At 35.9% G+C, this 72,089-nt stretch overlaps 1 protein-coding gene across 3 annotated transcripts; it reads right to left on the reverse strand.

The window, feature by feature from the left end:
* Nucleotides 1-23,687: 23,687 nt before the first annotated feature.
* Nucleotides 23,688-37,790, reverse strand: LOC131067768 (uncharacterized). 3 transcript variants are annotated; one of them, XM_058002911.2, is made up of 12 exons: nucleotides 37,415-37,790; nucleotides 35,686-36,290; nucleotides 35,470-35,559; nucleotides 31,561-31,800; nucleotides 31,077-31,298; nucleotides 30,671-30,992; nucleotides 30,228-30,553; nucleotides 30,023-30,132; nucleotides 29,832-29,926; nucleotides 29,623-29,702; nucleotides 29,458-29,547; nucleotides 23,688-24,315 (listed from the first exon to the last, which is right to left on the reverse strand). In XM_058002911.2, the coding sequence occupies exons 1-11, from the start codon at nucleotides 37,650-37,652 to the stop codon at nucleotides 29,461-29,463; spliced, it is 2,415 nt and encodes an 804-aa protein (XP_057858894.1). In that variant the 5' UTR covers nucleotides 37,653-37,790; the 3' UTR covers nucleotides 23,688-24,315; nucleotides 29,458-29,460. The 3 variants fall into 3 exon arrangements, with proteins under 3 accessions (XP_057858894.1, XP_059077481.1, XP_057858893.1); XM_059221498.1 differs by having other exon boundaries at nucleotides 23,688-24,332; XM_058002910.2 differs by lacking the exon at nucleotides 23,688-24,315 and adding an exon at nucleotides 28,617-29,290 and having other exon boundaries at nucleotides 37,415-37,789.
* Between the last annotated feature and the right edge of the window lie 34,299 nt (nucleotides 37,791-72,089).

Here is a 72,089-nt window from a genome sequence, read left to right on the forward strand (position 1 = left end):
TACCCAAGGTTTTCAACAATTCAATATTCACAAATACATTTGGAACTACGAGCTTACCCAAACCGGTAATCCATGGATTAGATATCGCCATCGGCTTATGTCTTCATGAGTAATGGTAGAGGAACAATTCATGCCCCCTAACCCTAGTCCATACATCACCAATTTTCTTATAATCTTCTTCTAGTTGATCACGGATAGGCAAGTTAACCTTAGACCTTCGGGACTTGGCTTCGGGTGAGTTCATATGGTCAATCATGTCCCGATTCAACTTCCACTTCTACACGCTTTCTCCACCTTTAGATTTCTTCGAGGCACCATCAGAGACTTCAATGACCTTCCTCTTGCCTTTAGAACCCTCCATATTTGAATCTTTCAAGCCTCCTGAAATTCAATTCTCTATGGTTCAATTGCACTTCAATCTTTTTGTTCGCTTCAATTTTTTATGCAAAATCCTTGTACAAACTCTCATATATAGATTTGACACATTAGAAGCATTTACTGAATTGAAATCTTGCTATGATTTGCCTCGTACGAACAAAGACCTACCCATTGTCTGCATTAGAGGTCTTTTGGCTTTTTCGCCAACAGCAATTCACAGATATTTATCTTCAATCATAGAAGCGGGATCATCATTTGTACCTATCTTTGTGGCAAATCCAACTGTAGTTGAGGTCAAGGACCATCCCAACCTGATTTTCAATCTATATCTGCATGTGGCTACCCTGGACGATTCGGTCGGTGCTTTTTCCCGTGTCCCGGAAGGAGTCATGTATGTCGAACATGTAACAGCTTACATCCAATGTCATATTGAGGATTTGGGAACGATTGATATCAAGAGCATGTACATGAATGAGCTAATGGGATATTATGATAAGATTAAACCTGAATACCAGCATATTGTTGATCTAGGGTTTACCAGCATTCTGGACATTCTGAAATTCGAAGATGAAATTGTTAGTATGTTTTAAGCAAAGTGCATGTAGATTTTATCTAGTTAGATAGACCATATAAGATTACAAAGGAGGCCATCAGGGCAATCACCAGTTTACCACAAGTTGGACAACGTCCGAAGAAGAAAATTTCAAATGATCAACTTAACAAGATTACCGGTGCAACATCAGACAAGCGGTCAATGAGAATCAATACTATCACCGACACAGACATCAAATTGGGAAGCATGGTCATCGGTTACAAGGTAACACAATCAAACGGACTGAATTTTGTTTCTAGCTCCTGCATTTATGCAGCTTGTAAAATGATGAGGGAGAATGAGAAGATAGATATATGTGGTTGGATGTTAGATGAACTATTGATTAACCAAGGAAAGATTAAAGGAGAAAAGAAGGGGACTTTCTAGTATGGTAACCTAATTGTCTGCTTAATTCTATTTTTCATCAATGAGACTCCATGTTTTCGAAAGAGACAACGGGCATTCGATATCTCGATAGGGAGGAAATTAAAACAATCCATTGCTACATTAGGTAGTCAGAGAGATGACAAAGTATTGGGATATTTTAAAGCATTTGAAAAGGCTATGAATTCTAGGATGAGGGTTCCTAAGCACATTGTCGAGAAATACTCAACTGACATATGCTTCATGGTTAAGAAAGATGAAACACTCATGGAAGCGGTCAAACCCGGGAAGATCTGGATTGAAGAGATGGGTTATGAAGTTGATGCTTGGATTATTGATGCTTATGCACATATGTTAATTGATGCACCGATAGATGAAACTATAAAAACCTTTGGCACTGCTAAGCAATAAGCAAAAGACACGAGAGCTTGAAAGTGAGTTCAACCAGAAGAAGAGAGAGAAGCGGGAAGAAAAAGAAAGTAAGTTTGTTGAAAAGGTTTCTCAGGACATCAAAGCATTGATATATGTTGTCCCAGAGAAAGGTAGGAAGAGAAAAGAACTAGAAGTATTCATTGAGCCTATTGCAGCAGAATCTGCATCTGAATATGACACGCCCCTGGCATTCAAAAGGGTAATAAGGAAGAAAACTGAAGAAACTAAGGTAGAGGCTAAGAAGCAACTGGTTAGGAAAGTTACTATCAAGGTACCAGCACAAAAGAAACCACCAAAAGTAACACCATCAGTCGTGTGGGGTACTGGAAGGAGAAAGTAGGATGACATTGATCTGGCAATTGAATCCGGTAATGTAACTATCATTCCATCAAAAACTTGTAAACAGTTAGTTTATGAGATTACTAAAGAAACTATGGTAAATAATGTAGAATTTTACTATGAAAATTTAGAAAATGATGAACAAAGAGTAGAGGAAGCAGTTTTTTTGTATTTGAATATTTATAAGAAATCCGTGATAGAAATTGAAAACCAAATACCAGCACAGTTGTATGATATGTTAGATGCTAGAAGACTATCAACAATGCAAGAGAACAAGCATATAAAGATACAAGAGTTGTTATCTGTTTGTGTTTCTATTGCTCCAGAGGAGATGGATAAGACACTTGAAGTTGCAGATAGGAAAATCTTTAATAGCAAACATTGAACAATCAGTTTTATGTTAGAAAGAGTAAATGAGATAATCAAGGAGACCCACAAGGCATGGGTTAAGTTCTTTGAAAAGAACCGTGGTTTTTATACTTCACCGGAATCTATGACAGATACTACAGACATCCTGGTTGAAGGAAAAGGAAAAGGTATTATGGGTACTTCACCCTCTATTTTGAAAAACATTAAGATAGTGGAAAGTAAGCCCCTGATAGATAAAAATGTACAGACAAATGTTGAGATACTAGCAAATACAGAGAATGTAAAGGTCTATAATATAGAGGATATTAATGTTGAGGACAACAATCCTCCGGATATAGATGTACAGGATGAGGTTACAGTTCCTAGGGAGGAACTGACAGTTACTAAGACTGCACCAAGTGGCAAACCCACTGGTGCAAGTGAGGAAGCTATAAAGGTTGAATCATCAAAGGAGAAGAAAGAGGAATCCGACAGGGAACCGATAGTGAGTCCATCATTGTTCTCAATTGACACCTCGCAAGTTGAAAAGAAAAGCATAACCGAGATGAGTTCTACTGAACTCATGATGATGGTTGCACAGAAAATGATGAAGGAGGGATCTATGGATAAAGGTGCTATTGATCAGTCTATCACTGTTTTGCAAAGATTAGTCCCAGAGTACAAGTTTGACAGCGAAGCGAGCCCATCTGACAAGCTTAAGATAATCAGTGAACATATTTCAAAGGATTTTCAGTCCTTGCAGCAGATTTCAAACCGGCAAGCACTGGAGAGGTTCACACGAGAAAAGAGAGCTATATTTGATCAAATGATTGAGTCTGAAAGGAAGGAAATTAATGATAAGTTGAAATTGATGCATAATTTTTTTAAGCAGTGTACAAGTATTTACAGAGTATGTTGTAACACAGATTTTCTTACAGTTAATTTGGATAAGAGGATTAAGGAATCTCATGAGAAAATTGCAAGTATAGACAATTCTTTTGATGGATTGACTTCATTGACTACATCCATTGATGGTCAGATTTTGGTTTTGGAAGCCCAAATTTCTGCTCTTGATAAAGAAAAAGACAAAATCATAAGAAGAGCCAGAAGTCTTAGAGGTTTGGTCAGTCCCCGGTTGTATTCACTTAGTGTACATAAGGAGTGTATAGATATGGTTGGTAACCCCACACCGACAAAGTTAAATGTGAAAGAGTCATTTGCCCATATGCTAAATGGACTTGTATCTATTTCTGGCACTTTGAAATCTAGTCGAGATACTTATGATGAATAAATGATGAACAATTAGTACTGAGAGGGGGGGGTGAATCAGTACAAGCAAAAACACTTACCCTGAACTGGTTTGACTGCAAACACTGCACTTGATTGGCAAGCAATAACACCGGTCTAAATCAGATTACTACCGCTATAACACAATGAGAATGTGAAAGACACAAATCGATAACCCTTAGCTTTCCATACAATCTAATACCTCATTTCCACTTCACCCTTATCCATAAACAGGTAATCTATCAACAAAAATATAATGACTACTAGTTCAACATATTTTACCCGTTTGACATAAAACACTAAACCATCACGTGAAAGGCATCACACATGACACATTGATTTTTCAAGTGGAAACCCAACTAGGAAAAACCACGGTGGGGATGAATACCCACAAGCTTCTCTTTGAAGTCTTTTGAAGTCCGCTCTGTTAGGAGCCTAGTCCGGTTAAAGACTATTACAATAGGTTCTGCTAGGAACCGATCCTGCTAGGGATCACCCGGTTAAGGGATGGCTAAATACTCGGTTAAAGGTTAGAACCTTGTTAAAGGTTACCTAGCAAGAGGATTTGAAGAACTCATTGAATTGAGCCACCGTGTTAAAGGAATTACACAAAAGCCTGTTAAAGCTACCCGGTTAAGGGATTTTCCAACTGCTGAAATGGTTAGAAGTCAACAGGTAATACACTGATCTGATAACAGCACTCAATGCCAAGGCAGATCCACTTTAGCTCCTTTTCTTCTGCAATCACACTCTGTGGGTATCAACACGCTTCTCCGATTTGGAAAGAATCAAGTATCACTCACTGGAATACACACATAACATTTGCCAACAACTTCAAAATGAAAAATAGCATCGACCTTATAGGAAACAGACGGGTCGGTAGGATAAACCCTGAACCCTAAACATTTAGGTTTTACAATCCAGTCAGTTCAATCGTGACCGATAATCATACTGCATTGAATACAACAGTCTTGAACAGATCTCAAGACGTTCTCCAACGTTCATTCTTTGCCGCTTCAGGAAGCTGATAACTCATCACGCGCTCTCCATCATTTACAGAGACTCCGCACATTCCCGAGGTAGATAGGATCAATCTCCATGCAAGATCCTCCAGGAAACACTTCATGCGCACAAGGCTGACGTGGCAACACTATCAGGTCTTCATTACAATGCTAACTCCTCACAAGATGTCATTGGTTGAATCACACAAGCTTGGAATGCATCAACCGAAAACCATGAAGCTAAGACTACCAATCGGTAGTCATGCCAAATGAAACCCCGATACAAAACTTCCATTTACCAGTTCTCATTCCAACATACCAGTTCACCTTGCACAAACACACCGCTTCACTTTTTCACAAATACCGGTTTACATCATCATACAAGTTCTCTTGCTAGTTTGCTTACTACAACATACAGGTTCATACTTCTGCATATTGACATCAATCACAACATACAATATCATCATGTCATCATGCTCTGCACATATGCCAACAAATTATCTAGAGCTTTTTAAGAAGGCCTATCTGGAAATTTTCAAATATATCAAGCTCCGGTAAGGTATTTTTGGGATATTCATTGTACAATATCTTTCATTCTTCGTCTCGGTTTTGGATTTTTGGTATTCTTTTTGAAATTTTATACATTAGGGGGAGATATGGACATATGGAGTATTTTTATACATTAGGGTGATATAGATGTGAAAAAAAAGAAAAATGGAGTTTTATAAATTAGGGGGAGATATGGAGATATGGAGTATTTTTTATTATGATCATAGATGAATATTCAACTCAGGGGGAGCAGGTTCAGGATGAAACTGGCAGATGAAACCATGATCATTTTTCACATGAGTGTTGCCATCAATGCCAAGGGGGAGATTGTTGGGAATTGACACTCAATTGGTTAGTTTCACTATGTTGTCATTGATGGCAACATGGCAATTTATTGCAGCAATATTTTGGGTTAATTGTGTACCGGCAGGCACTCCACAGACCCTTCACCGGCACCGTCACCGACAGGTTGAAAGGAATTCTTTGGTTACTGTGAATGCAGGCCAACATGGTTTAGAATCAGGTTATTGATATTGGAGGTCGACATCTTTTGGATCTGGCATCGACAATTGTTTTGATGATCATGAATTAATGTTATCTAGCCGACATGTATATTGGCATTGTAATTATCTTTGTAAGTTGACATAACGCATGATGAATTGTGATGGGTATATAAGTCAATAGGTTAGATCATTGTGTGTAATGGATCGATAGGAGAATAGGATGATGTTATGTAATGCGAAACATATGAGAGAAATCATGTATGTGAGGATATTTATGTAAGGGGTATTCCGTTAAAGGGTTTAGGGTTTTCAGACTGGAAAAGATAGAGCTTTACCGAATATGTATTCAAGCATAGAAGATGCTATATTTGCAGTTCAATCATTTCTCTGTATTGTTCTCTGGATTTGTATGTAGTCAATGAGGCTCCTTTTGTGATTGAGCAGTGTGCTCTAAGCTATAAGCCTTCTTGCAAGTGCAAGCCCCTATATTTTGTAATATCTCTTCATATGGTCGGTGAATTGATATTGTGGATCACAAATCCCATCGTGGTTTTTCCTCTTTCAGGTTTTCCACGTATAATTTTGTGTGTTATGGTATCCATTTATGCGATTGGCTTATTGGTTGCTTTACTTCTTTCAATTATATATGTACCGATATACCGGTTGGAGTATGCATGTTTTAATAAGGTTAAATTTGATCATTTTGATAGAACACTGATTCACCCCCACTCTAAGTGTTCTTGGATTCCAACACTAGAGGCTACAAATATACATCAAACAAGTCTAATTCAGAAGTCTCTAGAATAGAGTTGAGTAACTTGCTCAACAATTTTCAACAAGACATTATCAATAATATGGCCACACAAACAGACACTCTTCAAGCAAAACAGAAACATGAGGCTACAGAGGAAATGTTTGGAGTATGCATGTTTTAATAAGGTTAAATTTGATCATTTTGATAGAACACTGATTCACCCCCACTCTAAGTGTTCTTGGATTCCAACACTAGAGGCTACAAATATACATCAAACAAGTCTAATTCAGAAGTCTCTAGAATAGAGTTGAGTAACTTGCTCAACAATTTTCAACAAGACATTATCAATAATATGGCCACACAAACAGACACTCTTCAAGCAAAACAGAAACATGAGGCTACAGAGGAAATGTTGGTTGAATTCTATCGTCATTGTGAACAGAAGGACTACAGATTTAAAAAGGTGGCAAGATTAGAGAGAAAATATAATCAATCAGAGTTTCATCCATTAGAAGATGACAAAGGCCAAATATTCTATGTAGCACAAAGGAGGCCCTGGGCTCCAAGACAAGGTATGCCACCAAATCCTTTATCTTTTAAGGGTCCATATTCTTATGCACCTAATCATTAATGGAAATATCCATACCCACAAAATTTTGGGAAACTATGGCACCCAACAATGGAATTATCAGTGAAATTATTGACTTAACCAACAAACCAATGGCAACCGCCACAAAGAAATTGGTAGCCACAACCAACAAATTGGTAGCAATCACAATAATGGAGAGAACAGTAATGGACTAACCAGCCAGCTGGTTACCTCTAATCCAACCAATCTGCCAACCAACCATTATGCCACCTACACTAACAAACACAAAACCTTTAAGGCCTACTTAGCCTGCTCCTAATCCCAGTAATAAACCACAGCATCAACAATAACAACCAGTTTATTCTACAGACTTTAACCAATACCCTGCATATGCAGTCAGCATAAGTGAAGTACACCTTCAACAGGAAAAAGCATTCCATCTCTTACTACTCTAGTTATAATAGAATTACCAAGTGAGGAAGAAGATCATGTTCATACCAACCTTCCTTTACCTGGTGAGCCAACTATTAATCCAAAACCCCCCATTTCCACAAAGACTAGTTGAACCACAACTAATATATGAGCTATCCTTTGACTTCTTCGACCAACTCAAACATGTGTGTATCAAAATACCTCTATTTCAAGCAATTAAAGATGTTCCTATATATAGTAAGTCCATTACGGATGCATGCCTCAAGAAGCCAAGAAGAAAGAAGAAAGATCCCACCACAATCCATGTGATGGGTAAATTCGTTAATATAATGTTGGGAAAGGTCATAATGCCTAAATATTCATGTTAGGACCCGGAGGCAACTGAGAGGGGGGAGAGGTGAATCAGTTGTCTATTAATTTCAACCCAAACATAACTTAATCAAACTTGATACTTAATATCGGTAAACCAAACTTAATGTCGATAAACAGATTAACAGTTAATATCAATATCGGTGAAACTTAATGCATGAAATAGAAAGAGAAACATCCACAACACATAACACAGAGATTTGTATGTGGAAACCTTGTAAGGAGAAAAACCACGGTGGGAAACCTTACCCACAATCAGATGATACTACTGCATATAGTATGTGTGTACAAATGGGGTCTACACATGCAAAAAAGCCAGCTGCCTAGAGCTCACTGCTCAATCACAAAAATGGGAGTCTCACTGACTACAATTGGATGATTAAATCCAATGATAATGTACTGCTCAAAGTAGCATCTCCAATGTTGGATTCAGTACCAATCAAGCTCTGATTGTCTCCTTCAAACCTTCCTTGAATCTTCAATTGATGTCTGTGTGAGTAGCTCTACTTATATTCGCATATACTAAATATCACAACCTTACCATACCATACTGCATACCATTACTTAATCTCACAAATGAGAACTTAAATATATACTAAAGCCTAAGACCAAATGTGTAGGTCGGCTCACTAAGAATATTACAATAAAATCAATTAAAACATGTCAAGATGTGATGCATTATGTCGACTCAACAATAATACTAATTGATTAAATGATCTCCATAACGTGTCGTGCTGATCTGGAAATAGATAACGCATGTCGGTCCATAACCTAGACCAATTTGCTGGTAACAAAAAATATGTCAACCCGCTTAGACCAATAACCAAATCATCAAAACCAAGTGTCCAAACCATGTCTTAGAAATAACCAAGTGATCTCCACATGATAACAAGTCATCCTCAGTGTCGATAAACAATATAACCTATCGGTGAACCAAATACCGATGACTGTGCATAAGTCACTGAACTTGTCGATGAACATAACCCAAGATCTCCAGAAAGATAAGTGTTGATAAGTGTTGACATCAATGACAAAACCAATGCAACATATCCATAATACCAACAATCTCCCCCTTTGACATTGATGGCAACACAAGATGGAAAAACCATCTCAGTGCCAAAGCACAAATGCCAGTAAACCAAAACCAACAATCTCCAAAATAGATAAATACCAAAAATTAAAATACAAATGCAGAGAGTATGAATCTCTCCCCCGATGAATAATCTCTCCCTAAAGGATAATGCTTTAATGTTTTTCCATAGATATCCCTCCCCCTTTGACATCAAATGTCAAAGCAATACAAATATCAGATAAAACCAGTTCATAGAACCAATTAGAAATACCAACTACTCCCCCTGAAAAGTAGATCTCCTCCATCAAAGCCGGAAAAAGGTTTCTCTGTAAATTATGTCGGTTTGATGTCAAGCATCAACTATCTAAGTCTCTACCGGTGAGGGTATGACCTCAAGCTTCTCTCTAAGATATTCAAAAGTTTCCTTAGGCAAAGGCTTAGTAAAGATGTCTGCAATCTGCTCTTTAGTATTCACATAAACCAGTCTCACTTCTTTTGCTTCAACATTCTCTTTCAGAAAATTGTATTAGATAAAAACATGTTTAGTTTTAGAGTGAAATACTGGATTCTTAGATATATCAATTGCTGCTAAATTGTCACAATAGATGATTATGAGTTCTTTTCATTTTACCTTTATGTCCTTCAACATTTTCTTAATCCACTATACCTGAGTACAATTAGTTGCTGCTGCAACATATTCTCATTTTGTTGTTGATAATGATGTACAACTCTCTTTCTTGCTCAACCATGAAATCAATCTGCTACCAAGAAAGAATGCCCTGCCGGTGGTGCTCTTTCTATCATCTACATCTCCTACCCAATTAACATCGGTGTATGCACGTAAATCAAAATTTTTATCTTTAGGATACCATAAACCAAGATTTGTTGTGCCTTGTAAATACCGGAAAATCTTTATTACTGTTGATTCATGATTTTCTCCAGGATTACTTTGAAATCTTGAAATAATACATACTGCATCATTATATCAGGTCTTGTTTGTGTCAAATACAGTAAACCTCCAATCATAGACTTGTATCTTGTCAGATTAACAAGAGTTGAATCATCCTTCAATGATAGTTTATCAGTTGTAGTCATAAGGGTACTTATCGGTTTAGAATTTTTCATACCAAATTTCTCTAGTAATTACTTCAAGTACTTTGATTGACATAAGAATATACCTTTATCAATCTGTGAAATATTCAATCATAAAAAGAATTTTATCTCCCCAATCATAAATATTTCAAATTCTTCCTGCATCTTGCGAGAAAAGTCTTTACACAATCCATCTTCTCCTCCAAAAATGATGTCGTCAACAAAAACTTCGATAACCAAAATATCTTCATTAGTCACTTTGAAATATAAGTTGATGTCAGCATTACCTTTAGTGTAACCAAACTTCATAAAATATTTGTCCAATCTAGCATACCAAGCTCTAGGAGCTTGCTTCAATCCATATAAAGCTTTCCTTAATTTGCAAACCATATCTTTAAGATTTGTCAATGAAAATCCATTAGTTTGTTCAATGTAAACTTCCTCTTCAAGATCAACATTCAGAAATGCACATTTAACATCCATTTGATATATTTTATAGTTCTTGTGTGCTGCAAATACAAGAAATAGTCTAACTGCCTCAATTCTAGCTAGGGGTGCAAAGGTTTCATTGTAATCAATTCCCTCTTTCTGTGAATATCCTTTTCACACTAATCTTGCTTTGTTTCTGATTACTTTACCATCTTCATTAAGTTTATTTTTGAATACCCATTTAGTTCCAATTGCATTTTTATTTTTTACGTCGGGGAACCAATGTCCATGTATTGTTTTTTTCAATTTGTTCCAATTCATCTTCCATAGCTTTAATCCAATGTTTATCTTCACATGCCTCAATGACAAATGTTGGTTCAATTTGAGAAATTAAACATACCTCTTCATTTCACAGTCTTCCTCTTGTCATAACTCTTTGATACTTATTCCCAATTATCTGACTTTTAGAGTGATTCAATCTTACATACTTGGGTGTGTTCACTTGCTATTGTTCTTCAGTCATTGTGGAATTCTCTGATGATGCCGATGTGACTGGATCAACATTTTGTACCGGTGTACTCTGTATAGGTTCATTTGTGATTATCTCAATTGTCGGTTCAGAATCCACAGACCTTGAATTTCTTTTAAAGTGTTCATCTATCTTCACATTTGCACTCTTAATGATTTTCTACAATCTTTTATTAAAACATCTATATGTTTTGCTCTTAGATGAATAACCAAGAAATATTCCTTCATCACTTCTAGGATCAAATTTACCAATATACTCATCTCTCCTAATGTAACATTTGCTTCCAAATATTTTGAAGTACTTAAGAGTAGGAATATTACCAAACCACAATTCATAGGGTGTCTTACCGGTTTCACCTTTGATGTGAACTCTGTTGAAAGTGTAAACAGTTGTATTCACTATTTCTTTCCAATACACATGAGGTAGGTTTTCTTCAGATATCATGCTTCTAGCTGCATCCAGAATAGTTCTATTCTTCCTTTGCACAACTCCATTTTGCTGAGGTGTCTAGGGTGTTGACAGTTGTCTTCTAATTCCATTCACTACACAAAATGTATTGAACTCCTTGGATGTAAATTCACCTCCTTGATCTGATCTTAAACATTTGATTTTCTTGTCAGTTTCATTCTCTACAATGCATTAAATAATTTGAATGTTCCAAAGGCTTCTGATTTCTCCCTGAGAAAAATAACCCAGCACATTCTAGAATAATCATCAATGATGATCATAAAGTATCTATCTCCCTGTAGACTTCTTGTTCTTATTAGACAACATAAGTCAGCATGAACTAAATCAAGAACATCATTGGTTTTCTTAGAAATACTCTTGAAAGTTGTTCTAACTTGTTTTCTCATCTGATATTCCTTACATACCGGATTATGAGGTTTTACAATCTTAGGTAAATCCCTTACTGCCTTAGATGAACTAATATTTACAATGCAATCAAAATTCGCATGACATGGTCTTTTATGTCTTAATCAACTTTCATCAATATGTGCAACCAAGCATGTCTTTTCATTGTTATTCAAATAAAAGATATTACCTCTAGTCTGATTACCGGTTGCAATTTCCAAACTAGTTCTATTCATGATTTTGCATTTACCATTCTTGAATTGTAACTAAAATCATTTTTCAACTAATTGACCAACACTCAAAAGATTATGCTTCAAACCTTCAACATAATAAACATTGTCAGTATTGTGCTTACCATCAAAAGATATAGTGCCTTTTCTTCTGATCAAACAAGCTTTGTCATCTCCAAATCTCACTAGACCTCCATTGTATTCCTGAAAAGATAAGAATTTACTTTCATCGCCAGTCATATGATGTGAACATCCAGAATCTATAATCCATTCATCATTTTCTTCAATTTTAGTTGTCAGGGCCTTCTCTACTGATGGAACAGAAGGTGTCGGTTGATTTTCTGTTATTGCAACAAAAGTCCATCCATTGTCTCCTGGTTCTTCATCAGAATCATCAGTAACTCCTTCATCAGCATAGTAACATGATTTGTCTCTATTCTTCTTAAATTTGTATCTCTGACATTCAAGGTTAGACTTATATGTTATTTGAGCTTCTTCTCTCAATATTGCATGTCTTTCGGGACATCTAGATGTCATATGACCAATTTTATTGCAGTTAAAACATTTAAAGGGTATTTTACCTTCATACTTACTTCCAATAGGACCTTTAGGCATTTTCCTTGCAAATAGTGGTTCAAGTTCTTCCAGTTCTTCATTTTCCTTCCTAATGTCTTCAAGTTCTCTTGCAAAAAGTGTTTTCCAATCAAATTTGTCAGCTGATGATGAAGATGCTACAGATGATGATGCTTTGAAAGCTAAATCTGTCTTAATTGTAGCACCAGGACCAAATTCTTCAAGCTCAAATGCTGAAAGTTTTCCAACCAAGGTATCTCTAGATACTGATGTATTAGGCATAGTTCTTAGCTCATTAATAGTAGTTACTTTAATTTTGTATGCTGGTGGCAATTCTCTTAAAACTTTGGAAACAATTTCATCTTCACTTAAGGAACCTCCACAGCATTGTATTCCCAAAACAATTTCATTAACCCTTTCCATAAAACCAAAAATTCTTTCATCTTCTTCCATTTTCAGACCCGGAAGCATTCCAATTTTGCAATTTTAACAGTGGAATCACCTTCATTCAATGTCTCCAATTTATCCCAAATAGCTTTAGCAGTAGATCAGTCTGATAGTCCCATGATTTGTTGATCTAACAAGGCACTCAAAAGTGTTTCTCTTGCTTTGCAATCATTCTCTTGATCCTTAGCCAATGTAGGTAGATTAGGTTGACCTGGTGTGGGAAAAATATAGCCATTTTGTATAACATCTCATATGTCTTTTCCAATGCAATTCAGATGTGTCTCTATTATGATCTTCCATATACCATAGTTAGTTCCATCAAGTTTCGGACTGTCCTTCCTGAAATGGTTAGTTGCCATAAAATCTCCTCAAGTTGTTAAACTTCTGCAAAAAGAGGACTTAGCTCTGATACCAATTGTTAGGACCCGGACGCAACTGTGAATTAGTTGTCTATTAATTTCAACCCAAACATAACTTAATCAAACTTGGTACTTAATATCGGTAAACCAAATTAATGTCGATAAACAGATTAACAATTAATATCAATACCGGTGAAACTTAATGCATGAAATAGAAAGAGAAACAACATCCACAACACATAACACAGATAGTTGTTGTTGTTTGAGTATTCTTGAAGTTCAGATGTTGATCGATGAAGATTTGATAAGTGGTGTTGGTGCAACTGTTACTGATGATTAAAACGTGCTTATTGGTGTTTCTTAATTACGTCCTATTTGTTTTGACAATCTGCATTGATCGGTATGCAAGTTTTTGGTGATTTTGTTGAGTCGGTGATATTCTTCGTGTTATGCAGTTTTCCTGGTGGTGTAGCGTGTTACGGTTGATCTTATCGTGATTTTCGGCGGTGTTGCGTGTTTGGAGATTTGATTTAGGTCCATCCTATGTCATGTATATCATTATATTGGTCTAATGGTCAATCTTTCTATCATGTGACGTAATTTTGTAATTGTGAGTTGAGGGTTTAGCTGACCTTGCGCTCAAGGTTGACAAATTGTATAAATAAGTGATATTGTCATGTAATTTGGGTATTGAGGTTGTGTCTGCATTATCAAAGAGTGTTGTATGTGCGAGCAAGTGATTCATCCTTCAGCATTGTGATTGAGCAGAGCTTAGTCCTGCAGAGCTAACAATTGTGCTAAACCGGAATCGTCATCAGGCATTTGGAGATGCTATTCTTTCAGTTTATTCCTTCCGGATTGTAATCTAAATCTTGTTGTAAGTCAGTGAGACTTCCTTGAGGTTTGTAGCCTTCTGGGCAATTATTTTTTGAGCAATGAGCTCTAGGAAGCGTGCATGAATGCCTATGCATTCCCCATTGTAATATTTCCACATACTACTGCAGAGTATCATCTTATTGTGGGTACGTTCCCACCGTGATTTTTCCCTTAACCAGGTTTTCCACGTCAAAATATTGGTGTTGTGTGTTGTGCTATCAATTTGCTTATCTTTGTTGTTACTGTAGTTTATCAGATCTGCATTTGAGGTTAAGTTTGATAATCCGGTAACAATTAATTCACCCCCCCCCCCCCCCCCCCTCTCTGTTACAAAGAATGTCTATTTTGTTCCTCAAAATGGACCGATTACTGTTGATGAGATCAAGGAAGCTGAAAATAAGATTAGAGAAAAGGAAGCATTGCTGAGTGCCTTGACCGATTCAGAGATGACTAATGTAATGGGACTTTGGACTGCACATGAGATCTGGGAGAAAATTGAAACCTTGTATGAAGGAGATAAACAAGTAAAAGTTGCTAAGCTGTAGAAATTGAAAGGGAAATATGAGATGTTGAAGATGGGAGAAGATGAGAACATAAACACTTTCATGGCTAAGGTGAATGATCTTGTCCTAGGTATCAGATGTGCCAATGGAACCCAGAAGAAGATAAAATTGTTGCTAAGGTGTTGAGATCTTTGCCTCCTTACAAACATAAGGTAGCTGATATTAATGAGATCTGCGGTGTGACTACTATGACTAAAGATATGTTGATTGGAAATATTGTTGCATTTGAACAAAGAGAATTTGGTGAACCGCATGGAAAGTCTGAGACAGCATTTAGAGCATTTGTATCCGGAAAGCAGAAGTATGATCCTGAAGAATGAAGAATATTCAGATATGAAAGAGAGAGAGAAGAGAAATGGAAGAGAAAGAAATATAATTGGATGAGCTTGAAGCATATATTGCCCAGAGACTGCCTAAAGGAGCGAGTAAGTATGATGGAAAATTGCCCTTGAAATGTTTCTATTGCAATAAGGTAGGACATTTTGCTTCTAGATGCCCGGAGAGAATGTCTAAGTATGATAGACATAATGAATTTGATAAGCATCGGAAGAACTGTTATTATGTTGTTGATGAAGGTGTTATAGATGAAGAATCAGAAGGAGACGAAGTTGTATTTCTTGCCTTTAAAGAAGATGGACCAGTACATGTTGATTCCACAAGCTACACTATTGAAGAGAAAACTTTAGCTGCTAAAGTTGAAGAGAAAGATGAATGGGTGATTGACAGTGGTTGTTCACATCATATGACCGGTGATTAAAAAAAAAATTGTGAATATAGAAAGGTATGATGGTGGAATAGTAAGATTTTGAGGTTCTATTTCCTTTGATAGTAAGCATAATACTAATGATGTCTTGTATGTTGAAGGTTTGAAGCATAATCTTGTAAGTGTTGGACAGATGGTTAACTAAGGTTGTGATTCGCAACTCAAAAATGGTAAATGTAAGAACCTAAATGCCTCTAGTATAGAGATTGCATCTGGAACTAAGACTGAAAATAATATTTTTAATTTGAATACTGGTGAGAAAAGTTGTTTGATTTCTCATATTGATGAAAATTGGTTGTGGCATAGGAGAATGTGGCATGTTAATTTTGATTCAATGATTAAAATCAGTTCTATTCAAGTTGTTAGAGATTTGCCTAAAATTGTTAAGCCTGCTAATCTGGTATGTAAAGAATTTCAAATGGGTAAGAAAACAAGGATTTCTTTCAAGAGCAAGCAATATACATCTGATGAATTGCTAGATCTTGTGCATACTGACCTATGTAGACCTACAAATGTTAGAAGTGTGTAGGGTGACAGATATTTTATGTTGCTAATTGATGTTGCTGTTGTCGGTGGAGAGGTGCAGGAACCTGAAAAATTAGAATAATCAAAAGACTCTGAGGTATGTAAGATTGAATCATTCTAAAAATCAAATTATTGGAGACAAAAATAAAAGTGTAATGACTAGAAGAAGGTTAGTTGCTAAAGAGGTATGTTTAATTTCCAAAATTGAACCTAAAGATGATGTTGAAGCTTGCAAAAATGAAAATTGGACGAGAGCTATGGAAGACGAATTAGATTAAATTGAAAAAAATAACACATGGGAGCTTGTGCCTAGACCTATAGATAAGAATGTGATTGGTACTAAATGGGTATTTAGGAACAAATTGAATGAAGTCGATGAAGTAGTTAGAAATAAAGCTAGACTGGTATGCAAACGATATTCACAAAAAGAAGGGATTCATTATGAGGAGACTTTTGCTTCGGTAGCTAGACTTGAAGCTATTAGATTGTTGCTAGCATATGCTGCTTACAAAGATTTCAAGGTATAGCAGATGGATGTCAAGTCAGCTTTTCTAAATGGTGATCTTGAAGAATAAATCTGCATTGAGCAACGTGATGGATTTTCATTATCAGATGATGGTGACATGGTATGTAAATTGAAGAAATCTCTTTATCGATTGAAACAAGCCCCTACAGCCTGGTATGCTAGTTTGGATAAGTACTTGCTGAAATTGAGATTTAATAAAAGTATTGCTGACAATAATATGTATTTTAAGATTGAGAATGATAACATCTTGATTGCTGATGTTTTTGTTGATGATATTATCTTCGGAGGAGATGATGACTTGAGTATGAAGTTTGTCAGTGATATGCAGAATGAATTTGAGATGTCTATGATAGGAGAGATGAAATTTTCCTTAGGTTTGTATACTTCACAAACTGGAAAAGGCATTTTTATATCGTTAGTGAAGGAATTGCTGAAGAAGTTTGGGTTGGATGACTCAAACCCAGTTGGAACTCCTATGGTGACTTGCTACAAATTGTCTAAAAATCATTAATCTTCAAAAGCTAATTAGTGTTTGTATAGATATATGATTGGTGGACTGCTATATCTTACTCAAACTAGACCAGACATTATGCATGTTGTGTGCATGGCTGGTAGATATCAAGTTGATCCGAAAGAGAGTCATGTCACTGTTGTAAAGAGGATATTCAAATACTTGAAAGGAACTGTGGATTATGGTTTGTGGTATCCGAGGAATGGTGATTTCATGTTATGTGCTTACACTAATGTTGACTGGGTTGGTCATATTGATGACCGGAAGAGTACCTCCAATGGTACATTCTTTTTGGGAAAGAAATTGGTTTCATGGGAAAATGTTGAAGGATATCAGAGTTATCTATGATGAGCCTATTGTCATATACTATGATAATTTCAGTGCTATTAACATGTCAAAGAACCCGGTGCAACATTCAAAGACTAAACATCTATTAATCAAATATTATTTCTTGAGAGAAAAAGTCACTGAAGAAGAAGTCAAGCTAGAGTATTGTTGATATTTTCACTAAGCCTTTGCCTGCAGATACATTTGTCTATTTGAGAGACAAGTTAGGGGTATCCACCCCTCCTGATGAGAACTAGATGCATTGAGTTGCATCAATCCGGTGGACTTCACAGCCTTATTTCTTTATCCGGATTGATGAGTTGGTGTTGCTCCTCTGGTGGAGTAGTCTGTTGGATTGGTTATATGTTTTTGGGAGAGAGTAAGTTTGGTTTTCTGTTTTGAGCATCTTTGGCATTGTTGTCAAAGGGGGAGAGAAGCATGTGAAAAACTATTTTATCTGTTTGATCTAAGGGGAAGTTTGTTGGATATGTTTTCTTTCTTTACATAAATTGTTTTTCACATTCATATGTTGTCATCAATGTCAAAGGGGGAGATTGTTGAGCATTGATGCTGCTAGGATATTTTGTTATTGGTGTCAACATATTCTTGCTCCGGTGATTGCAGATTTGTTTATGGTTTGGTGTATGGAGTATTTCTAGTATCATTATATTCTTCTTTATTGGTTTTGGTGATCCGAGAAGCTTAATTGATCATATCATATGATCCGATTTTGCAGTTTGTTTTTCTGATTAGTGCTTTGCAGGATTCACTATTTCCTTCGGTATATTCCGATGTGATCGGATCTTGAGATGAGTTTTTCAAAGATTGTTTGGGATTATATTGTGTATCTTCATTACAGAGTTCATGATTTGGTGCTCCGCAAGTTATCTTTCTTCGTGATAGTTGTTGTTGTTTGAGTATTCTTGAGGTTCATATGTTGATCGATGACAACAGCAACATCAATTGGCAATATAAAATATCTGTCACCCATGTTGACTCCAACATATCTACCATCCATCTTCCTTATTATTGTGGAATGTGGCTCTCAAATTTGCACTTCGAGAAATACCTGCAAGAAGATCGTGGTTGTTGAAAAGGGAAGATCGATGTCCAATTTATCAATTTGGGAACAAGATGGATCAACGATTGAGATTTGATGAGGCAGGTTGGTGAGAGAATTACTCATCCTGACTAGTTAAGTGACATGATTAGGAGTGAACATCATCTTTGAAGATAACTCCCTAGTTGATAATTAAGTGAGCCTCCACTTAGGACTTAAGTTGCCCCATTAAACACTTCAATCGGGTTGAGTGCATGACATACTACACCAACTCTATGTATATAGTGCAGACTAGTCAATTGAAGCTTCAAAAAATGTTGGAGGATGATAGGGAGACACCGACTAATGATTGGCTTGAAACTCTCCCTAAGGGGTTGGGTATGATTTCATTTTATTCTCACATTTCTACAATTAAGCTTCAAATCTAAGTCTTATCATTAAGTTATGTGATTCATGTATTCTTGATTTAATGCATGTTTCACATTTGATCATTTCATTTGGGGTTTTCTATACATATACTTGAGTAGACCTCCAATTTATGTCTATGCATCTAGGCTCGCTATAATCTTAGGCATACTTAAGATTTAGAGCACACAATATTGTTTTAGATTCAACCTGGCTATTTGTGGTGATGCAAATCACCAAAATGGGAGCTTGACAGAGGCATATACCTATATAGCCACAAAACTATCTTGTTTGTTTTGTACGTTCAACTATAGGTCTTTGTTAGGGTTTGAAGAAAGGAAATTGCTAAAGACCCAAAAACAAGAAACACCTACAAACTTCATCAAAAAGTGACTAGGCACTGGCAACTAGCGCCCCAATCCACCAAGACTAGGACACCCAACACTATAGTCGTCCCAGTACAAAATATTTGACAGAAAGATAATTCATACTCTTAGGATTTCAGATCTGGATTTTGTGCTTAGTTATTCATCAATTAAACCAAAGCACCTAGCTATAGTGTCCACACGCTTTCAGCTCTACTTTCAGGCATGAGCATATCTAACTCCTTATTTCATTTTTGTTTTGAAGCATCAAATAGTTTCATTAGTTCAATTGTTCATTTATGCATGCTTAGGACCTAGTTAGTTTGCATTTTGAATCAGACAAGTGATATTTCAAAGAAGCAATGGAATAGAACCCAAAGGGGTTACTTAACTCTCTAAGTAAGATTTATTCAAGCATATACACCCCTTTAGAGGTTTGTAAATTAGTGTGTAACGAAAGAGGTTTTGGACCTAGTTGATTTGATAACTAGTTTTCTCCTTCCCTTTTTCACCATGATGAACCCAACATGCTTGCATCATTTTTTATTTCTTTTTTCATTTTTGTTTCATTTCAAAACAATAAAAAAAGCAAAAATATCTTGTTTTTCATTCATTATTATTGTGCTTCAATTACATATACATTTTGAATGCTTTGTTTCATTAGATTGCATCATTTCATTGCAATAATTATAGCAAGTGTTTCTTTTTATAGATTAGAAAAGAAAAACAAAGACCAATCCCTCTCTTGGAGAAAGTTGTTGAGCCATGTTGGATCTTATTTTACAAGAATTACATACCTTTGATGAGTTGTTCAGGAGTGATGATTTTGATATGTTAGATGGAGCCCTCGATGACTTCATCTCTATCGAGTCATCCTCTACAACTCATAGACCAACCTTTATGCAAAGATTTATCAACATGATACATGTGATTGTTTTTTTTTTTAAAACATGAGAAGTCTAAAGATTGATGTGCACCTTTAAAAAAAGGAGTGATTGTCAAAAAAGGTGGTAGAAAGCCTAGTTCCATCTTCGATTATGCAAAATCAAAGACACAAAGAGATAAAATACATCAACATAGTTTTCATGGAGTTGCTCACGCATACAACACAAGAAACAATAAGCAACCTAATCCTATGTAAGTTGTTCCTTCTTTTCCTCCTTCTCAACCTAAAAACTTTGTGCTACTCTCGCCAAGATATCCCTTTGGGAATTGATCCAAATGTCATCCACATACATGGAATGCTTCAAGAAGCCTTGCAGAAGTAAATTTTCCACCTCCTATGGGACCGAATGATGTGGCCTCCTTGTCAAAATGTACACATGCAACCAAAAATGACCATGTGTTTTCTCAACATGTGTTACCTTCTGAATGGATTCAAAATCAATATGATCTTCTTATGATTATTATCCTTATAAATGGTAAAGCTATAAGATGAACTTTAGTGGACAACGGATTAGGTCTTAATGTGTGTAGCATTGACTTGTTATGTAAAACAAATGTAGATACTTCTCTTATTCAACCCAATTCTCTTTATAGTTGTCTCTTTGATATTTTTGGTTGATAGTCATTAATTATAATAACATTACCTATTGAGGTAGATCTTGTAATTTTACCTACACCTATCGATGTCATGCCTGATACCCTCACCTATAACCTTCTTTTAGGAAGACTTTAAATTCAATCTATGCAAGCAATTCCTTCAAATCTTCACCACAATCTTACTAGTTGTTTACAACAACCAAATTTATTCTTTAGAAAGCGATAAGAATTACAAAGTTGTTTGCAAACCAAACTTGGATCTAAATATCCTTTAAATTCTTCTATTCCTTCTCCAATCCAAATGGATACACCATCTCCTACCGAACATACCCCTTCACTTGAAGAGGTACTCTTTGAAGATGATTGGGGGTCATTAGATTTTACACCCTCATTTGTGAGTGAATTTAAAATCCTTGCATTAGAACCTAAGACCAAAGAGGATGACATGGTGATATCTACAAAAGAATCAACTTCTTCTAAGCAACTTAATAAGGATGACATGGTGATATCCTAAGTGAGTGGGTTGTCTTAACCCTTGTGGGCAGATGTGCTTTGTTTGTTTTGGGTTGCCTGTAGTTTCTCACGTAGCTTGTCTCATTAGGGTTTCTACCATTTCTTTATCTGGTAGGCCTGTTGGTTTTTTTTCTCTTTTTTGCAGCATCGTTTTGCTTTTGTTGGAAGTTGTAGAGTCAATTGTGCTAGTTTTTTGGCTATGGTTTACATTGTTAATATCTTTGCGCATCGTGTTTTGTTGGGTTCTAGATCCCAGTAAAATCTAATGGGTTTTGGGTGCCATAAGTCCACCTAGATCTATGTACAAAAATAGAACTCAAATCAAAAAACTAAATGCAAAGCAAACTTTGGATGTCCTTCCTATTGTGTCTAGCTACCCTCCGTAATAGCTTGCCTCATTGCCTGCATCTTGGTTGGCTGAAGTTCTTGCTTACATGGCATCATAACTCTTGTAGCAGAGTGGACCCCTCTGGAGATAAAAAGAGGATAAAACAAATAGTGTATCTTTCACTATTTAAAAGAATTCTTTAAAATCCCTAATCTAATTTGTTGCATTGGAGTTACCTTGTGTGAAGTTCAATATCTACAAATGATAGGGACTCAACAATCTTGTAACTCTCCCTAAGATGTTGGTTGCGATTTCATATTATTCTCACATTTTTGCAATTAAGCTTCAAATCTAAGTTTTATCATTAAGTTATGTGATTTGTGTTCTTGAGTTCATTCATGTTTTACATTAGATTAGTTCATTTAAGGTTTTCTTTAATGATACTTGAGTAGAACTCTACTTTATATATGCATCTAGGCTTGTTACCATTTTAGACACACTCAAGATTCAGAGCACACACTATTGCTTTCAAATTTAACTTTATTATTTATGGAGTTAGAAATCACCATGGGTGCTTGACCGAGGCAAAACCTTATAACCACAATACCATCGTCTCTTTGTTAGAGACTGGAGATAGGAAGTTGCTTAGGACCCAAAAATAGGAAACATCTAAAAATTTCATCAAATAGAGTAGACACTAGCAACTAACACACCAATCCACCATGGCAAAGGTGCCTAGCTCTAGAATATGTGCTCAAAATGATGACTTAACTCTCAAGGTTTCAAATCTGGAATATGTGCTCAATTGTTTCATTTATTAAATTGTTTATTTATGCATGCTTAGGACCTAGTTAGTTTACCTTTTCGATCAAACAAGCGATCTTTCAAAGCATCAAAGGATTTAAACCCAGAGGGATTGCGTCAGTCAAGCATATCAACCACTTCAAATGTTTGTATTTCAATGTTTAATAAAAAAGGGTTTGGCCCTAGTCAATTTAATAACTAGTTTTCTCCTTCCCTCTTTCACCATTAAACACAACCCTAATAAGAAATTGTTTTAGGTAAAACCTATTTGGGTCCACCTCACAAAACTCACTTCAAACTTTCCCTTCCTCGATACCTTTCAATGCCCCCAACCTCCCAATCCTTTGCCAATTAAAGTGCGTCTCCTTCAAACCAAAGTTCTAAACTATCCCTTACTTGGTTATCATATGGACCTCACCAAATTCTTGACTTAAAGCTCAATTTATTCATCAAGTGCTTTCTCGAGGTTGAAGATGTTAGCTCCCTTCTACTCAAGTAATTTTAATGTCATCCTCAACATCCAAAAGTTTTCTAAATATATTTGCTAAACTTTCAAATATTTAACTCCTACCAAGCCTTCTCTACCAACTTTAAACCCCCAATTTTATGATACTTTTCCCCAACTTCTTTTAGAGTTAAATTTTCATCCTTTTCTATCCCCAAGTACCTATCAAGGTATTCTTGACTAAAAAGCATTTTTGGAAATATTGCCATGTCAAGCTTCCCTATTTAAATAGCAACAACATACCTTCATGGTATGGATTATTTATCACTCCCAATCCCCAATACCAAGACATGAAAGCATTAAGTATATACTCAACCCTAAATTAATACATTTTCAGCTTTTCAAACTCACCTATCTCTCTGCATGCCCAAAAGACCATTTATGACTACATTTAGCATGATGCATTTCTATACTACGATTTCTCCAACTAACAAACCTTGTTCATCAAAAGGGCACAAATTTGCATGCAAGCTAGATAAATTAAAACACAACATCCCAATACCCAGAAATTATTTAGAATTAAAATGACACAAATTTGAGAGGAAGAAAGGTAGAGCAACCCATAGTATATTTAATGTAGTGGTTAGTGTTTTGACAACCCAATATCTACACATCTGCTAGTTGCATTTGCAACACATTTTATAGCTCGCCCAAACCGCATCACATCAAATATGGTGACAATGTATTAAGATGGTTTCCTTTCTTCCCTCCTTAAAAGTCAACAATTTCATTACCGGTTTTCATTTGGTTTGAGATGTGAATTGCAACACATGTACAATTATGAGCAAAGGATGACAAATCCTTTTCATGTCATCACTTTTTATCATCATAAGGCTCTCATGTTGGTTGTATACCAAAACAACAAATCTACATATATCACCTCCTTTTGAAATGGGCTCTCCCACTCTCAAGGCAATTGTTACCTTGTCGACTCCTGCCTGCAGCTCTGCCTTTGCTCATGCCTACATCCGTCTGTGCCTTTGCTCATGCCTACATCCGTCTGTTGTGCCTTCCAATGTTTATGTGGGTTGTGCGACAATGTCTAGGGTGGACATGAGTGTTGTTAGCGTCGTTGGGTCCTTCCTGCCTGGTGTGCCCTCTTTTGCTGATTTAACCCCACTTCCTCCTCGCGTTGGTGTTGTTACTTCTACACCCACATCCCCTGGTTTTGTTGTCTAACTATTAAAAGAAGGAAAAAGATATGTCCAAACAATTTCAATTATAACCAAAAACAATGTTTTGAATAATCTAAATAAATAAATAAATAAGAAAAAAAATAATCACAAGTTTTAAAGGATGGTGTTAACCAAAACAGTACATTGAACCATCTACCAAAGACTAATATGTTAAAGAATTCATTCAAGTACAATCCACTATGGTTACATCCATATTCCATTAATTAAATTTCAACAAGTGCATACTACAAACTTAGTACATTCAAATCAAATACATAAAATATTAAAGTTAAAATGCATGCAACAAAGATCTTTTCGAAATAGTTATCATAACAAACTTTCTCCCCATCCAAATGAAAAAACATTTGGTCAAAGGTGATGTAAACCCCAAACTCGAATTGATCCTAACCTCCCCTCATCAACTTTATTGAAACTTGTAGTTGATAAAGCAATATAGGTATAATGATTAAATTTCTAACATTCATTACATCGTCACATTTACACTCACCTATGTCCAAGTTACTTATAGTTGATAAAACAATCGGTATAAAGATTAAATTTCTAACATTCATTACATCCTCACATTTACACTCACCTATGTCCAAGACTACAAAACGTTGCTACTTGTAGTTGATAAAGCAATAGTTAAAATTACTATTATTTCTCTAAATTCATTGTGTCCTCATACTTGCAAGCACCCATGTCTAAAATAACAAAAAATCAACCAATCCACCAATCATTCAAAACACAACCCCATGATTCAACAACACAAAACCCGACACATCATCTAGCATATGCAATCCAAGACTCGTAATTGCAGCCACTAAAATCCATTTTCGTCTTAGAATTGGATTGGAATCTTGCAAATGACCTACACTTTAAATTGAAAAACTCGCCAAATCCCATCATTCAACATGACCAATCAAACACAAATTCAATATTACAAATCAAACACAAATCCTACATCATATAACTAGCATATGCATTACAAGACTCGTAACTGCAGCCCAAAACAACACACAAAAATCTATTTTCATCTAGTAGTCAATGACTTGCCTATATAAAAATAATAATTAAAAAATATAACCCATAATAATAAAGCACCCCACCTCCCAATGTAGAATTGAAATGGAATCTTGCAAATGACCTACACCTTCACTTGAAGAACTAAATAAATATAGTGGGTAAATGGCCAAATATTGTGGATAAACCATAGTTATTACATCTATCTTCTACTTTCTACTCCGCCATGGTATAATGGGCAGTGAGGAATGTAATCTAACAACAAATCCCGAGACAAAATGGTCTACCTAGTTAATACGCAAAACATACAATGTAACATCATTAATCATCATGCACTAATAGATACTCTCACACACCCTAAACTCACGTAATCATCACTATCTCTAGCAAATTAGATGACAATTTCATCTTCATATTACATTGAATAACCAAAATAATCATCTTAACGAAGAGTTAAATAACCATCTTATAGCTTCCATCCGATCTTATTTATTCCTACAATGTATAAATACAAATTTTATGATTCGACGTAATCATAATACTTAAAATGATTCAAGCAAAAACTACATAAATATTATACTCAAGAATGGAATAAGTAACATATACAAAATTAAATTATTGCAACAAAAATCTACTATACTCAAAAAACAAATACTGTGTAAGTTAACATTCTATTTATAAGTAGGATGTTAGCTAACATTCTATAACCAATTCCATATATGACAGAATTTAAATCACGCACCAAATAATTAAAACCCACTTTTCTTGAGAAAAAAAAAATTGCTTTCTAAAGACCAATGCGGAATAAGTGCCAACTAACGTGGTCATTAGGCGATGAAATGCGAGTAAAATGGGTTTATCGAGACTCGTGTTAAAACTCAGAATGCTATACATGAAGATAACATTAAAATAAAAATTGTACAGCTACTATGCATAGTTCTTGCAAAAATATACATAGATTACTAAAATGATGAGCAATTCAATCAAAAGTATTTCAAATCGCGTAAAATTAGTAGCCACAAAAGACTTAAAGAATGAAGAGTTCTAGATCAATATACACATTGCATCGTTGGCAGTTTGTTTTCAGAGCGCATATTTGAAGGGTGCATGGACCCATTTACATGAACAAAATTATACAGCGGTAAAATGTGAAACCATGTACACAGTTTGGGCCACTGAAAAATATGTGTGCGATAAGAAGTCTCCGATGAAATAAATTATCAATTACATATAGGCTATTTACATAGATAATGAGCAAAAATATACAGCGTTATATTTTGAAACCATGCATTACGCTGTATGGGCATTTCAAATAATAAATAAAAATTTATATTTATATGATACTCTAAAAATATAAATTATCAATATACATATGGGTCATTTCTCGTCTGAATTCAGAACGTTTTAAGGTTTAAATACCATCAAGCCTACTTATTCGATCATACAGACCAAAATGCAAAACAAAATAAAAAAAACAGAAGCGATTTTCTAATCACGCAGATACACAGACAAATATGAAAAGATACCTTTTTTCCAACTGGTCTAATCACCAATTTCTGCACAGTTTAATCTTGCAACATTAGCACATATGAAATCAAAATGAAACTGACGATGAACATTAGAACACCACAACCTAAACTGCGGGTGGAAAATTAGAAGCTCTCGCCTCGACAGCATGTTGTGAAAATAGCCAATCGCTAATTAAGCCTTCCAAAATAAACCACTGCAGATAAAGATGAAGTTTAACTCTACATTAAACCTCTACATCCCCCATGCATAAGCCCTGTCTACAAGTATATCTTATGCACACCATCCAATTATATCGTCTTCAAAATGTCACTGGGAAAAATTATTTTGCTGGGAGGCAACAATTTCCTTATGCAATTATAAAACATTTGCAGCTAGAATTTTAAATATGCTCCTCCGCCCCCCCTCTTTCTAAATGGTTGCAGCTTGGCCAACTATCGATCGAGCATGTTATATTGTAGTTATTGAAATAAGTACTTTTTAGAACTCGATGTCACTGGCAAACTATAAATCTCGGGTAACATACAGCAAATTTATGCCACGTGGGATATAATTAATTGCGTATCAAGCTATAGTTGAATTCTTTTAAAGTGAAAAAAATAATGCAGCAGTCAAATCTGAAACTGGAACCTCAGTATTAGACCACCTATAAGTTGACTTCTTTTCCAGTGAAAAAATAATGCAGAAGTCGAATCTGAAACAAGAATCTCAGTACTGAACCACCCTATTTCTCATCTCTATAAATCATTCTAATTAGAATTTATTCACCGCTACCATTTCCAAACAATACAATCATGCGGTCATGATTCCAGAAACGTTCTGAAATTTAATTGAACGGTGTATCAGATAGGTACAGCCACGACTAAGCATATATATACCAAACCCATAGTAAACCATTGTCTCGGTTTACCATCACAGGAAAATTTCCTTGTAACCCCCTTTGGTCGTACAAATTACTCCAATGATTTGGATTATTTTTAAATAAAAAACTAAGCCAGTTGAAACCAGCAACACACACCCAAAGATCAAAAGGGTGATTCACAATCCATAATCTTACGCAACTTGGATTTCTTGGGTGAAATAGCCCATACTATCTATTATCACTGGCAAATTTTCTTATCGTCCTTGATTGAATAGTTTCTACTATTTTGTGTCCCTAGATCCCCTACATGAACCCACGCCTACCTTAATAAAAACAATTCTAATCAATCAAGGATGACCTCCATCAAGCACACAATATAGATTTCTTCGGTCAAATACCCATACAATTTACTGTCTCAATGGAAAAATTTCTTTACCATCCATCTTGATTGAATAGGTTCCATAAAAACCTAGATATTATTCTTTTTAAAGATTAGAGCACTCAAACATACCAGCATAATCCCAAACATACATTACACAACAATTTTGATTAATCAATCAAGGGTAACTCTCATAATCATATACACACGTTATATTTCGTCAAGAGATCCCCCATGTATCGTTCAGCTCATCGTTGTATAAGTTTCTTGACCTTCCCTTCATCTTAAGTGCTTAAGTTCCTTTGCAAGGCACCTTGCAGAGAGTGTTGCATTAACCTTTAAACAAATAAATGAAGTGTAGTCTTTACCTTCCCACTTTAATGCTTAAATTAACTCATATCCTGATTTCTGAAGAACTTATCTTCAGACCAGTGGGTTGAGCATTATACCAACATGGACTTTAAGGCAGAGGATCTGACGTGCTTTTCACTCAAATCTAAAAACCAATAATTATGTCATAATGGGAAAGTTTATGCCAACTTGGTTTATATCTTCAATTACAAGCAAACCATCCAAAATTCTTTCTAATGGCAAGCTTTCACAGTATCAAGGCATAATGAAGCACTTTGCAGCAATGGCGAAGCAAATTTTCCATTTTGCCATATAACAGTTCAAACTTAGATATATCTTGCTGATCTAACAACATCCCATCATTAAAGGTGCCGGAAAGGCAAGAATATGAAAACATTTGTAGATCAGCTTAAGATCCATAATACTGAAATGAACTTGTAATATGCACTTGGGAGATGATGCATAGAACCTCTATCTGCAAGGGTCCTACTATGAAAATTCCTATCAAAATAACAAAGTTCCAGATACAAGCAAACAATAATGTGACTACTCATCTTCCATCCTATGCCATCCCACACAGATATAAAATATCTTTAATATATGAAACAGTAAATCCTGCCACCAGAATCTCTTCAAATTCTCAAGCTACTAACTAGCAGCTTGTATAATTTCTCTGCACTTTCATTCTCATTCAGCCACTTCAAGTCACAAGAGCTTCTTCTCAAGTACTTAATTCAAAGAATGCTGCCTTAAAAAAGTTAAGTTATGCCTCTCAGAGCCTGAATCTATTCCAGCCTATGGCAGCCTCATGATCACATATCTGTATGCCATAGAGATGTGTAAGGAGACATCATACTAAGACAACTCAGTAGTCTACTACTCAAACCCCAGTAAACTCACAAACACAAAATTAGTCTTCATTGTCAGAGCCACTAGAATTTTTACAGTATAAATCTGATAATTAAAACAAGAAAACAAAAGACTTACAGTTTAATAATAGGATGAACCACTGCCACCTAAGTACCCACCACCCATACCACGACTTGAATACAAAGACGAGTAGGAACCTCCACCAATCTGCATAAGGGAGGAAACAGTTAAGAATGCTACAAAATACAATACACCAAAACAGAAAAATATCAAGGTACATACATCAGCACCGCTGGATGACAAATAGTCATTGCCATAACCAGAAGAGTATGCTCCACCCGTTTCACTGCCACCTAGTGAACCTAAAACAATTACTAAACAATGTCAATAAATTAATCATAAACAAATTAATTTGAAGAGAATTACATGCCATCACATAAAGTGTGTACTGGGCATTACGGACATGTAAAAGGATGAATGCACAAGTTTACCTCCATAGCCCATGCCAGATTGATGTCCCTCATATAATCCATATGAATCTTGTCTAGCACCACCTCCATAACCTAACTGAGAGCCTCGTCCTAGTCTGAACAGCAAAAGACTAAGTCACAATTAAAACAAGTAAAAATAAAGGAACCTGGCAGATTCAAAATAATCAAAATACAACCCAGCTAAAACCCACCTGGCAGATTCACCATAATCCCCATACTGTGATGCACTGCCACTGACCCCATAATCCATGCGAGGTCTAGAATGCCTCATTGAAGGATCTGCATATCTAGATGGCTCATCCTGCAACATATTATTTTAGCTGGTTGTTATTAAAATACATAACATAACCTCTATAAATAAGACCAATGGTACAATCTCAGGGGATGAGTGCCCACCACAGCTGTATACGGTCGTTTAGACCCTGAAACCGTATCATAATCACGTCCACGATTATCACGATATGGCCGGTCCATGCGCCTACCATAGCTTTCCTCTGGATATGGTCGGCGAATAGCTGTCCTTGACACCCCACGAGGCGCACCATCCACATAGCCCGATCCACGTGCTCCATAGCTATCTCTATAAGATGATCTCCTTGCAGCAGCAGCTCTGGTAGCAAAATCAGGAGCAGATCTAGTAGAAGATCGTACCTGGCGATCATCATATGCTTCCTCACGTCTTCCATAATCTCTCCTAGAACTGCTTCTAGGATAGGCTGGAGCTGAGAAATTTAGCAAATGATATTTTAAGGCTAAAAATATCCAATCAAGACAAAACTTGCCAACAAGCACAATAAGATTTACCATGAAATAATGTGATAATAGATAATCATAAAAACCTGGGGGACGCCTATCTCGAACCCTATCTACATGTGGTGGATTTCTACTTGGTACTCTCTCTGGTACATGTTGAACTACATTTCGTCCCAAAGGACGCTTCATTCCACGACCTGCAATTTGACCACCTCGACCAACAAATCTCCCACCACGTCCTGTAAACCTCCGAGGCTCTAAACGTCCTGGAACACGTCCCCATGGCCTTCGGATACCACGCCCAGCACCACGTACAATCCCACGGCCAATCCTATAATCTCCTCTAACACCATGTTTCATTAATCTTCCTTTCTGATGAGGCTTAGATAGTCTTGCCTTCACCTTCACCTGTAAGATACACACCTATTGCTTAACAAAACAAATATTAACACAATTCAGCAGACAAACTTAAGAAAAGAGAATACACTTTACCTTACTGTCCCCTTCTCCAAGCTCACTGTTGCTCAAACCATTTACACATGCCACGGCTGCATCATGAGTTGAAAAAGAAACGAACCCAAAGTCTCTGCGCTTTGCAGTTGGCATGTTACGTGCTAGCTGAATTTTCTCAATTTCACCATATTTTTTAAATTGCTCTCTAACACGATCCTCATCCCAAGTAGCTGGCATGCCATCAACAAATACAGTTTTGACCTGCAATTCAGAACACAATATAACATTCCAATCAGAAACAGCTAAATATGAGATTTGAAATCTAGCATCTGTAGAGCACTATTTCCCTCTGAAAAAAAAATATGAATCACAAGAATAAGATTCTATCAAGCAGTTGGACTAAAAAAATATTTACAGAAAAATCAGAAATACCGTAATATAAAAAATATAGAATGGCATGTGCAAATTTGTGATCAAACATCTTCATATAAGTTTAAAACTTTCAAGGATGACAAATGCATACCTGTGCCATAACTTCCTCATCAGGCTCAACAAAAGTTTCTGCAAACGACACTTTAGCAGATCTATCAGTACCAAAAACAACATCCCGTTTCTGTAGCCTTTTGTAAGCATTCATAGCATCAGAACGAGCAGAGAACTCCATAAAGGCAAACCCACGGTTCATTCCCTCATTTTGAGAATCTTCAACTAGAGTCAAATCCTCAATATTCTCAATACCGTAATGCTTCAACCTTTCTTTGAGCTGAAAAACACGAAAAGAACGAAAAATTATATTAGTGGCATCCCTGTATTGTCCTGTACATGACCAGTTTTATAAACAAAGAGAAAAACTGTAAGATCCCATCCTACAGAGTTTTATAAAGTTCAATTAGACAGTTCTGCAAAAGATATTTCTGCACTTTCCATCAACAGCCTATTCACCACCTCCCGCCCCCTTTTATAGCCATAGAATTTTTCTTACATTATCTCCCTTAACATTGCAATAATTGAAGTCCATTCATAAGAAGGGGCAACAGACTGATAATTACAGTCCCCCCTTACAATAATTACCAAAATTTGCAGCACTCTTCAGTAAATTATGATGATAGGGACCTAGGAGATTGACCTTTTCATTGTCTTTTGCAATAAATCTTGGCTAGACCGACACTGTAAATTCACTAGCAGGCAGCATCAATAGTCATTTCTTAACACTAAAACCAGATCAGTTTACAGAAACTAGCTATTGCACTGTTTTCCGAGTACATATGCTGTCACTATCATTCTTTCCACCATTATTTCATCCAAGGAATTTTAATCCATGTTAAATCTGTTTAAAAACTCACCCTGTTCAAGTCTCTCTGCATTGATTAAAAAAAAAAATTCTTTGTAAAACTTCGCTGGCATTTCCAGTGCAGATGGAGGTGTCACTTTGAAAGCCTAATAACCTACAAAACATTTGAGATGTTATATTTGCTGGCTGGGAGTCTGTTGTTAAGACTAAAGTTTTCACATCAAAAGTTAAAATTCTCATGCCCCTATTTCTCTCCTGCTTGCTGTAATTCATGGTTAGTTAAACTTACGACTTCCAATTGTAAATTACAAGATCAGTGAAATAAAAGATAAAATCTCTTTAAAGTTAGCATTAGGTGGCAGGGATGGGAACCTTACAAGTAAATTCCATGTAAATATTAATACACTTTCACCATGATTCAACTTAAGATTACATGGCTACATCAATCTGGGAATCAATTTAGGTGACCCAAATGTAGTTGTTGCCTAAAGCTTTAATGGGAAAAATTGAAAAATGATAATGGTTTGACAAAGCCTTAAAACATACTAATGCATGATGCTACTTTTAAGTCGTACAAATATGATTGTTGTTCCTCGAAACTCCTACCAGCTCAATAATAATATGGTCCTACATAATACCAACTCTATGATTATGTATGTAAATATTTCTTATTGATTTAGGGAGTATAAAATCAATTGACAAATAAAACAGCTCACTGTATAACCCCCTACATGTGCCTCCTGTTACATAAGTGATTGAATCAGATGACAGAGGAGTTGAAGCTAGTTTCAATGGGGACAACGGTCATTGATTAGGCTCCTCAGCTGGCATCAGCAAAATAAGACTTGCAACTCTTTGATGCCCATCAAAAAATCAATTTTGTGTGGCACATTCCTTTTTTAAAAATAAAATAAACTCAGGATTCAAATTTCAATTGAATTTATGCTTCATATATCACACCTGTCACAAGATTCACCAAATTGAAATCCTAAATTCGACGAATTCCAATAAAATTTAAAAAATTTGTTCACATTCGCCCTAAATTGGCATAAAGAAAAGGCTAGGGTTTTTTCCGGCAATCTGTTACACATTCTGGAGGAAGAAGCAGAATCTCAGGCGGAAATGAAGAAACCTAGCGATGAAGTTCTTGACCTCCATCTTCCTCTCACTCCATGTTGGAACATGGGCTTTTTCCCCACAAACTCAATGAAAACAGTCACAGACAATGACATGATTGCAGACTATGCCCGAAACATTACAAGCTGCCATCGAGCCAATGAAAAGCGTCACAGATAATGCATTCTGAAGCCCAGTCCATACTGTTTTACGAACCCCACTGCCATGAATATATGTTAAATAATAAACATATTATAAGGTCACGATGGATTTTCCGATCTTATAATATATTTATTATTTAATGTATATTATTTTCCATGTTTATTATTATTTATATATCAATAAATTAAAATTAAGAATTTTAAACAAGATTATATTGTAATGGTTTTTAATTTTATTATATTGTATCCAAAATTTAATAAAGCATTGTTTTAATTATTTTAATTTAATTAATATAAAATATTTATACTAATTTTCAATTTAATATAATAGTATATTATATTGTAACCAAAATTTAATAATGCGTTGTTTTAATTATTTTAATTTAATTAATATAAAATATTTATACTAATTTTCAATTTAATATAATAGTATTTTATTTAATAAATAATAAATTTGATCATTTTATTTCAAATTTATTATATTTTATAATATTATTTCAATACTATATAACACTTTATAATTATTTTGATAATTTAATAAATTTATTATTTATGTATTTAAAAAAAATCAAATTTATATAAAGCGAATTTGATTTTAGAATGCTTTTCCAAATTTTTATCCTTGCCGAGTTTCATCTGAATTTAATTGTTGCCGAACACAAATTCGAATTCCAACCTTGTGACTTAGTATCACACTGCCATAGAAGTTGCATTTACATTTATCTTTTCATAGGGCATCAAAGAGTTCTCACCACAGTAAATAAGTACAGTTGAGCAACAATGCATGCTTGAGTAGAAGTGGTAGAAAAGAAATCATAAGACAAATCAAAGGGTAAATGAGGTGGCTACATCTAACTATATCTGTTGACAAAAAACACAGTGAGCTGACAAATACATTTGTTTGCTATGTTTCAATTTCATATCTAGGAAAAAAATGCTATTTAAAACATGAGGGGTGCTAAAAGAAATATTGCCTTGAAAAGGCTTTTTTGCTCAAAGAGCATGTTGATATTACCATTCAACTCCAACAGTATTAGAAAGATCTCTGCACCCATATATCTGATAAAGATAAAATATCAACCGAAATTATCAAACTATCCAAAATTATTAGAAACCAAAAGGCATGTTCTCCCTTTAGGCCTAATGTAAATATTTCAGATTACACTTTTAAAAAAAACATTTGTGAGCAGAAATGATAAATATTAATAAACAAAAAGTGAAAGAAAGAGTAACAGAATGTGATCCATTGCGTACGAGGTTTTATCATATTGATCAGAAAGCTCATCTGATAGATGTGATATAGAATGAAACCGAATTTTCCGCGGTATATAAACTTATGACATGTGACATTGATTCGAGGACTATTTTTCATCTTTCATAGGTGTATGTAACAAATTGAAAGGTTTAACTATGTATCCCTGGTTTCAAATGACAATATTGATATACTCGCATCTGTTTCTGTTTCTATTTCTACAATTATTATGTGTGACTAAAGAGTCCAGTTGCATGAATTTTTCTATAAAATGCTTCTGTTTTCTGATTGTGAGATTGAAGTTTGCATCGGACAAAAGAAAAAATGACTGTCTTTCAATGAGCGAGATGCGTATATTTCATGATGTTCAGAAGGCTCATTCAACAGTTGAAGATTTCATACCAGCCTCATTGTTTGAGTTGGCAGTGAAAGATTTTTTAAATAGTAAGTGTTGATTACATTTTAGCTTGATTTTCTGTAGAACTAGGCTCCCTAACCTTGACAAACTATAGCAGAGAAATTTATGAACCAAACACTGATAACATTTATCGTGTCAATAGTCAAGGATAGAAATTTTCTTATCAGAATAAAAAATATGGTACGAAATCTTACAGCATCCTTTGTCCATGTTTTGCAAATATTCCCTAAGAAAAGTGTGTCATTGTCCTGACTCGGCGAGACCCCACAAACTTTTCCCTTTACCTGTATATAAACAAGAAATAAAATAAAACACCATACCACATGAACCCTGTAATTGCAACAAAATTCCTTGATCTGAAATGTCTGGATACTAACTTCACCAATAAATAAGGGTACAAACAAATGTACCTGCGGATTTTTTAACTCTGAACAGGCTCGCTTGGCATGTTCAACTGATGCATATCGAATGAATGCAAATCCCTTGTTCTTATGAGTTTGGGGATTCATCATAAGACGGACTTCCAAAATCTCACCAGCTGCACTAAAGACTTTCCTAAGATCTTCCTCAGCAGCATCTTTGTCCAAGCCACCAACAAATATTTCAAACTCCTTTCGTTTCCGCCTTTCTTTGACAACTTCATGATGCTCTGCTTCCTCTTCGTCAGGCTCTTCATGTTCCTCTGCTCCTTCCTCCTCTTCGCCCTCACCTTCCATCTCTTCTTCACCTTCCTCTTCCTCTGCAATTTCATCTTCCCCAGGTTCTTCGGCATCTTCCTGCTCACCATCATCCAACTGATCCTCCAAACCCTCCTCCTCATCTTCCTGTGGAATACCATCATGATCCACTTCTTTCACATCGACATCCATTGCTGGTGTATCCTCCTTATGAACCTCCTCGGGGTTATCCTCCTCTTCTGGTTCAGATTCAGGCTCGTTATCATCGAGCTCTAGTCTCTCTCCTTTGTCATCTTCATCAAAGGAGGGCTTTACTTCCTCCTTCGCTTCGTCAGTTTCTACAAAGATATTGATCAAAAAAAATAAGCCTTTACTGCAAACTAAAACCTCCTTAACCCTATCATTGCATAGCACGATAAAAACATAGCACAGGAAATGCAGATGGTAAAGATTTCATCTTAATCCATAAAGTAAGAATTAAATCAAAGCAGCTTTAGTCAATAAAATATTTGGGCATAGAAGGCCCTCAAATTCAAAGAGGGCTATTTTTATCCTACAAATAGGCAAGAAAGCAGGTTGAAGTGCATTATTTATTTCCTACAAAGCTACTACTATTACCCAACTATACAGACCAGAAGAAGCCACTCACAAAACATAGATATTAGTACATGTAATACCAGCTCCATACATCCCATAATTCAATAACTTACAGAGAAGCATTTATTTAAAGGATTTCCCTAAGCAATGTGAAGACAAAACTATACAAAATACCACAAAACAAATTTTTAAATTACTTTTAGACATCTGTAAACAAGGAACTGTCGACAAGTATAAAGAAAAAATTCAATGAAGAACCAAATGCATCATATGATAGGTAGGTTAAGAAATCAATCACAACTATTGGACATAACAAGTGAGGGTGACAACAATACAGAAAATAAAATAAAAAGAAAATGAAATTTCCATCATTCTTGCATCTGACATAAGTTAATTCACCAGTTTTAATCAACTTCGGAATTTTGGACATTCTCTTATAGCCAAACAAGTTCCCTTGTTTATAATCATTTTGTCAGGAAGAACGACTATAAGTTTCAAAGCAAATAAAATTAAACAGAAAAAAAAGAATAATAAAAATAAGTCACAAATTATGAAAAGCTAATTAAATGGTAACACGCACAGAAAGAGATATCGAATTTAACCCAGAAAAAAATGATAAAAAAAAACTTAAAAGACTGAAAATATTACGCACTTTAACGTTAAATTTTGTTACGAGACATAAGATACATGACTTCAAAAAATAAAAAATCAATAAAGATTTAGATCGCAAGTCCAAAAAAATAGTTAAATTTTAAAACCCTACAAATAGAAAAATCTAAATTAAAAAATACCAAAGCCCTAATAGGAACAGAAAATTCAAAAAGAAAGAATAAAAACGTTTAAAACCCTAAAAACAGAAACACACCTTTAATGGATGCGGATCCATTTGAAACCTCCGTTTTCTCAACAGAGGCGGCTGCTTCAGCAGACTGCTCGTTTAGATTAATTACAACTTGCGGCTCGACCTTGACTTCCTCTGCAGAGGTAATATTTTTGGGAGGCGGCGTTGCTCCGGCGCTCTTGGGAGTCTTGTTTGGGGTTTTTCCAGCACCCTTCTTCGGAGTGGGCGTCCCTCCTGCTTTTTTCACTGTGCGGGGAGGCATGTCTGCAGCCTGTTCACACAGCTATTCACACAACAAACCCTCCAAAACCCTACCCAAGCTTATAGCGAAGCTTCGTATTTTTAGTGGACGAGGAGAAAGCGTTCCGAAGAGAAAAGGATTCGTAGAGTCCGGCGATATTTTATAGTGGGCAAACCCTAACACTTACCAAATATCTATAAAAAGAAATCCCCGCCGCCGACGTATGATTTCCTTTAGCAGTGACTTTAAATTTGATGACCGTATTTAAAGTTTTTAACTTTGTAAATTGCATGTTAATACAAGAGAACTTGCAGGTGTAGAATGTCTCTAATGTAATCATTTTGTGTTTTTCAAAATGATTTATTAAACAGGTTACATTTAATAATTTAAAAAATAAAATAAAAAATGATCACGTTAAAAAATAGTTTCAATTCATTTTTATTTTGGAAATGTTCAAAAAAAAAAATTTAAAAATGATGTTACAAAAATAATATAATTAGCATTTGCACCTTCAAAATCTGTTTGACCTTTCATCAAAAATTAGCACTTGTACCTACAAAACCCGTTTGACCTTTGATCAAAAACTAGCACTTGCACCTCAATGAGGTGCAAAGGTTATGGCATCATTGATGTTCCATGGTTATGGCGATAACAAGATATGTTTTGGGTATTATATTGGAGGGTAGGCAAAAGTTGAAGGAAACGAGCATTGCACTTTGTTAGGAATAATTGTCTAGAATACAATTGAGTTGATTTTGAAATGTGGGAAAAAATTGAATATGAATGAGCGCAACTTATAATTTAAATAGGCAAGTTATGCAAAATGTTTTTGTAATACAAAATGTTTTTACAATGTATGGAGATGATTAATTAAGGATATTTATTACATTGAGTATATTTTTTTTTGTTATATTCAAAAATATGATCATCAATAATGGTAGTGATTGGGATTGTTGGCATTTGATCATTTGATCTGAACCGATAATTGTTTGTTTGCTTGATGCAACCGGTACATGTTTGATTAGATTGTTGTATGATGACTATGTTGTATGTTGTCATTGATGGCAACTATGTTTCTACAGTCATCTGAGTCCTACTATTCTACCGGCAAGGCTTTACCAGTAAGCAGAGACAGTTTTTATCGGAACCGATTGATGGACTTGATAAGCACTAAGAGGGGGGGTGAATCAGTCACACCAAAAATAAAACTACTTCAAACACTAACCGGAAAATGAACTTGATAAGCACTAAGAGGGGGGGTGAATCAGTCACACCAAAAATAAAACTACTTCAAACACTAACCGGTAGATGAACTCAACAAAGCTTTTAAACACAATGCATGCAATCCAAAATTATATAACAGCATCCACAAAAAGTAAAGCATCCACCATAACACAAGTGTTTGTACATGGAAAACCCAAATAGGTAAAAACCACGGTGAGATGGAACTCACAAGTTAACTATCTACAGTAATAGATAACTGACTAGTTAAGGTCTACAAAGTGCTCTACTAAGAGCGAATCTTGTTAGAGATCTCAAAGTTTGATTAGAAGCTTATACCTTGTTAGGAGTAACCTCGGTGGAGGATTTTTGAATCCAAACTAATGGATCACCCTGTTAGAGGATTTATACATTGAAGCTTGTTAGAGCTTACTTGGTTAGGGGATTTGATTCTGTTGTAATTGTTGGAAAACAAGAAGAATGGTTTGATATGTTCTGAGTAGCACAATACTTGCTTGATCAGATCCTTCTTAACATATTCAACACTACTCTTATGCATACTCTGCAACTTAACTCTTTTTTTTTACTTTCGTACATAACATAACACTTTCACTTATATCAAATAATTCATTGCGATGTCAATATATAGACCTTATGATTTCATGTCGGCCTTAAGAAATCATAACACAATTTCTTAGGTGCAGTGCATTTGGACAAGTGATCATAACTCGTCACAAAAATTACCGCTAAGCAGTCAATGCTAGTAACTCATCACGAAATGTGGTAGCTCATCACAAAATTACCAAATACCAGTTGGATCAATCAAATACTAGTTTGAGTAAAACATATGAACCATTGTCCTTGAATCTCTGCTTGATCTCCATCTTGATCTTCATCTTGATGCTGACTTAGTATAACCACAGGTTGTCTCTTATGCACATATCGCTTATCACAAGGTACCGATTAGAGATTAACCACTAAGTATACCGGTTGACAGTGTAAATAATTGAAGTTACACCGGTAGTCAGTATAATCATATGTGTGTGTGTGAGAGAGTGTTTCATCAATGACAATATATGATGAATACATTGCAATCATCATCATGCCAACAATCTCCCCCTTTGGCATTAATGGCAACACTTTAGAAAATTTTATAGTAATACCGCTAAGTGTGCATACACAACAAATTTACACATATACTCATACTCCCCCTTAATGCATACATTATACAAGATTTTCAAAAATGCACACATATTTCTACTCCCCCTTTGACAACAATGCCAAATTGAAAAAGCAAAATATATAGAGAGAGAGAAAATTTGTATCAAAGTGTTTAGCATATACAAAAATAACTGAAAAACTTGAATCAAAGTTCAGGCATAAGCAATTCACATGAAAATAACATTGTAGTTTTTCTTAAATTGTGATAAAGCATTTGTCCACGACTCCAACATGTTCTCAGTATACTCGAATGTAGACATCAACTGTGAATGGAATTCTTCCATTGAGTTCAGTGTGCGGGTTTGAGGAGTTGCTAAGATAGCTTCTGCATTTGAGTAGGCTCTCTAAAGTATGTCTACTTGTGATGTGAGCAGACTCTTGAGTTCCTTGAGACACCGGAGTCTCTTTGCCTTCTCATTATCATAGATATCCAGCCTGTTATGCAAATCATCTACAGATTTGCTAAAGGCAAATATAGAGTCCTGAAGTGGGACATATGCCTTGCATATCCTTTCTAGCTCTTGCTCTGTTTCAGTTTGTCTTTTTGAAATGTCAGAATAAAAGAAAGAAACATTAGAGGTGGAAGCAGTATACTTTCCTCCCATTTGAATAGTTGTACTCAACAAATCTTTATTATGCGACAGAGCCATTTTTCCACTATCAATATCCTTTGCCAGTTTTTCTCCATACTTCTTCTTGTGACTCTTTTTAGCATAGAGTTGAGTAGCATCTTCTCGTGACTTGATTTGATCAGATGCATCTGCAACTAATTGACCAAGTTTGCTAATAGGTGTAGGTAGATGTGTTGTAGATGTTTCTAGTAGCAAACCAAATAAAATATCTACTACAGTCTTAATTGTTTCAGCTTCAACCCTTTGCTCTTTCAGTCTCTTCTTATGTGCTCTAGATTGCATGACACTTGCAATCTTCATCATTTCTTATGCGCTCATGTTGTTCATATCAATAGGTCCTGAAATACTTAAAGAATCAGCATCATCCTCATCGAGCTGCTTTTACTTTGCTGGTTCAGAGGATACAACCTTAATGATTGCTTTCTTTGTATTCTTCTACATTTCCTTTTCAAAGGACTGTGTGACAACTTTTTCAATAGACTCCTTCTTATTATCTTCAGTGATTGATGGAGATTGGGGTTTCTCCAGTTGATCTGTTTCTGGTGGATTGTCCACTTTTAGTTGAGTTGTCGGTTGCTCAACTAAGGTGACCTGTACATCAGTAATTGTAGGAGGCTCCATATTTGGTGCACTGTTGTCTCCAGATAGATCAATTGCGTCCTAAACATTATCAACAACATGAATAATGGATTCATCCTTCTTCTTGACAGGATAGACCTCATCAGCTTGAATAATCTCTTCTTCATCCATTTCTGATCGATTAACATCATCAACAACATTATCCTCACTCATAGAGGATTGGATGAGTTCTTCCATTCTTTTGATTTCACGGGCTATTCGATGGGTCTCTGTTTCAATAATTGCCCTCTTTCCACTGAGTAACTTCAATATTCTTGCTTTGAACGTAAAATAAGATTTGTATCGAGCAACTAAAGCACTAATATCGTCTTTAGAAAGTTCAGGAAAATATTGTACAAATACCTCATCAATGATTTATTTTTCTAATTTTATAGCTTCCTCCCATTTTGAAAGAACAATGAAGACACTAGGAAGGAATAGGTTTGAGAATACAAAAGAGCATTTTGATTCCTTCGCTGTAAATGAGAAAGAGCAAGCCATTCAATAGGTAATCACATAACTAGGACTTTAACCAGTAAAAGACAGACCAAATAATATTCTGACAACCGGTACAGGAAATTTATGAAGAATGGGATGATGCGGTTTTGTAGCAGCAAAGAAGACTGGTAGATGAAGTTATGTTTGTGACAACATGTGGTGATTCTATCATGTGAACAAGATCTGATTGACAAAGCAGGTATTATGATGGACATTCAACCGGTATTGATGAAAATCACTTAGATCGGTAAAATGACACTGAATTTGTTTTGTTATGTCAGTGGGTGACATAACTAAGGCATGCAATGCAATATTGTCTAGATTCATTGAACCTAGGAAATTGTTCCAAGGTTCTAGCCGACCTAATAATGTTTTTAAGATGTGTGATGAGGTATGAAGGTATATATGAGTATGAGCTTGAACGTGTAAGATATGATTAGCAAATTTCGTATTTATGATAGTGCAGTGATCAAAGGAGTTATGAGATGAAGTATATGTGATGTTGTAATGTTTTGAAGTGGATCTTATTAGACATTGATGGTGTTATATTAAGATCATTTGAACTTGTTGTCTCCCTAATAGTTGCAGCAAGAAAATCCTCTCAGAAGGTCACTCCTAATAGGGTGTAGTCAGATCCTAATAGGTCTGATCATTAAATCCTCTAACCAGGTGACACATTAACTTGTGTTTGCAAATCTCGATAACGTGGGTATCTCCTAATAGAGCTAGTCCTCACAGGCCTTATTGTATAGCTCTTAACTGGGCTTAGACACTCCTCACAAGGTGTGCCTCTAACCGGGTGTTGTAGACCTTAACCAGTCAGATCTCTATAGTGCAGATAGTGGATCTGTGTGGGTACTAACTCCCACCATAGTTTTTCCCATTTGGGTTTTCCACGTATAACCTCTTGTGTCATGTGGTTTATACTTTATGTGGTGATTACCTACTTGGTGTTATATCTTATATGCCTATTAAGTTTTAAGTTTGTGAGATTGATAATCAGATTTGTATTATTTTTACTTGCACTGATTCACACCCCCCTCTCAACGCCTTTTAAGTTCATCAATTGGTATCAGAGCCAAACTTCCTTAAGGCTTAACCGCTTAGAAGGGATCTCTAATCCTAAGGCAGATATGGGGGAAGGAATGAGTTACAGAGAGATGGCTAGGGAACTTGCAGAAACCAAGGAAGACCTAGAAACCCTAAGAGGCAAGTATAAGGCATCACTAGCTAAAAGGAAAGAACTGACCGAACAATTGTTGGAGATCAATGAAAGTAACTCTTTTGATGGAGCAAACATAGATGCATTGGTTGAGGAGGTGGAGAAACTAAATGGTGAGAAAATCAACCTAAGGAGAGAGCTTGAAGCCCTTACAATCTGGATGAGCCAAGAACTTGAAGCTAGGAGGGCAGCTGAAGACAAGATCAAAGAGACAGATCATGAGATCTTTAAGATAAATCAGGAAAATGGCACTCTTTATGCACACTAGCATGAGGAGAAAGAAGAGAAAGAAGAAATCAAATCAGATCTTGATATGGCAATGTCTCTTAGATAGACTCTTATGAAGCAGAATGAAGAACTTACTATAGAGCTTGTAGAAGCTAATGAGAAGCTTGCAAAATTCAATAAGAGTTCTACCATGTTGTCTAAACAGATCCAATCTCAAAGGATGAATGGTGATACATCTGGGTTAGGATACAATACATTCGAGAAAGGATAACCTTTCAACACCAAGAGAAACATGCATGAAGGTAAAACAACTCATAAGGCTCAGAAACCTACTGGTAAGAAAGCTTACAAACCTGTTTGTTTTAATTGTCATAAACCAGGACATACTGCTAATGTTTGTAGAATCAGATCTGATGCTAATACTGGTTATAGACCTAATACTAGACATGTGCCTAGAAAATTTGAAGATTATCGTTATACATGCAACATGTATGGGCATAGATCTATCGAATGCAGGTATGGAGCTAATAATACAACAACTCATATGAATCCAAGATCTATTGGTGATTGGAGAAGGAATTCCAATGACCGGAGAAGCACTAATTGGCAAAGACCCTATGTTAACTGGTCTAGCCCTTATGAGATGGAGAAAAGAATCATTGTGATTTGTTCAATGTACAATAATTATGGACATGTGGCAATGAACCATAGAAGAAGGATAGGTAGAGGCAATGCAAGACCGTGGAGAGCATCTGGAATGGCATGTTATCATTGTAACAAACCAGGATACATTGCTAAGTTTTGCAAAACAGAGAAGAACCACCCAGTGAATCATTATGTAGACCAAAAAGGAAAGCAGAAAGTTGATATTGAAGAAACCATAGATGAGATGGATAGAATTTGGAAGAAGAAGAGTGATGACAAACCATCTGAGGAATCAAATTCTTCACCTAGTGTGGAGAACCCATCACCGACAAATCAAGTTGTTTCTGCAACTTGGGGTGTACATATTGTCAAATCTTTAGATGAACCCCTGGATGAAGTACTGTAAGTTAAATCTACATATTCTGATGCATTTTTATGTTTATAAGTCTTTTTGAATCATAACTGATAAATAACATTCATTTTTAGCAACGGGTAATATGCTTAAGAATGTTTAAAGGCGTTTTAGGGTTTTGTCGGTTAAAGCATTTAATGCAGTAGATTGAAAGCAAATAAAAGAACATTTTGAATTTCATTTCTCACATTGCGATCTTGAGAGCATTTGGCGAGTGAGCAGAGCAGAGAAAAGTTTGTGATTGCAACATTCAACGTGTTTAGCAGAGATCTAAGGTGATCAAAAGAACATTTTGTATCGGTGAACGGTATTGAAGGTTTTGACGGTGTGAAACCCTCGTGTTGAAGTAGGAAAGGTATTTATCAGAAAAATATTACTCTTTGCTTCAAGGTTTTGCATATTTTAGTATGGATACTCCACATCTTGTTCATGTGACCAAGAGGCCACGACCGGAGTTCAAATGTCATCTTTTAAAATCAGAAGAAACAGACCCTGTCGATGCCCTATCTAGTGTACTGTATGGAGTTTTGCATGTTGAAGATGTCAGATCATTTTATCACTACAAACTGGAGGACATTGGTGTATCAGTTATTCATGACCAATATAAATCATTGTGTAATAACTAGGGCATATTGAAAGAACAATTTAAGAGTATCATCGAGAAAGGGTTCCATCATGCAGTCAACTTCATTAATGATTTTGATAATGAGTTAGTCAGATTTGATTTGAGTCGTACTCATGATCAATTTGTGTGGTTGGATCGACCGCGTAAAATAACCAAGGAAGTCATCCATGTAGTAACCGAATTTTGCTCAACCGATGAAGTACCCTTACTAAGATTAGTACCCAAGAATGATGTGGAGAATATGACAAGATCAAAATGGGATGGTAGAGCCATGACAACAAACAACATCAATGATCCAACTGTGAAATATGCCTTTATGGTGATCGGGTATAGGATTTACTATTCAAGCAGAATGAACAACATATCGGCAACAACTATTCATACTGTCTACCGGATGGTAAAAGAGAACGTTGATTATGATTTGGTAGAGGCACTAAGAAGACAATTGATGGCAAATCTAAAAGTTGTGAAGAAAGACAAGAAGTTGAGATTCAAATTTGGTCAATTGATTTTAGGTTTATTCTTCTATTTTCAAAACTATTTCCCCGGTATTGGAGATGTTCAATGGATTGAAGTTACCCCTGCACTACTACGGATGAAGAACATAATTAGGATACTGAAGGACAAGTTTGATAATATTTCTTGGGGCTACTTCAAGGAGTTTCAAAAGAAAATGCATGCTAGAGAGCGTATACCGGCATAAGTAGTTAACAGGTATGAGAAAACAATTTGTTTCATAGTGGATACAGATACTTTTATGATGGAAGCAATTATCCCTAGAACCACATGGGTATTACCTATGGGATATGAGGTAGACAAGGATCTACTCATTGCTTACGATGATCATCTGTTAGAGCAACTGGCGGATACCACTGTAGAGATATTTGGGACATACAAAGAAAAATCACTACAAGTCCACTATGAGCTGCATAGATCAGTGATTGCAGAGAAGATAAGGAAGGAGGTAGAAGCATTCACTAAGCATGCAGGATTTACAAAAGAGCAGATAGCAACAACTAGGGCAAAGCACGCAGCAGAGCAAGGTGAAGCATTTAGTGTACCTACTGGTAAGACTATAACCGCAAAAGCCAAAGCAACATGAAAGAAGATGGAAGAAGAAATCAGTACAGAAAAACCAATTGAATCATAAAGAGGTAAACCATCTAAAATTCAGTTCCAAAGAAAGCAGAAAATTGTTGATCCACCTGTTGCACCAGTACAAACCAGAAAGAGGAAGAAGCAACAAGCTCACAAACCAGCAAATGATGAAGAGGCTGCTGAATCATATGAGGATAAAAGATCACTTAGAGCAAGTGTTAAGAAGACAAAGGCAACGGGTAAGGGAAAATCACCTAAGAAACCATTTACATTAGAAGACTCTTTCAATAGGATGGTCCAAATAATTAAGGATTATGGGATATGCAAAGGTTTGAACACATTATTTATTCATTTATCTGAAAGTCAACAAAGAGAGATTGAAGATGCAGTCATCTTCAGTATGAATAAATTTAGCAGAGCCCTCATTGAGCTAAAAGGGCAGATTCCAAATTCTTTGTATAATCTTATTGATGCAAGGTGGCAGGCTGCCATTACCCAAGAAAAAGAATTCATTGATTATATATTTAAGCGTCTGCAACCAGAAGCAATTGAATAAGAAATTGAAAAATTAAGGGTTAATGCAAAAGCATCATTTAGATCCAAAAAGAGATTAACAAGAATATTAATATGAGAGATCGAATCAGTCCAGAAGGAGACTGAGATGTTGATCAATAAGGCTTTAGGTCTCATCCCGGATGAAGAAGAGGAAAAAGATGAACAAGTTGAGGAAGATAGTTCTGAAAAGTTCAAGGCTGAAGAACTTCCTAGAGGTGTTAAGATCATATATTTTGAACCGGATAACAAGTATATGCAAGATGATCCTGTTGATACTAAACCGGAGATCATTCCTGATGATAACACTGGAGACAATATTGATAATATTGTTGATAATATAGATGTATTTGATGTTGATGTTAATATGTTTGAACATCATGAGCAACAAGAGGAATAAGTGGAGAAGAAATCTGAAGAAAATAGCTCTGATGAGCCACCAGTGAACACACAACCTATCGATACTCAAATTTCATCAGTAAGTGTAAGTGTAGATATTGATGATAGTCAAAAAGAAAAGATTGATGAAAAGAAGGATGAGGAAGCACCGGTGAATGAACAAAATGTGGAACCTCAACCACCACCGGTCAAGGACACCACTGAAGAAGATAAGACTGAGAAGGAGAAAACAGAGAAAGAAAAGGCAAAGAAAAATGAGACAAAGGAGAAGAAATTAATTGATGATGACTCGGTTAGTATTAAAGGACCTATTGATATGGACAATCTAAGTTTTTCTCAATTGATGGAGATTGCAACAACAATGCAATCTAGAGCTCAAAAGAAGAGAATGAAGGAACAACAGAGAGAGGCAGAAACAATAAGGACAACAGTTGATATTTTGTCTAGTCTCCTACCGGAGACTAATACTGAAAGTTTTGTTACTCCCATTGACAAACTTGGACGGTTGGTTACCGATGCCGGAGATCAACTCAAGACTTTTGAAGATGCAACATATATATCAGTTAAAGGGGACTATAAGAAGAAAAGGACATAACACTTAATGTCTGAGATAAATAAAGGTAAGGTAGCACTCACGGTTAATAAAGACTTGTTGAAGGATGGACTTGAGGAAAGATTTTGGCTGTTGTTTTAAAATTCTCAATGTTTTGTGTTGATTTGAAGGAGAAAAGGGAAGATGTTGAGAAAGAACTTGAAATCTTGAGTGAAACATTTGGACCACTGAATGACTCGGCTATTCATTTTGGTAGATCAGTTGTAGAAATCCATCACAAACTTGAGGTGTGTGAACATGAGCAGGTCAAACAGGGAAGATCGTTAAAGGAGCTCCAGACTCAATTGATTCCTAAAGTGGAAATTTTACAGTGAGCATACCAGGAAGCAGAGGCTATTTTGGCTACACCCGAGATGAGCACAGTTGATGCAATGGAGGAATTAGCGAGGCAGATAAAGACACATGCTGAGATTACCAACACACTATTAGAGACATGGGATAATGACTTAAAGCAGTTAAAGTTTCATTTCAGTGACGCTTTTTCTAAAGTTGTTTTGTAAAAACTTTATGACTCTTGTGTGTGTGTGTGTGTGTGTGTGTGTGTGTGTGTGTGTGTGTGTGTGTGTGTGTGTGTGTGTGTGTGTGTGTGTGTGTGTGTGTGTGTGTGTGTGTGTGTGTGTGTGTGTGTGTGTGTGTGTGCTCTAATGAAAATTTTGTTGTATAATGCATATATCTTTCATGTATTTTACTTATTTATCTGGCATTGTTGTCAAAGGGGGAGTAATAGTTAAAGAGTCATTTAGTCAAAATTTTGTATGAAATGTAAAGAGGGAGTAATAGGAGTCTCTTTCATTTTTGTAGAACAACGTGTAATTGATAAGGGGGAGTACATGTCATTTAGTCAATTTTTGTCTTGCACACTTAGCTGACAATTTTTTTCCTAAGTGTTGCCATCAATGCCAAAGGGGGAGAATGTTGGCATTTAATCATTTGATCTGAACTGGTAATTGTTTGTTTGCTTGATGCAACCAGTACATGTTTGATTAGATTGTTGTATGATGACTATGTTGTATGTTGTCATTGATGGAAACTATGTTTTTGCAGTCATCTGAGTCCTACTGTTCAACCGGTAAGCAGAGACAGTTTTTATCAGAACCAGTAATTAGGACTTTAACCGATAAAAGACAGACAAAATAATATTCTGACAACCAGTACAGGAAATTTATGAAGAATGGGATGATGTGGTTTTGTAGAAGCAAAGAAGACTGGTAGATGAAGTTATGTTCGTGACCGCATGTGGTGATTCGATCAGGTGAATGAGATTTGATTGACAAAGTAAGTATTCTGATGGACATTCAACCGATAGTGATGAAAATCACTTAGATCGGTAAAACGGTACAAAATTTGTTTTGTTATGTCGGTGGCCGACATAACTAAGGTGTGCAATGCAAAATTGTCTAGATTCATTGAATCTAGGGAATTGTTCCAAGGTTCTAGCCGACCTAATAATGTTTTTAAGATGTGTGATGAGGTATGAAGGTATATATGAGTATGAGCTTGATAATATATGATTAGCGAATTTCATATTTCTAATAGTGTAATGGTCTAAGGAATTATGAGATGAAGTATATGTGATGTTGTAATGTTCTGAAGTGGATCTTATCACACTGATGGTGTTATACTAAGATCATTTGAACTTGTTGTCTCCCTAACAGTTGCAACAAGAAAATCCTCTCACAGGGTGCAGTCGGATCCTAACAGGTCTGATCATTAAATCCTCTAACCAGGTGACACATTAACTTGTGTTTGCAAATCTCGGTAACGTGGGTAGCTCCTAACAGGGCTGGTCCTCACAGACCTTATTGTATAGCTCTTAACCGGGCTTAGACACTCCTAACAGAGTGTGCCCCTAACCGGGTGTTGTAGACCTTAACTGGTCAGATCTCTATACCACAGATAGTGGATCTTTGTGGGTACTAACTCCCACCATGGTTTTTCCCGTTTGGGTTTTCCATGTATAACCTCTTTGTGTCATGTGGTTTATACTTTATGTGGTGATTGCTTACTTGGTGTTATTTCTTATATGCCTATTGAGTTTTAAGTTGGTGAAATTGATAATCAAATTTGCATTGTTTTTACTTGCACTGATTCACCCCCCCCCGCCTCTTAGTGCCTTTTAAGTTCATCAAGGATCCCTAAGAATGTTGTAGTATGAATACAGTAGAAGACAATCTTTGTGTAATAGTGTGGCCAAAATAGTAGAAGTAGCTTGATTAATTCTTTTGCGGCATCTCTCATACTCACATTACAACAATATGTCCATATATCGATTGCAATTTTAAGTATATGTCTAGCAAGCTATGTTTGTTGAGAGTGATTATCTAACCATAATAATATGAGTTATTAGCCAAACCCAAAAATATCAACTCTTGACATGATATATTGTAGTTCAAGATGATCTGTGTATCTTTACTTTGAGTAGCTACTTTAGATAGTATTGTGTACAGACCAATAGTTGAGTCAGGGTATTATTATTGAATAATTTCTATGATTATTAATGTAATGATGAAAAATTAGGGTTTCCACCATTAGAGGGATGAAAACCACTAATTTGTCATTACATTCAAAAGAGAGAGGAATCCAATAGATCCAATCCCAAATTGAGAATGATAAGGACTGGATACTAAATGGATTTAAGGGTGGTGTGAATAAATTGACCCTCTTTTGTGAGTTGAAATGCTAAAATTAGGAAAAAAGTGTTGGAAATGAAGGTAAAAATGTGGAAATAGTGAGCTCTAGTCGTCAAATTTTTGCATGCACTTGGATCTGAGCAATATATGTAGATTCATATCCGATCCCCGAAAAAGCTCCAAAAATGTCAAGATTGGTGTGCCTGTCGCCCTAGTCCTACATTTTCACATGCTAGGAGGGTTGATTCGTCTCTACAAATAATGCCTATTATGAAGAGTACAACTTCGTACCTATTTCATGCACACACAAAAGAAAGGGAAATGTGTTGGGAATAGGGGCTTGCCTAAGTCAAACCCTGGTTTGGAATCAACCTTGAATGAAATATTTCAAATACTGAAATAAAATGATAGAAAGGTATACCTCAAATCTGCAATAAATGCTAATGATTCTTTGCTTCTTGAATGCAATCACATATGTTGTATGCAATGGCATGAACATGAAAAAACCCTAATCACAAACACATGCTTGCAAATTAATGATGTAATGATGCTCCATAATTTATGAATGAAGAATGCAGCCTTGGAAAACCTCTATAGATGATTGATGAATACTTCAATGCTCGAATGCTTGATGATGATAATTTTGACTTTCCCTTATGATGTCTTGTATGGTTGTGTTATTATGTAAATGAGAAGGGAAAACCTCCTTAGATAATTGCTCGTCAAAAAATGCATTAATTTTTCGACATAGGCCGACATGGGGAGAGATTTCTCACTCATTTTTTAAGATGGAAGAGGGGACCAAAATAGAGCCCAATTAAGGAGGACCAGAGCGCCACACCCTGGTTTTACCCTATTTTGGGGCCAAACCAAGGGGCTATGCAAGGGATAAAGTGGAAATGAGGCCAAATTTGCATATTATAAGAATAATTAGGCCTTAATTAGGCATAGGGATGTGAACACTAAGGTGAGGACCACAAATCCGATCAATATTGCAAAGGGGTACAATTTTAGGACACTGCATTTAGCCCCCACTTTAGTGGGAGTATGAGCTTACACAAATACTCATGATAAAGTAGACGAAAGATGAATTAAGAGGAGGAATGCAAAGCAAGATCACAAGGAGCATAAGATGTCACTAATTTTGAGGAACCAAGCCCCCAATATTAGGATCTTAACTCACTCAAACATATGCAAGGGCACAAAAAAATGAGACAAAAACAAAAAGGTAAACAAAGACAAAAAGACAAAAGACACAAAAAGACACACAACAAAAGCTAAAGACCAAAAACAAGACCTCAAGTCAACTAGTCGAAGTGAACTCGATATCAAAATGTCTCAAACACTAATATCATTCTTGAAAAATGCCATCTCACAAACACAAGTGATCACATACAAGAGAAAAGCAAGCATCATCCATGAACTATCAATAGCAAAGCTACGAGTTCATGAGAAGAAGAAGAGAGAGAACATGAATACATGCTAGGTGTGCTTTTCCAGGTGATCCATGAGAAGAATGATGAAAGAGAACATAGATACCTCATCCCTAGATGTTTTCATCTAGGTGATCCATGTTGGGGAGGAGAGTAGGAGTAGTCTAGCCCTATTCCGCTAGTTCCACTCATCCTTGTGAGTGTGTGCAAGTGATGTCTGGTTTCAAGTATGAAGCACCCCATTTTTTAATGTGAATCAACTTGTTTAAGACATGTAATGTAAATACAAATGCCAAGGGGCGAATGACATATACATGCCTGGTTTCGAGGACATCACGTGTAAGAATTTTTCTTTGGTTTTGGTGATGTGTAACCCCGTCTAAGATATATCAATGTTGTGTCTAGTTTTGGGCATGAAGCATCTCGTGCAAGAGTTTTCTTCCTCTGGTTTCAAGAATGAACACCTCGTTTAAGACATGCAAAAATGATATGTGAAAGTATGGTACAAAGGGAGCGATATGGGTGCCCCCCCTTAAGCTATCAACATAGTTCTATGTTGGTGTTTTAAGGAATCTTAGCAACAAGGATACCTAACCTTCAACACCAAGGAGATATTATTTAGGCAACAATGTCACAAATCCAAGCTAGAGAGAGAATACTCTTCAAGCAAGGATAAGATAATTGAAAAAGAGATATCTCGCAACAAGTGTAAAGGAGATCCTTGGAGGAGAAGAGATCTTTGCTCAAAAGACATCTACCTCCAAGAGGAGTTTCTTGAACAAATATAACATCTTCTACTAAAAGAAAGGAAGGACAAAAAGAATGCATACCTCCCCCCTATTGCTAGGTGAAAGGGATTCTTGATGAAGGATGACACACTTTTGATCTAATGTGAGGTGGTAAGTTTATGATGGGTGTACATCAACAAGTGAAGAAGAGGTTGTATCCAAGTACATACACCTATTGTATAAGAGAGAATCCTTGAGTAAACAACAACTTCTCACAAGGAAATGAGACCAAATCATGAAACAAACACCACTCAATAGAGGAAAAGTAGACTAGAGAGGGAGAGAGAAAGAAATCATTGCCCCCCGTGTGTAGGGATAATGAGAAGAATTACACTACTTCCAAAGAGAGAGTGAACATAAGAAAACACAGAATGTTATTACATGAATGAATATACAATGAGTATATGTAAAACACAACTCTAAAGAAGAGATAATCTTCAAAGAGAGAAAAGAAAGAAATATCACATACTCCCCTGAGGAGAGATTAATAATAAGAGACATACCTTTCCATGCAAGAAAGGATATCAACATATGAAAAATGCAACCCCTAAAGGGAATAGTGATACTTTAGATAGAAAGAGAGAAAGGGAAAATGGAATCCTTGCCCCCCGAGCAAGAAGACAAGGATACATTAGGGGGAGAGAATCACACATTTCCTTAGGAGAGATCATCCACAAGAGATGTGCTTCTTCAAAAAAAGAATAATTCCTAACAAGGGACACATGTCTAGTCGCACGAAGGATAATTCTATGCAAGAAAGGACATCAAGTTATGCAGAATACAATCCATAAAGGAAATGGTGAAACTTGAGAGATAGGATAGAGGTAAAAGAGAATCACGTTGCTACCCCAAGATGTTTGAAATTGAAAAAGCACCGCCTCTAATGACAAAGAGCCCCCAATTACATTATCTACTTGTGTCATATGGTGAGGAGCAACATGAGGGTGAAGGAGTGCTAAGGCACTACCTTTTCACCAAGAAAGAGAGTAAGATATGTTGAAAGACATATACAAGCACAATCGTATTGTTCTTGAACAAATTCCTTAAATCCTTTACACTTTCCAAGAGAATGAGAACCACCATGATGAAAAAGAAATATGCACTTCCTTCTTTATACTTAGTGCTAAATTTCACAAAAGGAAAAACAACATTATTGTCACACTTCAATTTCCAAAAGATTCTAGTAGCCAATTTTTATTTATCATCAATAGGTGTAGGCTTATTCTTTTGAGATTGAGGACAAGGTTATTATTAGAAGAAGAAGGATTGTCATCAATAATCTTAACTTTTCTATTATCAATAAGTTCTTTCATTGCATTTTAAAAATCAAGACAATCATTAGCATTATGATCATGAGTTTGATGAAATGAATAAAAAGGAGTTTTTGAAGAAGAAGCACTTTTACGTGAATTAATGGCTTGTTGTCTTGCAAGATGATCTTTGAAATCTTGAATCCTAAGGAGCTTATCCACAAGAGATTTATTATCATGTCCCAGGCCTTTTGTACTATTTTTTGTAGGAGGGTTTATAGGGACTCGAATTCCTCATTCAAATTATCCAAGTTCACATCCCTAAATACCTTATTTTGATATTATGTTAAAGCCACTCCTATAAGAATCGTTTAATTGATAAGTTAGGGGAACATTGTAATAAATTTCTTTGAAGTTTGTAGTGTAAGTGTTGTCACCAAGATTGCACCCGTGATGCTCGAGTTGAAAGCTCAACAATCTTGTGAAACATGGGATGATTTCCAGACCCGTGGGTTACCTATGATGGAAATCAACCTCTAGAGTGAGTTGGTTCTCTTTGATGAACCTCCTACAAATGACATGATGGGAAAAGGGATAGGAAGAATCTCTTGAATGGGAAACTATCCTAAGAGGTGATGCACCAAATTTTTGGGGAACCTGAACAGATGCACTAACTCACAATTAGTTTAAGAAAATAAACCTTATTTGTCACAATTCAACTAAGCATGTAATACATCAATATTTCATAAGAAAGGGCTAATTTCAGAGTTTGCTTTGAAGGAAAATAATGTATTTTCACAGCTACAAACTACCAAGACCATCTGAACACAACCTATGACCTGCATTAACTATGCATCTTCTTGCATCAATACTGTTTGAAAAAGACAAAAATTAAAGGATTCTAAAATTGAATCACAAAAACATCATCAACTTTCATTGAACACCAAATATAAGAAGTATTGAAAAGGAAAATTGTTGTTCTTTTATTAAAATCTAGAAGGAATTTCTGATACAATTGATATGCTTCTAAATGAGCTACAATTGTCATGCCCAACTAAAAAGCAAAGGACGGAAAGAAAAGGAACTAGAATAATGAAGATAGAAGAGAAGATTTTATAGAAAAGGAGCTCTTTCCTTGACTGAAAGATAGAACTAAGTTTGAACTCTAGCTCCTTTATTCTTGAACTCAACTTGAACTAATTGCTTTCACCTTGATTGTATCTCCAAAATTGCATGAAAATAGCCCATGGGTCGAATTTGAAGAAAAGATATGCATAAAGGAGTAAAAGTTGATGATAACTGGGTGTTTGTGGACCCAAAGTGTCTCTCAACTGATACTAACCTATGTGGGGTCTCAAACTAGGCATGAACTACTGCATACTGCTCAAAAAATCCTTATTTTTAGGCATAGATTGATGGTGAACTCCTTATCCACCTTTTACTCCCTTGATTGACCATAAATTGTTGCATTAATGCGTTGAGTTTAGCCTTGAGGGATGGTTTGTAACTTTTACAAACCTTTACTGCCACCCTTAGACTTCCAGCACATCCATTTCTCACTGTATTTTGGGCTTGTATATTGTCTCTTAATTGAATCTTTACGCTATCCTGAATCTTCTGAAATCTAAGAGCTTGCTCTTTTTGTATTGATGAAAGCTAATGTAGGCTACCTTTAGGCTCTGATAACCCTGCACCTGTTAGGCCCAATATGGAAAGCTAATGTATTGAGAGGGGATGGGTGAATCAGTACTTCAAATCCTTTTATCAACAATATCTTTACTGTTATGCATAAACCACAAACAGTTGTAACATAACATAAAGCTAAAACAAATAAATAACAATCATACATGATTCACTCCACAACACATATATTTTGGTTACGCATAAACTCTTGGTTAGAGAGAAAAACTACGGTGGGGATGACACCCACAACTTCACTACTGCAATAATAAAGGTTGCTCAGTTAGAGCTACATGTTCAGCTATTTCTGATAGCTTACCCTGTTAGGAGTATCAAGATCATTAGATCTACCTTGCTAAAGGATTTTACAACACTTAAACTAAATGTTGCACCTAGTTAAAGGCTTTACAATTTATGGACTTTGTTAGAGTATTTTTACCCTGTTAAAGGTTTCTTACAACTTCCAAATATTAAAATAAATTTTTTACAAATATCTGCAACTTTATATCTGGAATGTTATAGCAGATTCTATGTGCTCAAAATGAGATTACCTTGCTTATAACATACCTCGGTAACCCATAGAATAACTCAGTAAACCCTTCTGTTTACTCTGTTCTTTGACTGTTCTCTGAAATCCTTCTCAGTGACCTTTGTGTCTCTGTAACAGTCATAACATTAAGTGCTTTCTTATGTATCACACATGTCTTGCTTCATACACCTCTATGTGTCTCTATCTGATCTCAATCCATGTTGTATAAATAGATCTCTTATGTCAGTCATCAGGTTCATTGCTTCGATCTTACAAACATGATTTATCGAATGAATAACTATACAAAATACTTCATTGGTTAGATGACCTCAAAATCATACACAATCTTTAAGTGCAATTTCCAATGTGATAACGGTTCAATGTTCCTCGATCTTGTAACACGTTTTCCCATGTGTGTCTAGATTCAATGAATCTGGTAACATGTTTCACTCAGTGTATATCAACTCGGTGTATCATTATTTCTGCTCGGTAGACATGGAATGTTACTCGGTAGACAGTTCGGTGAATACTGGGCTCTGTGACTACTTTCTTCTATAACCGACTGTTCTATGCATATCGACTGAATGTTTTGGTAGTAGTAACTGACTAGAGTATATAGAATGACTTTGGATATAAAACTAATGACAACTATAATAAGTAGTAACAATCTCCCCTTTTGACATTAGTTGAGATGTTTGACAAAACTACTTTCAAAGTCATAACTCAAAAATCTATATACTTACAAAATTTTGACAAAACTGACAGCATATACTTTTGTCAATGAAATAGTTTATTAAGATATACTCCCCTTATCAATATACTGTACAAAACTCTGAGTTTGCATGCTCGGTGATCAATATTTTGTACTTGGTTCTGCTTGATGATCACTGGTCGGTTCACTACTCTTCTTGTCAAAATTAACTGTGCATATGCTTTGTTCTGCTCGGTATACTCCCCCTGTATACTACATTCCCCTATATATTGTGATACGATACTCACTCCCCCTTTTTGACAAACATCAAAACTTAGTTACCATTTGGTGGTGGCAACTGGTCAAAGATGGATTTGTACTTTGTTCGGGCATCGGTGAGAGCGACAAAGAGGGCATCCTTAACACAGTCCATGAGTGAATTCTGAGATGTAATGTTAGCTAACAATGAAATGAGTCCATCTAAGGTGCTTCCCTCTTGTTGAGTGGATAGGGAGGTAGCCTTGTTGATCTGTTCTTGGATGAAGGAAAGATGAGGAATGAATAATGTTTGAAGTGTCATTATGTCCATTCTTATCTTGTGCTCTTCATTCCTGAGTTCCAATTGTTGAGCCATGAGCTTTTGTAACTTTGTATAAAAATTCTGAATGGAATTTGTCTCAGTGGTCAACTTATTTGAGAGATCGGTGATCTCTTTCTTAATCACTTCAGTTTTATTCTTGATATCTTTAATGAATAAAGAAAATGTACAGAGTTTCTAAAATAAATAAAGAATGTGCTTGAGTTGAGGGGTCAACTCAGCAATAAATTTGACAAGTTTAACTTTGCCAATAGCAATAGCTTTCTGTACCTCTTCAATCATTTTAGCAGTGAGCTCCTTGTCCTTTAACTTGCTCAAATATTCAGATGCATCTACTCCAGATGTCTCTATCTTGGTTAGGAGTTCATCCAGTTGAATGTGGATGGCAACATCTTTTGTCACAGTTGCTTCAGGTAGCATATCGGTTAAGAGTGCTTTCACCTTATGAAGTACTTTATTTTTCTTTTGAATAGCCATTTGCTTCTCCTGTTCAGCTTTGTATTTGCATAGTTCACCAAATTCAATGAGTGCTTGCCCCTTTAATTTGGATATATCGACATTGGGCAACACTATTGGTTTTGACAAATCTAATTTGAAACTATGCTTTTTCATTTTCTTTCCTTTACCTTTCATCAGTTGGACTAAAACAATGGCTTGTGAGGCTTGTTGACCCTCGGTAGGTTGCTCGGTAGAGGCAACACTTTGGTCGGTTTCTTTAGCCTCTGCAGTGTCCTTTGGTGTCTCTGAGCTTGGTGTCTCGATTGTAACATTTTCAGTGCTAGAGGGAGCTTGAGAGGTCCGTTCTTGAGAAGTACCTTCTCCTGTTGTTGACTTGTGACCTTCGGTGCCTTGTTTCATATCCCGAGGGACCTCGGTTGAGATAGGTTGATTGACTGGAGGATAGGGCTGGACTTGTTCCAAAACTAATTCACTGGATACAAGTTGGGCATAAGCATTCCCTTCTATCATTTCCTGTTCAGGTGCCTCGGTATCCATGATATCTTCATCTACTTGTATGGTTTCAGCAGGGTCTTGCTCAGTGATATCAGGATCTTGCTCGGTGACATCAACTATTTCAACTTCAGCTTGCTCACCAGCATTCTTGATTCGAAATATTTCCTTCCATTTTTCTTTGGTCTCATTCTCTACATCCAAGTAAAGGTCATTCATCAATTTCAAGGCTCTTTGCTTGACTAGGAATTTTGTGTGGTAGTTTTTCAGATGTTCGGTGATCTCATCTACCAACATGTCTGGGAAAAGATGTACCAGACTTCTTTCTCTCATCTGTTTCTCTAATTCCATTGCATACTTCCACCTATTGTCAATATGCAAATATAATTCATTTGGAAGAGATTTACATACTTCCAATGGGACCAATCGGAATTTCAATAGTGTGCAGATGACAACTTCTTCTATTTGCCTCTTTTCATCATCAGATCTGGATTCATATTTTACATATCTGAATGATCCAAATCCACCATATTGCTTTAGATTAGCATGAAAATTTTCAACACTATGTACATTTGTCTTTGTACTCTTGACAATCTGAAATTTGTTTTTGTCTTCAGATTTAGTATCACTAGACTCTTTAGTCAAAATGAGTCTCCGAGTAGATTTCTTGTAAGTTTTTGTTACCTTGGGTGCGACAACATTCTTTGGTTTCTTACTCAATGATGTTGCAGATGCTCTTGTGTTAGGTCGCTTTGCTGGAGGAGTCGGTGATACTTTGGATGTATCCTATTTCTTTCTTTTCAAAACTTTCCCTTTAGGCAATTTGGTGCTCAGTGTTATAGCTGCCTCTTGGGCTTTAGATTCCTCTTCGGTAATGGCTATAGTGCCCTTGACAAGTGTGGAGGAAGAAGCTTCTCCAAATTTCTCTATTAATGCCTTGATCATTTTTGTTGCCTTCCTTGTAGCTTTGGGTACTACAATGCTCATTTTTACTTTTTCCTTCACTTCTTCATATGTTCCATACTTCAGCTCGGTAGCATGCCTTGGTAATGTAAGAAAAGCATCTATCTGATGTTGTGTGATGTTAAAATCAATCTCATAACCCATAGGTGGCAAAGATTGAGTTCTTGGTTCCACAACATTAACATAGCAGTAATCAGTGTCCACTTCAAAACATATGTCATCCTTGTATTTCTCCACTAACTTGGGTGGAATTCTATATCTGTTATGCATCTTCTCCTGAAATTTGCTGAAATAATCATCCATAATATCATTAAAATTATCACCTAGCTTCTTGATGAAGTCATTGATTTTATGGGTGATTGGTCGGTGCAGTTCCCAAACAACTTTACCGACTGATGGAAATAATTTTTCAAAATAGAAAAACATGCATACCAGAAGTGATCCAAATTTTAGTGTATTAGCCGAATTGTTCTTCTTTGGCTTCCTTATGGTATTGAGATTCTCAAACAGGTTTTTCAACAATACCTCACATAAATCAATTTTCATGCCTTTCTTCGCAATTTTATATGCTAAGTCGACTGTTGCATAGGGTACACTATTTTCCCTTGCTGATTGGAAGAAACAATAACCTATTACTCTAATGGCAAACTTTAGCTCTGCATCAGTGATGTTGTTCAATTTCAGTCCCCTGCAATCAGATTCTACTCCGGTTAAACTAATCAATTCCTTCTATGATATCATTTTTTGAGCTTGGGCATGATCATAAATAGGGTAACCGGTGATCAAATGAATGATTTCCTTGGTGATCTTAAACAATTGCTCTTCTAGCCACATGAAGTAATCATGAACTCTACTCAAAACAAACTTGACCCATTAGGGTTTGAAGACACGGGGATAGGTTGGGGCTTCGGTCAATCCCTTAATTTTGATGTGTTCATATTTGCTATCCATTTTACCATCGGCACACAATTCATCATATGTGTCTTTGATCTCACCATGACCTAGTTCTATAACTCGACATTTAGTAAAGAATCTCACATCCTTGACTAATAAAACTCTATCCGGAATGAGTGAAAATGCAGTTTTGTCATCTGATTCAGATGCAATTTTGGAGTTAAAGAGTATTTTAGTGAGGGCTTTTCGATGTTCTCAACAACAACGAGGTTCTAGATCTTAGGCGCCATTGTAGATTTCAGATAAATACTAACAAAAGATCTTTAGGGTTTGAAGACTTTCAAACGACAGATGCTTTCTACTTAGCAAATAATAACAACTGGATATGATCGGTAAACTATCTTGATAATGCATTGTGATTGATGTAAATACCTTTGAATTTGCTTCAGAGGAGGTTTGATCGCCTTTGATTTGCTTTGCTTTGCTTTCTTGAAAACTTGGTGAGTGAAAAATTACTATGCAATAGTTTTAAGTATTCATTATACCTCATCGAGCTTCGTGCAGTTAGGTCAGAAAACATTAAATGCACTCGGTACCACTACTTCCCTTTTTATGCTTTTACCAAGTAGCCAGACTTCCTGCATTTACCGACTTGACAGGCTTCCAAAAGACTTTGACAAAATTTCAAATTTTCTAATGCATTTGAATTAAGTACAAAATGAAATAGGAACTGTTAAGATTTGACCTTTGAGATAATGCAGTCCCTTCATACCTTTACCGATTAATTTGGAATAGGTGCACCTAACTCGGTAGATAAGGTGCTTTCTTCATTTGACACAATTTCCTTCTTTTTCCAAATCATCTGTAATTTGCCTTTTATTTCCTCAGTGTCTCCTCTAGGTTGATCTCTGCAATCTCTAGCCAAGTGTCCAACTTTGTGACAATGAAAACATGCCATACCAGGATTTTTCCATGATCTTCGATTGTTCATTCTAAACCTCATAAAGCAGTTGGCACTTATATGTCCATATCTTCCACAACATTCACACCATATCCTTGTATTGTAATCCCATGGTACTACAGAATATTGTCGGTAAGGATCTGTGTGAGTTTGGTAGTCTCTAGTATTTGCTCGGTGTGTAGACTACATATAGTTTTTCTACTTAAACCAACACTCCTCGGTACTATGTCCATATCTATTGCAGTTTTTACAAAACCCTTTGAATTTTGCCTTCTTATAATTGCTAGTAGACTTTGTCCGACATTGGTTAGATGTGTGATCATATTTGTTGCAATTGTGATAATAACCATTAGACCTAGTGACATTCGGTTGCTTACCTTTTCTGATTTGGCATATGTTAGCAGTGTGACCTCGTTTTCCACAGTAGTTGCAAACAGGCTTCTTTCCTTTGATATTCTTCTTATTTCCAACTTGCTTTGATGATTCTCCTCTCTCGGTTGTATGAATTCCCTTCTCGGTAGAGTCTTTTCCTTTGAAATCGAGTCCTGCTTCTTTGTTGGGTCTTCTTGTATTCAGTTGCTCATCCAACATCTTTGATGCTTCATAACTCTTTTTCAGTGTTTCCTTAGATTTCTTTTCTATTTCAAGTTCATTGGTCAACCTTGATACTTCAAGTTTCAATGCTTGATTCTCATCATCTTTCAGATTTGCTTCATGATGTGCATAGCCCAATTGATCTGACAGATTTTGTTGAATCCCAGTTAACCTTGTGATTTCATCATTCTTTTCAGATACTAATGCTTCAAGCTGTTGTTTTTCTCTTTCTAGATCTCTTACTTTATCCTTAGTTGTCCTTAATGCATCAATATTCTCAGTCATCTGTGTGCTGAAATGTTCATGTCCTCTTTTCAGTGCTTTTAGCTGATCCGTCAGTGCTTTATTCTTCTCCTTTAGTTCTTCAATCATCTCTTTAGTCTCTTCAGATATACTGTTCTCAGATGATGTTTCAATTTGTTCCACTAACTCTTGAGAGTCCTACAAATCATCAGATAATCTCCTTCTAACTTTCAATGATTTTTGCATTTGTCTTTGCATGTCTGCAATCACTTGATTAGCATGATCCAACTCTTCTTACAGATACACAATTCTCCGAGATTGTTTATAGCCTTCCATTGATAAGATCTTTCTCTTTAGGTTGTTAAACCTTTTTCCAAGATTCAAGCTCTGATACCAATTGTTAGGCCCAATATGGAAAGTTGATGTACTGAGAGGGGAGGGGTGAATCAGTACTTCAAATCCTTTTATCAACAATATCTTTACTGTTATGCATAAACCACAAACAATTGTAACATAACATAAAGCTAAAACAAATAAATAACAATCATACATGATTCACTCCATAACACATATATTTTGGTTACGCAGAAACTCTTGGTTAGAGAGAAAAACTGCGGTGGGGATAGCACCCACAACTTCACTACTACAATAATAAAGGTTGCTCGGTTAGAGCTACATGTCCAGCTATTTCTGATAGCTTACCCTATTAGGAGTATCAAGATCGTTAGATCTACCTTGCTAAAGGATTTTACAACACTTAAACTAAATGTTGCACCTGGTTAAAGGCTTTACAATTTATAGACTTTGTTAGAGTCTTTTTACCATGTTAAAGGTTTCTTACAACTTTAAAATATTACAATAAAATGTTTACAAATATCTGCAACTTTACATCTGGAATGTTATAGCAGATTCTATGTGCTCAAAATGAGATTACCTTGCTTATAGCATACCTCGGTAACCCATAGAATAACTCGGTAAACCCTTCTGTTTACTCTGTTCTTTGACTGTTCTCTGAAATCCTTCTTAGTGACCTATGTGTCTTTGTAACAGTCATAACATTTAGTGCTTTCTTATGTATCACACATGTCTTGCTTCATACACCTCTATGTGTCTCTGTCTGATCTCAATCCATGCTGTATAAATAGATCTCTTATGTCAGTGATCAGGTTCATTGCTTCGATCTTACAAATATGATTTATCGAATGAATAACTATACAAAATACTTCATTGGTTAGATGACCTCAAAATCATACACAATCTTTAAGTGCAATTTCCAATGTGATAACGGTTCAATGTTCCTCGATCTTGTAACACGTTTTCCCATGTGTGTCTAGATTCAATGAATCTGGTAACACATTTCACTCGGTGTATATCAACTCCGTGTATCATTATTTCTGCTTGGTAGACATGGAATGTTACTCGGTAGATAGCTCGGTGAATACTGGGCTTTGTGACTACTTTCTTCTATAACCGACTGTTCTATGCATACCGACTGAATGTTTCGGTAGTAGCAACCGACTAGAGTATATAGAATGACTTTGGATATAAAACTAATGGCAACTATAATAAGTAGTAACAGTAGCAGTATTATGGTGAGAGACATCTCTGTCTCGGAACTATTCCTTGTATCTTGAGGGTCTTGAATGATTGAGATAGTGATATATTAACCTTAAATTGATATGATGATACAAAATCATGCTCTCTATTGATATGGCTATTCCCTGTGTTTGAAGGACTGTCTTTATGCTCTATATAATTGCTATTGTTCTAAGACTATTTGTTGTGAAGAGAAACACAACTTCAATGATTTCTATATGCATGTTGTTCATGGTGAATGATGAAGAAGTGTGTCTCTAGTGCACCCATTATTGATCCTTCTCTATTAGGAATGCACTGATATGATCTTGGGACTGTTTTCTTATTATCATCCCATAACCATTTTTCATTTTGTCTTAGACTTGTTGACAACCATTTTCTGATATTGCTATAGATCTGATATTACATTGTTTCAAGAAGATTACTATTATTTAATCTTGACATTCATTCCTTATCAAGACATCATTGTGATATCTATCACTGTCTTTGTTTGATCTCTCTCAATGTTATAATCTTTTCAATGTATTCAGGTTTGTGTATTCATTGTTCCTCCATAACTGTGACTACTATCTTTTCATAAGATCTTTGTGATTACTCCTTTGTTTTCCTTTTTCACTCAAGATTTCAAGTGCTACTCTATCATTGTATTCTCTTGGGTTATCTCGTCATGACTGTATTGTGCCTTGATGGTACATTATGCTCATTTCTTATTTTTTTTGCAAAAATACAGTGCCTATGACTGGTTAGAGTGCAATGTATTGACTGTCATGAAGCTCTTGAAGCTGATTGTCTAGAGTTTTCACTTGAAAGCTTCTAATCCTCTGTCTATTAGGCTCTTATACTGGGATTGCATCTTCTATTATTTCCCTTTACCATGAAGGTTGTTTATGGCTGACTTCTTTATGTTTGAATATTTGTAGCTTTATTGTCTCTTATCTCTGCATGAATGCTCAAGGACTGCTCATTTGTTCTACTGCTCCGTGAAAACTTATACCTTGTCACTGTATCTTCATTGACTAACCTTGCTGCTATCATCATTATATGACTATCTTCTAGGCCTCTTTAAGACGAGGTCTACAAATTCTAATGGAAATTATCCTTCCATATTCACACCTGCCATGGTTGTGCCTTGTGTACATTTATTTATTTATTTATTTTTATCATTTTTCACTGTCATTCTTGTTGCAGCTATTTCATCCTTTCACCATGTGCTCGTGATTGCTCTTGATGGGTTGTAATAGTGATTTTGGATTGTTCATAATCCTTCATTAGTCATTGTACCTTTCATGATGTTTTTCCTATGTGATACCTCAATGTCATGATTTGATTTTGTAATGGTGGAAAAATGGTGAATGATAGATCAAGAGGAAAACTACCCTTTCCCTCAAAGAGAGATGAGAGTCTCACTATTGATTACCCTTCAAAAACTTTTCACCATGTTACATTTGGAAGAGGAGAGGATAATTCACTAAATTCAATCTCTCCACACAAATATGGTAGATTGAATTCTGAATGAAATGGGAATGATAAGTCGATCCCCTCTTCCTTGTTTGAAATGGAAAGGAATTGATTGAATTATGTAATGCAAAAGTGACAAAGAACTGATTATAACTTAAGATCAGAATATGAGATGAAGTTGCACACCTAGATATGGCAGTATTATGTCGAGACGAAGTTGCTCTGCGAATTTGAGGAAAAGTTGCCCGGACCGTGGCGGGAATGTACACGGTCCTCCAAAAAATCCGCGAAATGAAAAGGGTTTTTCTGCCCCTGCAATTGGAGCCTGAATCTGAAAGTACAGTTGCACACATGCAACCTACATATAGAAAAGAGAGGAAAATAGGTGGGGATTGGGGGTTTGTCTTTAGGTCAAACCTCAGTTTTGGAATTAACCAAATAATGAAAGAAAGTACTTGCAAGTAGATGTAGATGAAATACTGAATTGTAAATCACCTCAAGGGAGGTTGTGATAGAAATGTTGATAGAAGTTCTTATGTTGAAATCAATCTCCTCTTAAATGGTTGAATCCTTGACTTGAATGCAACACCTAGCCTTGAAGGAAGACTTGAGAATGCTCAATGCTGGAAAAGAATGCTTGATCGCTTATGCAACTTGACACACTCCAATCTTATCCAACTTCAACTTATGCAAATGAGAGGATGAATTCCCCTTAAATACATGTTAGTAGGTTTTATTTTCGTCATAGGTCGACATCGAGGGAGTTTCCCACCCAATTCACAACCAACAATGCAACCCTAGGAAGGGTCCTGCCCCAAAATAGAGCAGGGACAAGGGCATCACGCCCCTGTCCTAGGAGGACAAGGGTGCCATGCCCCTGTCCAAGGGGGGATAGTGGTGCCACACCCCTGTCCTACCCCTTTCTCTAGGGCAGAGTGTAGACGAGGTGATGCAGAGGCCAAGGAAGAAGTTGTTTATGAGGGTTGAGCAATCTCTGGTCTTCGATCATGCTAGAGGATTCAAACTCACGTGCATGAGGACCCTAATGCAATCGAAAAATTGCTAGGGTTGCAATTTTATGACACTACATTTAGCCCCCACTTTAGCGGGAGTATAAGCGTACGCCAATACTGTCGGTAAAGTACAAGGAAACAAGATTGAAAGACTTTTACCACGTCAAGAGGCAAGATGCACCAAGCCCCCAGTGTTAGGAACCGGGAAGGACAACTGAGAGGGGGGGTGAATTAATTGTGAACCAGCTGTCAATAAATTATAAACCAAATGTAAATTATTCCAACTTAAACTTAATGTCGGTAAACCAAACTTAAGTGTCGATAAAACAAATTAACAGTTATAGCAGTATTGGTTTAACTTAATGCATAAAACAGAAAGAGAAACAACATCCACAACACATGACACAAAGATTTTGATGTGGAAACCCATTAAGGGGAAAAACCACGATGGGAAACCTTACCCACAATCAGATGATACCGTTGCAGATAGTAAGTGTATACAAATGGGGTTTGCACATGCAGAAAGGCCAACTGCCTAGAGCTCACTGCTCAATCACAAAATAAGAGTCACACTCACTACACAATTGGATGGTTAAATCCAATGATAATGTACTGCTCAAAATAGCATCTGCAATGCTGGATTCAGTACCGGTTTAAGCTCTGAACATGAGTGCTAAACACCTTCATAACCTTTCCTTCAACCTTCAAATAATGTTTGTGTGATTTGCACAAGGATCTGTGTGTGTGAAAAAGTGAAAAGAGGCTGATAGCTGCAAGCACAACACTTCAATTAAGTCATTACATGTATGGTTAGTAAATCAATAATCAATAAATAATAAACCATAACAAAGCAACTAATTGCCTTCTAAAAGATGTGAGTATAAGATTGCTCTCAGATTTTTATAAGCAATACCAGTGACTAGACTACACCAAGACGAAGGATTTAATTTATATGATAATGATAAACTATATGGATGCAAGATGGATGAATAATTCAAGCAATGATGGATTCAAGCAATATGGATTCAAGCAATAATGAAATAAACTAAATATGGGAAAAGCTAAACTAAGATGCAATAATCTCAAAAAGCAAGCACAATATCTTCAATGACTCCAGAGCAAAATCAGCATAATAATAATATCCAAGGTGTTTCTCAAATATCTATGGGGGATTTGAATGAGAGCTGAAGACTAAATTTATAGAAATTCACAAGAGAGATCAAGAAAAACCACAATTTAAAATTAATTGAAATAATTGAGAAATCAGGTTCAGTTAACCTTGAGATAGATTCCAATTATAGTTTAATTGAAATGCATTCAGATAAGAAGTTCAAGTTGCATTAGAAATAAGAATTAATTAATTCCATGCATTTGTGATAAAAATAGACAATTCTTTTATTTATTCAAGAAAAGAGTCTTTTAACGCAACTGAACTTATTTTTCTCAAAAGCTTGGAGTTCCAATTTTAGAGAATGATTAATAATTCAATTAATTATTTTTTCTGATTCAAGTTCTCAATTTAGAAAAAAGAAATAATATCTCAAGTTTGATTTCTCTCAATTCAATTCTTTTATTCTATTTTCAATTTAACTCTTGCTTTGTGATTAATTCCTCTTTTGTAATAAATTAATTCCTTTTTTGCATGATTAAATGGCAAATTTATTAATTAATTAAACATGCTAGGATATTTAATAAATTAAACAAGATTATTGATCAAAATGACATTCTTGGAATGATTCAATTAATTAATTAAATATTTAATTAATATTGAGTAATTGACTTGCCATGCAATATTTGATGATTGAAGAATTAATTAATGTGCTCAAGATTGATTTAATTGCCTTTGGTTAGGACCTTGGTGATGTTGTCGAGATTAGGGGCCCATGGTTTAGATGACCAATTTTAGGGTATTACATTTACCCCTCTTTGAATTAATGTGTGAGCAGCACGTTGGTTCAAAGAATAGTTGATGTCTAGGAGATGCCAGTTCTGAACTTGATTGATCACGAACCAGATGAAGAGCGAGGTGTTTAGCTTGATTTGAAGTGATGAAGCTAAAAAAAAGTTGATTAAAGCGAAACCGATCACGAACTTGATTGAAGTAGGAATGATAGAGAGCAAAGATACCAAACTTGAACTTGATTGATCAAGAAGCAGATCTTACTGATCTAGAACTTGATTGAACTAAACTCAGCAAGCGAAGATAAAATTGATCTTGAACTTGATGGATCAAGATACGATGAGCGAAGATAAACTTTCCATCTTGATTTGATGCGATGAAACTGAACACTTTCTTAGATTGAGTGTGACTGAAGATACTCTTTAAACCCTTGATTGAATTTAAACAAATAATCAGCTTGATGAAAAGCAATGAAACTGATTAACGTTAAGGGACTGATTCAGATGAAGACAAATATCAACTCGATATGAAGCGATGAAACTAATATGCCCCTAACGATTGATTTGATTCAGATGATCGAGAGATCTCAACTTGATGTGAAGCGATGAAGTCGAGATGCCCCTTAGCAATAAGAATTTGATTTTCTTTAGTTGAAAAATATTTTTTTGCTCGACTTTGATGAAGATTTGAAAATTTTCTTGACTTTGAAGATGTGAGGTCATAAGGTCATGAGTATGCCCCCTTGGGAGCGGAATCGAAAGATAGCGAGGGTACATGATTACAAGCAATTGTTTATCGATGACAATTATTTGAGCACAAATTGATTCAGAGGAATTTTTGAAAATTCGTCGTTGAGAGATGAGAAATTGAGTTGAGATTCAGCGTTAATTAATGAGAAATTGAGCGAGAATGAGCATCTGATGAAAAAGTGCTAAGTTGTCCAAATTGTGAAATTGACTAAGAAAATGATCTTGAATTTCGATTTCGATCCTGAAAATAGAATCAAAACGAGCAAATTAGCTAAGGGTACAATTTTCATGTCCATCGAAGCAAGTTGAAAAATTAGGGTTTTGACTATATATGGGGTAAAAGTGTCATTTTCAATTCATTTTAACCTTCCAAGTTTGAAAATTCGAAAAAGCCTTCTATGAAGAAAAATGGTGGTTCCCACTCATATGCATCGATTCGAGCGCCAGAGACGACATAATCGACCTTGGAACTATGAGCCAGTGGTAAGTGATCTATCTTAAACCTGTTATTCATTTCAATTTTGATTTTTTTTGTTGAATTTTTCAATTTTTGGCATGTTGAAGTCGGGCTTTCTCATTTTGTAATGCGAGACAGGATCCTGCCTCGTACAACAAATTGATTAAGTCTCGTTTTCATTTTAGTCCATCAGTTTTGTCATTCTAGGCCTACCCTTATATCGTACGAGAACATTCAAAAGAGCCCCTTTTGTCGTCCTAGGGCTAGTCTTGTGTCGTATGGGAGTATTTTGTCGTATTAGACCTATTTCTGACTTGTACGAGTTGCTGCCTCTACTGTGTTTTGTAGTTTGGAAAACAGTGAACATTTTTGAAGGTGCAAACTTGAAATTTTGATTTTGCAATTGACGTAGTTGAATTTGCATGATGTTTTGCTTCTCTTATAGGCTTACTTGAAATGTTTTTTGATGCTCCATTGTTTGGTTTTTGCAAGTTTGATTGCCGCATGTTTTGTTTAGATGTGTATATGCACCGACGATGACCTTAGTGCGTCAGTTGTCAGATGTTGACCGGCTCATATTGATTTGTGCGGATTGACCCACCTTCTTGATTTACCTGATATCCGTGTGAATCACAGAATGTTGACTGTGCTTGTAGAGAGATTCCATTCTGAGCATAACACATTCCACTTGCCAGTTGGGGAGATGACCATCACTCCCGAGGATGTGTATAGGATTCTCTATATCCCTTTTGTTGGGGGTAAGGTTGATTATGATGCAACACAACTTCCTAGGTTAGTAGCTGTTAGATATGTTTTCAGAGATCTTGATATTCTGACACGTTCTATCAGTTGGGATGTTATGATGAGAAGGTACAGTGAGGACTTTCCACTTGCTTGCATCTTGGCACATTTTATCGACTGCTTTCTGATGCCAGACAGGGGACAACAAGGATTTTTGTGTGGATGAGGCAGGATGTTAGAGAGGTTTATTGAGACCCCTCAGAGATTAGGTTGAGGTTCTTGTATATTGGCCCACATGTATTGTGAGATGCATGAGATTGTATATAGGGAGGGGAAGAGTATGGCTGCAGGAGTTTTGATTTTATAGGTATGGGCCTGGGAGCACCTCCCAGTTTGCAGGCCGATTGTAAATGACAACAGAGATCCTAGTCAGCCCATTGTATATAGATATTCAGGATATGTTACTCAACCCCATGTGGGCAAGACAAATTTTTGGAGACGACAGCTGGATGATTTGATAGCCATGACATGGAGACTGTATAGGGGTCTAGAGCTGTGGGATGATTGGAGGGTTGTTTGCAGGGATTTGTTCATGACTCGCCTACTCATCGGTAGATCACAGACAGTAGTTGAGCGATTTGTTGTTTCCCGAGTGATGAGGCAGTATGGTAGACCTCAGGGGATCTCGTAGGAGTACACTGCATACGTGCGTTATGCAGATGAGGAGAGGCAGGGATGGGCACCGAGATTATCTTATGCCTTGAGCATGGAGGAGCTGACTGGGTTACAACGTCTCAAATGGGACTATATGGATGATGTTGCAAATGCAGGGGTATTGCCCCAGTATAGGGATTGGTTCTAGCAACATCCATTCCTGAGATTTACGGATCCAGATGAGCAGGTACCTCGCATAGAGGGGATAGAGGATGATGCCCCCACGCAAGGACATGGACAAGGATAGAGAGCCGAGGCTCCGAGGTGGGCATGTGGTGATCCTGGTGCTAGCAACAGTAGGGTACCAGCTGGTGGTAGACAACAGAGAGGAGAGGGCAGATCCCTAGGTACGGTTGGAGTGAGACTTGGTGGAGTGAGAGTGTCAAAGGGTGGAGGAGAGAGCAGCGCCAAGATAGGTCCAGCAGAGGAGAGAGGAGCAGGAGGAACCAGAGGCAGAGATGGAGGAGGAGATGGAGGCAGAGAGCTTGTGAGGGATGAGGGGGCCGACATAGCGCGGTCAATGAGAGCACGCCTAGCGAGGTTAAAGTGAAAAGAGGCTGATAGTTGCAGGCACAACACTTTAATTAAGTCATTACATGTATGGTTAGTAAATCAATAATCAATAAATAATAAACCATAACAAAGCGACTAATTGCCTTCTAAAAGATTCGAGTATAAGATTGCTCTCAGATTTTTATAAGCAATACCAGTGACTAGACTACACCAAGACAAAAGATTTAATCTATATGATAAAGATAAACTATATGGATGCAAGATGGATGAATAATTCAAGAAATGATGGATTCAAGCAATATGGATTCAAGCAATAATGAAATAAACTAAATATGGGAAAAGCTAAACTAAGATGCAATAATCTCAAAAAGCAAGCACAATATCTTCAATGACTCTAGAGCAAGATCAGCATAATAATAATCTCCAAGGTGTTTCTCAAATATCTCTGGGGTGATTTGAATAAGAGTTGAAGGCTGAATTTATAGAATTTCACAAGAGAGATCAAGAAAAAGCACAATTTAGAATTAATTGAAATAATTGAGAAATCGGGTTCAGTTAACCTTGAGAAAGATTCCAATTATAGTTTAATTGAAATGCATTCAGATAAGAAGTTTAAGTTGCATTAGAAATAAGAATTAACTAATTCCATGCATTTGTGATAAAAATAGATAATTCTTTTATTTATTCAAGAAAAGAGTCTTTTAATGCAACTGAACTTCTTTTTCTCAAAAGCTTGGAGTTCCAATTTTAGAGAATGATTAATAATTCAATTAATTGTTTTTCTGATTTCAAGTTTTCAATTTAGAAGAAAGAAACAATATCTCAAGTTTGATTTCTCTCAATTCAATTATTTTATTCTATTTTCAATTTAACTCTTGCTTTGTGATTAATTCCTCTTTTGCAATAAATTAATTCCTTTTTTGCATGATTAAATGACAAATTTATTAACTAATTAAATATGCTAGGATATTTAATAAATTAAACAGGATTATTAATCAAAATGATATTCTTGGAATGATTTAATTAATTAAATAAATATTTAATTAATATTGAGTAATTGACTTGCAATGCAATATTTGATGATTTAAGAATTAATTAATGTGCTCAAGATTGATTTAATTGCCTTTG

This window comes from Cryptomeria japonica, chromosome 5 (assembly GCF_030272615.1).
Source record: "Cryptomeria japonica chromosome 5, Sugi_1.0, whole genome shotgun sequence".
NCBI classification, from domain to species: Eukaryota; Viridiplantae; Streptophyta; class Pinopsida; order Cupressales; family Cupressaceae; genus Cryptomeria; species Cryptomeria japonica.

Excerpts from the sequence above, each read along its gene's own strand:
- LOC131067768 (XM_058002911.2), bottom strand. The coding sequence starts at position 37,652 with ATGCCTCCCCGCACAGTGAAAAAAGCAGGAGGGACGCCCACTCCGAAG. Across the intron at positions 30,554-30,670 it reads TCGAGATAGGCGTCCCCCAG|CTCCAGCCTATCCTAGAAGC; the intron begins GTTTTTATGATT and ends TAAATTTCTCAG. Across the intron at positions 29,548-29,622 it reads TGTCATCCAGCGGTGCTGAT|ATTGGTGGAGGTTCCTACTC; the intron begins GTATGTACCTTG and ends TCCCTTATGCAG.